Raw genomic sequence first — 72,089 nt, 5'->3', positions numbered from 1 at the left:
TTGATGAACATATAAAAAGACTGAGGGCCATTCTTAAGTGTCTCCAACAAGGCAGACTGAAACGTTATCCAAGGAAGTGTCTCTTTGGAGCAAAAGAAATCTGAATACTTGGACACCTCGTGTCAAACGAAGGTGTGCGGCCAGTCTCAGAAAAGGTGAGATCTATAACGGAATTTTATATTCCTAAAAGTGTTAGAGATGTGAGAAGCTTCCCCGGATTATGTTGTTATTACCATCGTTTTATCAAAAACTTTTTCTATCAAAGCCAGGCCACTACAAGAGTTGTTAAAAGCTGATGCTAAATTTATCTGGGGTGATGCTCAACAAGAGTCTTTCGATGCGCTGCGAAATGCTCTGACGACTGACCCTGTACTTGGTCTGTATGATGAGAGAGCACCTATAGAACTACACACAGATGCCAGAAGGTATGGGATCGGTGCTGTTCTGTTGCGAATTTTGGATGGAAAAGAGAATGTTATAGCCTATGCTTCTACACTCGTGCTCATAAATTAAGGATAATGCTTATAAATGGTGCAACAACGTTCTGGTGGGCGGTTTGCGGCTTTAAATCACATCGGGGTATGACAATGCGGTGCATTTGACCTGCGCTCGTCGCACGGTGGCGCTGGCAGCAGTCCACATATGTAGAGGTGTGTTGGTGCATGTCAGAGAACGGTACAGCGAGTAAGTGTGCAGACGTTTTCAGACGTGCTAATGGTGTTGACAATGGCTCAAAGAACACATATTGATGACGTTATGAAGGACAGAATACTAGGGCGATTTGAGGCTGGTCCGGCTGGTCAAACACAGGAGGTCGTAGCACGGGCCCTCCGTGTGCCACAAAGTGTGATCTCAAGATTATGGCAACGATTCCAGTAGACAGGAAACGTGTCCATGCGCTACGGTATGGGACGTTCACAGTGTACAACACCACAAGAAGACCGATATCTCACCATCGGTGCTTGCAGATGACCACAGAGTACTGCAGGTAGCCTTGCCTGGTGCCTTACCACAGCCACTGGAACCGTTATCTCCAGACACACAGTCTACAGACGACTGAACAGACATGGTTTATACGCCTGGAGACCTGCAACGTGCAGTCTACTGACCCCTGCTCACAGGGGGGCCCGTAAAGCTTGGTGTCAAGAACACAATACACGGTCATTGGCACAGTGGCCCAAGTTATGTCCATGGACGAGTCCAGGTATAGTCTGAACAGAAATTCTCGCCAGGTTTTCATCCAGCGTGAACCAGGAACCAGATACCAACATCTTAATGTCCTTGAAAGGGAACTGTATGGAGGTCATGGTTTGACGGTGTGGGGTGGGATTAAGATTGGTGCACTTACACTCATGCATGTCTTTGACATAGCAACTGTAACAGGTCAGGTGTATCAGGGTGTCATTTTGCACCAGTATGTCTACCTTTTCAGGCGTGCAGTGGGCCCTACCTTCCTCCTGATGGATGATAATGCAAGGACCCACCAAGCTGTCATCGTGGAGGAGTAGCTTGAAACAGAAGAGTGGCCTACCTTTTCTCCAGATGTAAATCCGATCGAGCACGTCTGAGATCCTCTCAGTTGACGTATCACTCCATGTCTTTAAACCCCTAGGACACTTCAGGAGCTCCGACAGGCACTGGTGCAAGAATGGGAGGCTGTACCCCAGCAGCTGCTCAACCACCTGATTCAGAGTATGCCAACCTGTTGTGTGGCCTGTTTACGTGTGTGTGGTGATCATACCCCATATTGATGTCAGGGTACACGCGCAGGAAACAGCGGCGTTTTGTAGCACATGTGTGTTGGGATGGTTTTCTCAACTTATCGCCAATACCGTGGATTGACAGATCTGCGTCATGTGTTACCTATGCGCCAATGCTATTAGCGCCAGTTTTGTGTAGTGCCACGTTGTGTTGCACCACATTCTGCAATTATCCTTAATTTATGAGAATGGGTGTACGACACTTACAAAAGCCGATAGAAACTACTTAACTACAGAAAGAGAATGTCTTGCTGTGATCTGGGCCATGTGAAAATTTCGACTGTATCTCTATGAATGCCATTCACAGTTGTTACAGACCATTTATTCACTTTGTTGGTTGACAGGTCTTAAGGATCCAACAGGACAGCTCACTAAGTATGCACTACATCTTCAAGAGTATGACATTACCATAGTGTACAAAAGTGGAAGAAAACACCAAAATGCCATCTGTCTCTCAAGAAACCCTGTGCAAGACTATCAATACTTTGATGAAGATAGTAACTGTCTCGCTGCACACCAGGATGTCTCTGCAGAGCAGAAGAAGGACGCAAGGATATCTCAAATTATGCTTGCCTTAAATCGGTCAGAGGATGTAAAAGGACAATTTACGGTAGTTAATGGATTACTTTGCAAGAAAAACTTCGATCCGTTTGGAAAGAGGTGGCTACCAGTGATTCCTAAACAAATGCGCTTAGATGTTCTACAGAAATTTCATGACACACCTGAGGCCGGACATTTAGGATTTATTAAGGCATAGATTTTTCTGGCCAGGTTTATTTAGGGGTGTCCGTAACTATGTGTCCCACTGTCGAGAGTGCCAGAGGAGAAAGGCAGTTCCTCAGAAACCACCTGGCCGACTCATACCAATTCCACCAACCGAAACGCCTTTCCAGCGTGTTGGGATTGACCTCAGACGATCTCCACGGTCTGCTAGTGGCAATAGATGGATTACTGTTTGTACTGATTATCTGACACGCTATGCCATTACAAAAGCAGTGAAAATTAATCGTGGAAGACATTATATTAAAACACTGTACCCCAAGGTCGTTCATTATAGATCGAGGGAAAGTTTTTCAATCGAATCTTGTGACAGAGATAAACCGTCGGTTCAACATTATTCATCACATGACGACTGCCTACCATCCGCAAATTAACGGGCTTACTGAACGCCTTAATATAACCTTGGCCGACATGCTATCATTGTTAGTCAACGTTGAACAGTGCAACTGGGATGAGGTGCTACCTTTTGTGATGTCTGCCCACAACACCGCCAAACAAGACACCACAGGATTTACGCCATTTTTCCTGGTGCATGGGCGTGAGGCGACTACGACGATGGACACTGTGTTTCCGTTACATCCTGATGACGTGGACGACGACTACATCGGCCAGGTGTTAACCAGACCTGAGGAAGCTCGGCAGTTAGCTCGACTCCACACGCTGCAGGCTCAAGAAAACGATCGCCGAAGGTATGACGCAATCCACCACCCTGTTGTCTACCAGCATGGTGACCTCGTCTGGAGGTCTCTCTGAGAAGCACCTCAGGCGTTACTTTCGACCTTATAAGATTGTAAGACAGTTGTCTGATGTTACTTATGAAGTTGAAGATTTTGAGCCCGATACAAGACGACAAAAGATCAGAGATACAGTCCACGTCCTTCGAATGAAGTCCTATAAGGATCCTGCAACCCAGGGTAAATTTGAAACTCCAGCGACAGGCAGCAAGCGGAAAGGTGACGAAGAGCGTATCGGCGAAAGAAGTTCTAAAAAGCTCACCACCAGGGTGAGAATCAGTCATCAGGAGTATGCAGCACCAATGACCCATTCCCAGGCTAGGACGACGTAACACTGAGACGCTGTTCACTTAAGGAGGGATCAATGTGGCAGAATAAGCTGAGTAGCACTGTGGCATAGTGGTTGTGATGTTAAACTGTTGCATGGAGGGTCGTGAGTTCAAATCTCATGTGGACTGTACGATTTTAATTTGTATATTCGGTTTGAGTACATTCTAGAAGTATCCACAAATATCAAGAATAATTGTAGTGGAATGTTCTGTAGCTGTATATATACTGTATGTGTTATGGCTGGAGACAGTTCGATCCGCGCTCTTGTATGTGCTAATGCTGAATAAACCTTCGTTAAGTGAAGTTAGTGTTCATCATTCGTCTAATTACATGTGCTTCTAAGTGACAATAGCACTTGCCCCTGAACAGATTGTATAATGCTGACCATACTTAGATTCAACTATTTGTAATTTTTCATATTTTTTAAATAATCAAGAGCTTCTTTAAACTCATTTGTATGTTCAAGTGAAACACTACCATTGTGGTCTCAAAGATATGCAATGTCATCTTTTAAAGAACTCATTTAATAAGGACATCTTTTACATGATATTTGAATTTCCCTTCATTAGGTTGCCTAGTCATATCTATTGAAAAAATCCAAACTGATCATTGCTACATTTACTCAACATTTCTTTAAAATCATCAAATTTTAAATCACTACCAACAAACTCATGGTAGATATGATTTATATTTTGTATCATCTTGTGTAAAAACATTTAAAAAATTTAGATTATCCCTTATTCATTGTTTTCATATTTTTGAATATGTCTCAGCTAAATATAAATGATATATTTCTTTATGTCTTCCTCTAGTAAAAATTGTCTAATTACATCTTGATTTTCAAGAATGAAACAACCAAATACTACAAATGAATTATCTTCATATTGACCTAGTGGTGTAATTTCATTGTTGTTTTCAATAAACATAGTAATCTTCTCATTATTTTTATCTTCCACATTTTTTTTATAAATTCTTGATATTTCGGTTGATCTAAACTTTTTCACTAAATGTACAAATGATTTAGCTTATTCTAGTTCAACCATCCTGGAGTTAGAATATAACTGTCAAGCATTAATGTTGTTTTTCCACAGGCCTTTGGACCTATTATAGAACATTTAATAGTATTAGGTAAAAGCTTACCATGTTTATTTTTTGCCTTCTTCTGTGTAATTGTTATTTTTGGTTCCCAATCTGATTTCATTTAGTTAAAAATTTATTTATATTAAATGAGTCACCTATTTCAATTGAGTAATATGTCATCTGTTCTCAAAAAAGATTGACTGTACTTATACGAGAAAGTTGTAGAAATGTTGCACTAGTTGGTTTATCTGCAACATTTGTAACTCCAAATATTACATGACAAAATTATAAATTATATTGTGACGGAGAAATGATAGAAATTCCTGTTAGCCAATATAGTTTGAATTTATTCATTCAGAAAAGCCCAATATTCACATTAAAGCATATCAAACTTTAAAAAGAATTATTACTGAGAGTGATGATATTATATCTGAATATATAAGATTGCACTGGAAATGAGCTTGGATATAGTAAACAAACTATTGAAGCTGACAAAAAACTTTTGGTATTGACTTTTCTAAATTTATTCCATTCAAATTAATCGATATAAATCTTAATCTAGCTGATGGAACTGTCAAGTGTACTGAACATTTTCATCATTCTATGTTATTGTTTCATTCTAGCATAATGCTCAGATTGGTGGACAAAAAACTCATGAACCACGTTAACCTGTACATATTCCTTTTTTTAATATTATACAATATAAGTAACTGAAACTGATGAAAGTGGTAATTTGATTGACATCAATGGTGCTACTGTGATAGTTACTTTAGAAATGGTTTAATAAATTTTGTTTTAATAAATAATGAACAAAATGGAGAGCTATCACTTCTACACATTTCCAGTGAATGAGAAATCAAAAAATAATCTAAATATTCCTGGCAAGGATACAAAAATTAATGTAAATGCAGGAGATGGATGATTTTTTTCTAATCACGTTCAGTTGTACTTGAGCTTCAGTATTATTGGAGCTAGAATGAGATTTTCACTCTGCAGTGGAGTGTGCGCTGATATGAAATTTCCTGGCAGATTAAAACTTTACAGAAACTCTCCTGCGAACCTTGCAGAACTAGCGCTCCTGAAAGAAAGGATATTGCGAGTCTCGGTCCAGCACACAATTTTAATCTGCCAGGATGTTTCATATCAGCGCACACTACACTGCAGAGTGAAAATCTCATTCTGGAAACATCCCCCAGGCTGTGGCTAAGCCATGTCTCCGCCATATCCTTTCTTTCAGGAGTGCTAGTTCTGCAAGGTGTGCAGGAGAGCTTCTGTAAGGTTTGGAAGGTAGGAGACGAGGTATTGGCAGCAGTAAAGCTGTGAGGATGGGCCGTGAGTTGTGCTTGGGTAGTTCAGTTGGTAGAGAACTTGCCTGGAAAAGGCAAAGGTCCCGAGTTCGAGTCTCGGTCTGGCACACAGTGTTAATCTGCCAGGAAGTTTCATTATTGTAGCTGATGGACCAGATTATCCAACTTACGATGGAAAATTTAGTAAAATATTAATTTATATTTATGTGCAAAGCTATTTGATTTTATGACCATAAAGGAAGGAAGTAATGTTGTGTCTCGAATAGAGCATCCTTTTATTTCAACATCAGTTTTGTTGTATTTGACTTCAACTCTTGATGAAAAAATATGTATGGAAGGACATATACTTAATAATGGCAAGCAAAGAGTAAGAGAAATGAAATGCTTTATACCTAACTATGCTTGTTGGTTTTGCGGGAAGGGGATCTTACTCCAGTTTTTACTTCAAGTTCCAGTGCTGGAGATGCTGTTCTTAGATGGCCTGACTATAACAATGCTGGAGTTGAAATAAAAGATACACTTCCAAAAGAATGTAAAATTGTAGTATAATCTGTGGAAATTCGTGTACTTATTGTTAAACGTTTAGCAAATCATGAGCTTGAACAATGAGAAAATACACTGAAAAATCCTAAAATTCTGATATCTTTCTATTAACTACAAACAGTTGAGGTAGCAGGATTATGTGGGAAGAACAATTTCTAGTTAGATACCATGAATTACTATAATTTGGTACAGTTTGATATGCCTTATTTTATTTTTTGTGTTTCAAACAAACCAAAAAAACAATCGGTTGATTTATTCTTCGTTATATGACCACATTAAACTTGAGAACATATATATTAAAATGAAACAAATGAAATATTTCCTTACAAAATTAGGAATTTGGATCCACCAAATGGTTGTCTGAAGGCATAAGATGCATTTCTTGATTTTAAACGAGTTCACATTGTAGATATAAGGCCATTCAATTCTGTAACAAAGTATCATATATATTTGATTAACATGACTTGCAGAAAGGAGATTGTTACCACTCAGAGGACTATAATGAAATTATGTGCAACATTCAATGATATAATACCAAAGAACACAATCGACTACTTAATCATATATGGGAAGAAAAATCTGACACTTGATGCACACCACAGAAATTAACTCAGAATTTTTAAACTGAAGAATTGAGTATCTAATGATTTCCGAGTTTATGTGTTAGTATTTTTGTGAATAGCCCTTTTCATATAGATTTTGTTAGCATTTCGAATTTTTCAAACCGGTTAATATTTGGCCAAGAAATTAGCAACAGTGAAGATTTTTTTACCTCTTAATCTGAGGAGAGCCCAGCAGCAGAAAACAACTGTAGTACCTGCGTATTCAAGACTGCTAACTAGAATGGTTGCCACAGGAAGTGTATGCAAGATATGTAGCCACAAGCGCCTATCTCTCGCTATCTAGCGTCGCCTCCTTATCACGATCTCACTCGCACAGTAGCTGTCGCGCTTGCATAGTGGTGGCACACAAGGAAGCGTTTGAAATTTTGATGTTACCAGCAGAGTGAAGTTTAATATGAAACTTTTACGCATATTGTGCCTATTTCTTAGCCCATATTAATGGTTTAAGCCTTGAATTACTACTTAAGTGGTTTACTGTCATTGTCTTAATGGTTAAAAGTCAATTATTTCTAAAAACAGAAAACAAATTTCAGAGAATCTGAGACCTATTCATAAAGTTTGAATTAAGTACGAGTATAGGAGAAGTGGCATCCAGCATGCATTTTTACTTGGCAACAGATGGCTTTGAGGTAGCTTCCATTTACATTAATAATGGAACATGCTTCACTTTAAACACAAATTATTCTTTTTTAATGTTAGTTTGAGAATTTTAATTAACATTATATGTTATACACATTTTTATATTCAAATAAAATTCAATAATGTGAAGAAAACGATTTTTTGCACTCAAAATACACTGTTGAAAATAGCTCAATTTGAATCATTCAAATACCAACAATATACACGATTTGTGAACGTTATTTCCGTGCCCTGATTAGCTATAGGACTGGTTCAGCTAATCAATACTGTTGTTATTTGCTATCGTCATCCACTGCTCGAGCCCACCTGAAAGAACATGAGAACATCCGCCATCAGCAGCTCTACCATCTACACAGGACCCTGGCAGAAAAAAAAGAAGAAAAAGAAGATGGGTGGAAGACAGTTAGTATCCAAGTTGCAGTCCAACAGCAGAATTCAGCAAAGAAACCCGATGGGGTGAGATTAAATAAAGACAATCCTATTAGAAAAACGGCCAGTTTCCTTTCAGAAGGCGCCAAAAGTTCTGCTGAAATTTTGTATAATTTTGTGTCTCCAATTATTTTTCAAATTAATCTAGTGTGCTCGAAAAAATCTTTTTTTTTAAGTAAAATTTTATTTCATTCTATATGGATTTTTATTAAGATTGAAAAACTTTTCTATTTTTTAAATAATTTAATTCTAGGTCGCTCAGAATGCTCATTGTTTTCAACTAAATTTTATTTCATTCTGGTGAGCTCAAAACTGATGTGAATTTATATATGTAGGTAGTAAGTGGGTACATTGAGTGCATTTGCCATGTTTTTAAAGCACTTCCATTTTTACGAATTAATGAAGTTATTTATATTATATTAGATATGTTATATTTATAAAGCTTTTTGGTACGAAGATTGCTCATAAAATTAAAAAAATCTTTTGTCACAATGAGAAAAAATAGCACACTAACAGACTGCAAGCAAGTTACAACCATGCAGATGCTTATGTCCAGATATTTTATGATTGGTGCTGTTTCTAGTGATTTGTAGTCAGTGGCGTAACAGTACTGTAGCAGATCTCTTTGGCTACTTCAGATTCCATAGTTACATTTATTTACATTAGGCTCCAACCCCCCACCAACTGTCAATCCTCTGAAAATCGCTATAGCCTACTGGTGCCACAGCTATCCTATACTTGAGAGCCCACATCTAAATACATACTCGACAAACCACTGTGCAGTGCATGGTGAGGGCTATATCCCACAAGTACTATCGATATTTCATTCTTATTCCACCCACACATGCAGTGATTGAGTAAAAATGATTGTATGCTTTTGCACATACCCTAATCTCTTCTTTGATCGCTACACCAGATACAGGTTTTTAATGAATATAACACCAGGGAATAGTTCTCCAGTGCAGTGGCTATAGCTTTAGTATATGAGGACCGAACAAAGAAATGCAGAGGCATAAAATTTCCAATTTTTCGATATAGAATGATTATCTATAAATATGTCTCCGTATGTACCCTTATTTCCTTTACCATATTCATACGATTGTTAAGCTTCAAATACAACAGCATAACGCTATCAACGTCTTTGTTGAACACACAGTGTTTTGCGAGAAGTGCAGAGTCTTTTGCAAATGGGATATACTGACATAATACAATTTCTTACAGTATCACAAAGCTTCCAACACCCAGCATCCATTGAATAGTTTATATTGGTGCAGCTCATTCACACAACCATGCGCAATTCAGAGTTACTGTAAGAGTATGAGAAGATTTAGGCTTTAATGACAACATTGTTCATTTTTCCCCCATGTGCTATTTGAGAGTGGACTGACTATGATATCATATTTTGACTAGAGCAGTGGGCAGAGCACAAATGTGCAGTAGTACTTAATATACCTTTCTAGAAGCAAAGCCACTAGTACTTACATTCAGTCTGAGTTGTAATGTTAGTTAGGTGAAATAGGGACAGGATTTGCGGCTGCATGCCTGCCACACTTATGTTGGCCTGTCAGTTCTTAATGTTTGGAATACTCCCTTAAGGTTCCTGCAAATGAGTCTGAGACCAACATATGCATTCTACTTCAGCTCTCTCGAGATGCTTCCTGCTAGGCACTATACTACAGTTAATTCTTCGAGTGACAGTGTATCAGATTTCTAGTCCTACTAATGTGCAATAGATTTACATACGTTAAGGTCAACAACTAGCCCCACCACAGGTCTTCCCACCTGCTTTTATAGGATTTCATCACCTATGAATATCCTACAGGTAAAATAAATACACCTCAAGCCATTGGACGGTGCAGGGTGCAGAGTACATCACACTGGTATTATCAACTACATACCAGTATTGTCAGTTACCCTTCCATCCCATGCTCATACACTGACAGAGTAAAATACGATAGTCTTTATACTTCCATACATACCCTAATCCACCCTTAAGTTTTCTGGAGAAATACGTTGTTTTTTCCAGAGCTTTTCTTCTAACACATATTTGAATGGAGCTTATCAACCTATACAATCATACCAGCATCCACATGATACATTTGCTTCACATATCAGACATGTAATACGAATGGACGTGGATTCACACGACTCCCAGATGGCAACTATGTATTATTTAGCCATTGAATCGATGTTATTGTTCACAAGCATGTATCATTTAACCTCCAATGTTAGGATGGCAGCTGACTATGACCTCACAGCTATACTGGGAACTGAGGTTGCATGGTGAGGTATGAAGGTGGAGCTCATTCAAACAGAGTGGGAGAAGCTGTGCAGCAGACTGACATATAACAAGGAGCAGCTGATAACTAAATACAGAACATCCTGCTTCAGTATCATGTCATTGACAGCAGCAGTATCAGTGTGTCAGTACTCACTGTGTTTGGATTTGCTACTTAAAAATTACCGAGCAAGGTGGCGCAGTGGTTAGACACTGGACTTGCATTCGGGAGGACGACGGTTCAATCCCGCGTCTGGCCATCCTGATTTAGGTTTTCCGTGATTTCCCTAAATCGCTCCAGGCAAATGCCAGGATGGTTCCTTTCAAAGGGCTCGGCCGACTTCCTTCCCCATCCTTCCCTAATCCGATGAGACCGATGACCTCGCTGTTTGGTCTCCTTCCCCAAAACCAACCAACTTAAAAATTAACAGCTTGAGAGTCATCACAGAGCATATTTCTAAAGCACAAAAGTGTCATGAGTGTACATGGCTTTGCAGGAAGTGGTATGCACTGCAGTGGAGCGAGAGTAAATCTCTGGTAAATTTCTAACCCAAAGAATACAAAAAACAATTTTTTATTTATGTTAGGGAATGAAAACCCATGAAATCTATATCGCACATGAAATCTTCTTTATTTGCATGGATTACTAGTTTCAGCTAACAATCCATCCACCCTCAGATCATAAAACATTCTTGATTAATGTTGGTGCCATTACGACTTCACACATTGTTAAATACTTTCGTAAAATGACAACATCCATACATGACATAACTGAAAATAACTTTCCATCGTCTGAGGCCAATGTAACGGAACAGTCATCATAAAACAAAGGCGTTACCCCATTACAGCTCAGTAACTGACACAATCGGTATTTACATCATTTCAAAGCAGAGATCATCATATACATGTTACTATAACATGGTAAATGCGAATAGCGTGGCAAGTGATGCACATTACAACTGATCCGTATTGACTCATTCCATGTTTTTACGTCCTTGCGTACTGGCGCACTCTGCCTCTGTCTAGTCGCCAGGTGGCTCCTTGGTGGCCCCTTAGTAGAGACTGTGGTTGTAGTTCCTTGGGTAGCTTTGTTGACCACACTGGCAGTCAGGGAGAGAGAGACAGTGGCACATGTGATGTACAGCGGGCTTTGTATGGAGTTTATGGTAGCACGATTTTCTAAGCGGCTAGTCGTCGCTAAAGTCGTGTGGGTTGGCAGTACTTGGGCCTAATGTCAATGCAGCCATTTACCCTGAAGTAAGGAGACATATTTTCTGATATGGATGTTGGAGTGCTGTTCATTTTCTAATTATGTCTGTTCTGCCTTTGGGGTGAGGTACTCATTACTTGACGAAATAAATCTCGGGTGAACAGCCTGGTATGAGTGTGCATAGGACACAATATTTCGGCAATCGACCACGTTGCCATCATCAGATGCGCTGATGTACTGACCGGCTGTGGGCCGGCGCCAGGTATATATAGGACAATCTCCCTCGTCCCTCAGGCGCTTCCTATGAGTCGGTGCGGTCCGCGCCCCGCGCGCGGTCCAAGTACAGCGTCCGTTCTCCCGCCAACTCGGCGCTGCGTCCTAGGTCTTCTCGTTCAGGGGGGGGGGGGGGGGCTGCCGGCACCGCTCTCGTTATTCTTCCCTCCTCCCCCAAAGTCGGTGCATTCTGGGAAATATACTTTTTCTTCCTAATCTGGGTGATCGCGGGTTCCCACGCCTTGCTAAGGATGTAACCGCTGTCACGATTTAGTTGTGGCTCCCTTACTCTAATCTCTAAGGCTTCTTTGTTGACATAGTCGCAGTATTTGGAAGTCTGTGCCAGGACTTTGGTTTGGTCATAATCCATGCTGTGGAGTTCTGACAGGCAATGCCCAGCAGGTTTCGCGACGAACTTCTTCAGCAGCTTCAGGTGTAAGTCGAATCAGCACATCTAAAACCCATGTTTCTTCAGATATGTAGATGATACGTTCATGGTATACATGAGAGAGATAAACTGGCAGACTTTCTCACACATCTCAGTTCCAGACATGAGAATGTTAAGTTCACCATGGAGATAGAAACGGATGGGATGCTACCTTTCCTAGATGTTTTGGTTGGAAGACGAGCTGACGGCATTTCGGCCACAGCGTGTATAGGAAGATCTGTACCCACATGCAGATAACTGCCGCCACCCGGCACAAAGAATGGCGTGCTCAAAACTCTTGAACACAGAGCTCACACCATCTCCAACAAGAATTAGACCATCTGAAAACCGTGTTTCGGAGGAACGGTTACAAGGAAGGGCAAATTCGGAAGGCTGTACATCCTACACCTGCAGCACCAGCGGAAACTGAGGATGAACCTCAGGAGGAGGCGCCCTTGGCTATTATTCCGTTTTGTGGGGCCTTATCCGGAAAAATTGGACGCATTTTACGTAAACACCAAGTGAAAACCATCTTCTGTCCTCCACGCAAAACCAAGAGCCTTCTTGGTAGTGTCAAGGACAACCTTGGCCTACGTAAATCAGGGGTTTATCAGATACCTTGTCAATGCAGGAGTGTATACATAGATCAGACCATTCGTACCATTGAGGACCGATGCCGAGAACATCAACGGCACATTAGACTGCAACAGCCCAGTAAGTCGGCAATCGCTGAGCATTGCCTGTCAGAACACCACAGCATGGATTATGACCAAACCAAAGTCCTGACACATTCCAGATACTGGGACTGTGTCATCAAAGAAACCATAGAGATTAGAGTGAGGGAGCCACAACTAAATCGTGACAGCGGTTACATTCTTAACAAGACGTGGGAACCCGCGATCACCCAGATTAAGAAGACAAAGGATATTTCCCAGAATGTACCGACTCTGGGGGAGGAGGGAAGAATAACGAGAGAGGTGCCGGCAGACCCTGCTGAACGAGAAGAACTAGGACGCAGCGCCGAGTTGGCGGGAGAACGGACGCTGTACTTGGACCGCGCGCGGGGCGAGGACCGCACCGACTCATAGGAAGCGCCTGAGGGAGGAGGGAGATTGTCCTATGTATACCTGGCGCCGGCCCACAGCCGGTCAGTACATCAGCGCACCTGACGATGGCAACGTGGTCGATTGCCGAAATATTGTGTCCTATGCACACTCATACCAGGCTGCTCACCCGGGATTTATTTCGTCATAAAATACACCTGCAGAAATCGAAGAATCACACTACTCGTTACTTGATTGCCACATGTGCTCCTATGTTGAAGTTGCTCCCACTATGCTGCATTGCCTGTGTTTCTCCATCACCTTGTTTCAAGAACTGAATTTACGTTTTGGTGCTTCTGTTTCACATTATTTGAGCGCCACATTTGTGTGTTTTAAAATTTCCTTTAATTACAATTTATTCAATGTCTGTTTTTTTGTCAGCTGCGTCTGAAATTAATTGCCATATGTTCTAGGCCGTCACTTGTGTTAGTGACCACTGAGGTCGAAGTTGAGTCTGATTTGTAATGGAAGTTGCTTCCCTGACTATATCCTTACAGGAAAATTAATATTTATTGTTTCAGGTATGATTACGATTGTAGTTGTTTGAGTGCTAACCCTCAAGGTTTGCCTGTTACCTTCTAAGCCACTTTAGTTAATGTAACCGAAGGTTGTGTGTAATTATTACATTAAATTGTTATATTTTATTGTAAGATTAACCAGTTAATCATTAATAATTCTTTTGTGATATTCTGGTTTGGTTGAGAATTGGGGCCACACTCACATTGAGTGTTGGTCTTGGTCTGAGAATTTTCATATGTTTCATGAGTATTATGAATGATTTACATGTTTGCTTGTTTTCTCTCGATCTTCCGAGCTGTTCGTAGCGTTTGGAGGCTCTATTCTGGGATCTTATTTGTTACTACCAGTCCACTAGGCATAGCCTGTCCACTATGCGTGGGCGGCGCGCCTCTTCCTGTCTCACCATAGCCTCTGAGACATTGCAGCCTCCTGGTTTGCTGTGGCGTCCTTTATAAGTTGAGTTTCTATCTCGTAGCAATCAGATTTTAATTTACCCAGTAGTACCCCTTAATTTTTCCATCTTAGTCAGTCCTGGCCTTCCATACCTGCCCCATACGTGGTTTCCCCATCTGAAGTTTCTTTTAGCATCAGAGTCTTAATATTTATGTAACACTCAGTTGTTAAGTGCTGTTTTATTATTTTACCATGCCACTATCTTGAATGTGTCAAAGAGCCATTCCCTGATTGATTAAGTATATTTTCAAAATTATGTGATTCACTGAGGCCAGTGTGATAAAAAATTTATCCTTTTTATTTAATAATATTGAAGCTATTGTGTGTTGTTTGTCTGTAAATTTGAACTGAGTAGTTTCCCTTTTTAATGTATGTTTTAGAAATGCTCTATTTTGTACTGGTAAGATGGAGTAAATGAATTTAGAAGAGAGATGTTTTTCCAGGTGGCCTTCCCTGATTGATCAAATATCTTTTCAGAATTGTGAGTTACCTTTGGCCAGTGTTATAAGTAACCTAGTGGTGTTCTGTTTACCTGTGAATCTGAACTGAAAAGTTTCCATTTTTAATGTGTGTTTGAATAATTCTCTATATTTGTGGTAGTAAGATTGAATAAGAGGACTCAGTGGGAATGTATTTTGGAAGGAAGCTGAATTATAAGATTTATCTGTGCAATAAAATGTTGTTGAACTTTGTCAGGTAACAAATGACTTATGATAAACGGCCTGAAACTTCCCATACCAGTCTAGTCGTTCCTTATCTACATCTACATTTATACTCCGCAAGCCACCCAAAGGTGTGTGGCAGAGGCCATTTTACGTGCCACTGTCATTACCTCCCTTTCCTGTTCCAGTCGCGTATGGTTCCGGGAAGAACGACAGTCTGAAAGCCTCCGTGCGCGCTCTAATCTCTCTAATTTTACATTCGTGATCTCCTCGGGAGGTATAAGTAGGGGGAAGCAATATATTCGATACCTCATCCAGAAACGCACCCTCTCGAAACCTGGCGAGCAATCTACACCGCGATGCAGAGCGCCTCTCTTGCAGAGTCTGCCACTTGAGTTTATTAAACATCTCCGTAATGCTATCACGGTTACCAAATAACCCTGTGACGAAACGCGCCGCTCTTCTTTGGATCTTCTCTATCTCCTTCGTCAAACCGATCTGGTACGGATCCCACACTGATGAGCAATACTCAAGTATAGGTCGAACGAGAGTTTTGTAAGCCACCTCCTTTGTTGATGGACTACATTTTCTAAGCACTCTCCCAATGAATCTCAACCTGGTACCCGCCTTACCAACAATTAATTTTATATGATCATTCCACTTCAAATCGTTCCGCACGCATACTCCCAGATATTTTACAAAAGTAACTGCTACCAGTGTTTGTTCCGCTATCATATAATCATACAATAAAGGATCCTTCTTTCTATGTATTCGCAATACATTACATTTGTCTATGTTGAGGGACAGTTGCCACTCCCTGCACCAAGTGCCTATCCACTGCAGATGTTCCTGCATTTTGCTGCAATTTTCTAATGCTGCAACTTCTCTGTACACTACAGCATCATCCGCGAAAAGCCGCATGGAACTTCCGACATTATCTACTAGGTCATTTATATATATTGTGAAAAGCAATGGTCCCATAACACTCCCCTGTGGCACGCCAGAGGTTACTGTAACGTCTGTAGACGTCTCTCCATTGATAACAACATGCTGTGTTCTGTTTGCTAAAAACTCTTCAATCCAGCCACACAGCTGGTCTGATATTCCATAGGCTCTTACTTTGTTTATCAGGCGACAGTGCGGAACTGTATCGAACGCCTTCCGGAAGTCAAGAAAAATAGCATCTACCTGGGAGCCTGTATCTAATATTTTCTGTGTCTCATGAACAAATAAAGCGAGTTGGATCTCACACGATCGCTGTTTCCGGAATCCATGTTGATTCCTACATAGTAGATTCTGGGTTTCCAGAAACGACATGATACTCGAGCAAAAAACATGTTCTAAAATTCTACAACAGATCGACATCAGAGATATAGGTCTATAGTTTTGCGCAACTGCTCAACGACCCTTCTTGATGACTGGGACTACCTGTGCTCTTTTCCAATCATTTGGAACCCTCCGTCCCTCTAGAGACTTGCGGTACATGGCTGTTAGATGGGGGGGCAAGTTCTTTCGCGTACTCTGTGTAGAATCGAATTGGTATCCCGTCAGGTCCAGTGGACTTTCCTCTATTGAGTGATTCCAGTTGCTTTTCTATTCCTTGGACACTTATTTCGATGTCAGTCATTTTTTCGTTTGTGCGAGGATTTAGAGAAGGAATTGCAGTGCGGTCTTCCTCTGTGAAACAGCTTTGGAAAAAGATGTTTTGTATTTCAGCTTTACACGTGTCATCCTCTGTTTCAATGCCATCATCATCCCGGAGTGTCTGGATATGCTGTTTCGAGCCACTTACTGATTTAACGTAAGACCAGAACTTCCTAGGATTTTCTGTCAAGTCGGTACATAGAATTTTACTTTCGAATTCACTGAACGCTTCACGCATAGCCCTCCTTACGCTAACTTTGACATCGTTTAGCTTCTGTTTGTCTGAGAGGTTTTGGCTGCGTTTAAACTTGGAGTGAAGCTCTCTTTGCTTTCGCAGTAGTTTCCTAACTTTGTTGTTGTACCACGGTGGGTTTTTCCCGTCCCTCACAGTTTTACTCGGCACGCACCTGTCTAAAACGCATTTTACGATTGCCTTGAACTTTTTCCATAAACACTCAACATTGTCAGTGTTGGAACAGAAATTTTCGTTTTGATCTGTTAGGTAGTCTGAAATCTGCTTTCTATTACTCTTGCTAAACAGATAAACCTTCCTCCCTTTTTTTATATTCCTATTAACTTCCATATTCAGGGATGCTGCAACAGCCTTATGATCACTGATTCCCTGTTCTGCACTTAAAGAGTCGAAAAGTTCGGGTCTGTTTGTTATCAGTAGGTCCAAGATGTTATCTCCACGAGTCGGTTCTCTGTTTAATTGCTTGAGGTAATTTTCGGATAGTGCACTCAGTATAATGTCACTCGATGCTCTGTCCCTACCACCCGTCCTAAACATCTGAGTGTCCCAGTCTATATCTGGTAAATTGAAATCTCCACCTAAGACTATAACATGCTGAGAAAATTTATGTGAAATATATTCCAAATTTTCTCTCAGTTGTTCTGCCACTAATGCTGCTGAGTCGGGAGGTCGGTAAAAGGAGCTAATTATTAACCTAGCTCGGTTGTTGAGTGTAGCCTCCACCCATAATAATTCACAGGAACTATCCACTTCTACTTCACTACAGGATAAACTACTACTAACAGCGACGAACACTACACCACCGGTTGCATGCAATCTATCCTTTCTAAACACCGTCTGTACCTTTGTAAAATTTTCGGCAGAATTTATCTCTGGCTTAAGCCAGCTTTCTGTACCTATAACGATTTCAGCTTCGGTGCTTTCTATCAGCGCTTGAAGTTCTGGTACTTTACCAACGCAGCTTCGACAGTTGACAATTACAATTCCGATTGCTGCTTGGTCCCCGCATGTCCTGACTTTGCCCCGCACCCGTTGAGGCTGTTACTCCTTTCTGTACTTGCCCAAGGCCATCTAACCTAAAAAACCGCCCAGCCCACGCCACACAACCCCTGCTACCAGTGTAGCCGCTTGTTGCGTGTAGTGGACTCCTGACCTATCCAGCGGAACCCGAAACCCCACCACCCTATGGCGCAAGTCGAGGAATCTGCAGCCCACACGGTCGCAGAACCGTCTCAGCCTCTGATTCAGACCCTCAACTCGGCTCTGTACCAAAGGTCCGCAGTCAGTCCTGTCGACGATGCTGCAGATGGTGAGCTCTGCTTTCATCCCGCTAGCGAGACTGGCAGTCTTCACCAAATCAGATAGCCGCCGGAAGCCAGAGAGGATTTCCTCCGATCCATAGCGACACACATCATTGGTGCCGACATGAGCGACCACCTGCAGATGGGTGCACCCTGTACCCTTCATGGCATCCGGAAGGACCCTTTCCACATCTGGAATGACTCCCCCCGGTATGCACACGGAGTGCACATTGGTTTTCTTCCCCTCTCTTGCTGCCATTTCCCTAAGGGGCCCCACTACGCGCCTGGCGTTGGAGCTCCCAACTACCAGTAAGCCCACCCTCTGCGACCGCCCAGATCTTGCAGACTGAGGGGCAACCTCTGGAACAGGACAAGCAGCCACGTCAGGCCGAAGATCAGTATCAGCCTGAGACAGAGCCTGAAACCGGTTCGTCAGACAAACTGGAGAGGCCTTCCGTTCAGCCCTCTGGAATGTCTTTCGCCCCCTGCCACACCTTGAGACGACCTCCCACTCTACCACAGGTGAGGGATCAGCCTCAATGCGGGCAGTATCCCGGGCAACCACAGTGGTAGTCCGATCGGGGGATGTGTGGGACGAGCTGGCTGTCCCCGACAAACCCCCATCCAGACCCCCACAGTGATGCCCATTGGCAACAGCCTCAAGCTGTGTGACCGAAGCCAACACTGCCTGAAGCTGGGAGCGAAGGGATGCCAACTCAGCCTGCATCCGAACACAGCAGTTGCAGTCCCTATCCATGCCAAAAACTGTTTTGCAAAGAACGTCTGAACTAATCGACAGATAGCGCAAACAAATCGACAAAATTTAAACGGTTATTAAAATACAAGATTGCCTAGTAAATGCAGTAATGCTGCTACTTGCGCACTGCTGACACTGCTCGGCGGCGGAAGGAGACTACGCGAATTTACACTATTCAGGTACTAAAACGCGATGATACAACTCTCAAATACTATAATACGCCCGAAATTTACGAATTAAACAATGCAAGTACCAAAAACACGCAAAGAAATTAAGAATTAAACTATGTAACAAATGAGTGAGCTAGGAGTATACGACTTGCTGCTGCAGCTGCTTATCCAATGGCGGCAGGGAGCACACTTATCCTGAGTCGTCCACTGATATTTCAGTAACATTCAAGAAACGCAACATTCAGCGTTTCTTGAACGTTGTAAAGTACACTAATGGGACTATAAGTCCCTTACACTGTTGCTGGAAGCATTAACTGCAGTAAAATGACTAGCAGCAAGCATTTGGAGTGAGCTGAAGCAGAATCCATATATTAAAAAGGAAAAAAGTTCCTAATATTCATGTTCTACCAAGCATCAATGGAAATTTTTGTTAATGTTAGAAGGGCTCAGATTCGTTTGCAGGAATTTAAGGAAAGTAATCTGCACATTAAGAACTGACAGATCGAGTTATGTGTAGCAGGTGACCAGCCATAAATCCCATCCCTATTTCACCTAACTAGTATTACAACTCAGACTGTCATGTAAGTACTGATAGGTCTATTTCTAAAAAATAAAATTAAGTAGCACTGTACATATACAAACTGTCCACTGCTCCAGCTAGGACATGATATCATGGTCAGTCCATTCTCAAATGGCATGTAGGGTGAAAAATAAACCATGCTGTCATTAAACCCTAAATTTTCTCCTTCTGTTACAGTAGATCTGAAATGTGCATGGCTGTGAGAACCAGCTGCGCAATGTAAATGAGTCAATGGATAGTGAGCGCTGAAAGCTCTGTGACACTGTTAGAAATGCGTTATCCTGGTATATTCCATTTGAAAAAAGGCGATGTATTCCTCGCAAAATGCTATGTTTTCAATGAAGACTCAGATACCATTATGTTGTCATATGTATAGTGTAGTGATTTTAGGAGTACGATAAACGAGATTATGACCCATGAATGAAAATGGCCTGTGTTGTCCCATAGAGGGCAAAGGCCTCCTACAATTAGAGGTAGCTGCTTTTAAATACTCACGTGGTGAGCTAGTCCGTGTAAGAGGGTACCGCACTTAATGCACACTACACATTGAATTACATTTGATCACTTAATTGTAGTTCTAGTTATTTCCACACCTTTCTGTTTCTGGCTATGCTGGTCCACTGTCTTCCTGCTACTTTTCTGAATAAGTCTGACCATTTGCGTCTTGGTCTTCCTGGAAGTCTCTTGCCGATGTAGGAGTCCCATGTGGTAGTTCATGCTGTCAATCTGTCGTCTTGCAGCCTCGCCATGTGGCCGCCCCATTTCCATTTGGTCTTCGTAGCTTGTTGTGCTATGTCTGTTCTTCTGTCTGTCTGTTCTCTGTCTTTCAGAGAGATGCCAATGATCTTCCTCTGCATTTTCCTTTGGCATACCTGTAGAGTGTTTCTCTCTTTGGCTTTGAGAGCCCATGTCTGACATCCATGTAGTAACACTGGATAAAGCAGCTTTCGAGTTCCTCCATTTTGAGCCTCCTATTCAGGGTTCTGTCTAGCAATATAGCCCAGAAAGCTTTCCAAGCCAAGGAAGCTCTTCGTTTTATTTCTTTTCCCATTTTTTTGTTAAAGGAAATTATTTGGCCTGGGTATACGTATTGTGATGCATACATTAGTTCCATTTCTTCAAGATATATTGGGATTTCTAATCCATTTGTCATTACTTGCGTTTTAGATTTGTTCATTGTGAGTCCTGCCATTTTGCTTTGTGCGTCAAGCTCCTGGAGCATTGATTGACGTTCTCTTGCAGTTTTGGTGAAGAAGACTATGTCGTCAGCAAACATCAAATTTGTTAGTCTCTTGCTGCTGAGGCATATACCTTCTTTCTTATTCCATTTTAGTTTCCTGAATATGTCCTCCAGTATGCAGGTAAATAGTTTTGGGGAGATGCAATCCCCTTGTATAGCTCCTCTTTCCATGCAGGAAGGTTGGCCTGTCTTTTCAGTTTTAGCTCTAGTGAAGCTGTTGTTTTGAGTGTTTCTTAGTAACTGGATGTGGTTTGCTTCTACTACTTGACTTCTTAGTGCTTCAAGTATATTTGAGTGTTCTACGGTATCGAATGCTTTGCTGTAATCAACAAAAGCAAGGTATATTTTGAGGTGGCGAGCTTCCGATTTTTCTATTATCTGTTTAATGGTTCAAATATGGTCGACTGTGCTAAATCCTTTTCGGAATCCTGCTTGTTCTGAGGGTTAGTTCTCGCCTAGTGTTTTTGTTAGCGCCTTCTTAGTATTTTCGTGAGCAGTTTATATAGGTTAGACATCAGTCTGTCTGCTTCGACAGCTGAGTGGTTAGTGCGGCAGATTGCCATACAAAGGGGCCTGGGTTCGATTCCCACCTGGTTTGGAGATTTTTCTCGGCTCAGGAACTGGGTGTTGTGTTGTCTTCATCATCATCTCATCCCCATCGACAAGCAAGTCGCCGAAGTGGTGTCAACTAAAAAGTCTTGCACCAGGCGACAATAAGTACAATAGTACTTGTTTTCCACTGGCCGGGAATGTCATCGGTTTATCTGATTTTGTTGAAAACTTCTGTGATAATTGGTGTTAGGAAATCTTGGGCTTCTTGTAAGATCTCATTGTACATGTTGTCTTCTCCAGGTGACTTTCCATTTTTCCATTCAGTGATGGTTGTTCTAACATCGCCATGTATTATGTCAGGTATTATTTCAGTGGTGTTTGGTTCTGGATCGGCAGTGTTGCGGTCTGTGGCTTTGTTTGGTAGACAACTTCTGTATATTGCTTTGTAGAATTTCGCTGCTGATTGGATTATATCCTCTCTTGTGTTTAGATATTCTACCGCCTGATTCTTCATTCCTAGCATCCATAGTGTCCCGCCTTGGGTGCTTTTCCTCGCTTTCCTACTTGATTTGTTTGTTTCTAGTATTTGTCTCGTTGTTGCTAACCGGTGCTCATGGATATCTTTTTCTATTTCCGTTTTCGTTATTTTGTCTAGTTTTGCATATTGTTCTTTATTCCTGTCTGTTTTTTAACATTACCGATCTGTGGTCGATTAGCTGTATGGTACTCTGGCTTAATTTGCTTCAACTTTTCTTCCTTTGCTAGTATTTGCTTGTGTCCTCATGAGCTTGGTATATGCATTTTTCTAGTGCATTATAGATTTCTTGAGTGATTTGTTTTGTATTGATATTTGCTTGTTGTAGTTGCTTCTGTAGTTCTTTTTTTAAATTTATCTCTGTTCAGTTTTTCTATTTCTGGTTTGCTTGATTTTCCTCCATTTCTTCACTTCTTTGGAATTTTCATAAACGGTCTCAAAGATATATTATCGCATCTAAAATTAAAAAACCAATAACTAGTGGGTGCTGGAGATTTTAATATAGATGTCCTGAAAAACACTGCCAGTGAACAGTTATTGAAATCTGTTACATTGTCATTCAATTTAATTTAAACTGGAAATTTCCCATTTAGGGTATACAAATGTTCTAAGACTGCCATTGATAATATCTTTATAGACAATTCTAGGCGACTATGCCACATTACAAAACAAGTAGTAAATGGGCAATCTGACCATGACATACAACACCTAACATTAAATTTTGAAAATTGTCAGGGTAAAACATCTATAAGAACTGAGTACAGAAGGCCAATAAAACAGTCAAAAACTGAGAAATTTGGGAGAGTGTTCAAAGAAATTAATTGTATGGATGTTTACAGCATCCAAGACACAAATGGAAAATATAAAACATTCATTAATAAAGTGAGCACCTTATTAGAAAATTGTTTTCCCTGAAGGTAACTCAAATTAAGCAGAAGTCTAATAAGAAACCGTGGATCACACAAGGGATGAAGATATCATGTGAGACAAAAAGGAAACTCTATCTAATATGTAGGGACACCTTTGATACTAGCATTATAGCTCATTACAAAAATTACTGCAAAATACTGAAAAAGGTTATGCAGAAATCTAAACACCTGCATTATGAGAAGAAGATAAATACATCCAGCAATAAAATAAAAACAATATCTGATACAATTAAGACAGAGACAGGTAGGACCAGAAACAAGGAGCAACAAACAGCTCTAAAAATAAATGAAACCCTGGGAACAAACGCATGTTGTGTTGCAAAACATTTAAACAAGTATTTTGCCTCTGTTACCGATAGCAGGGGTTGTCAGGTTCAGTAAATAATGCAATGGAATATCTGAGACCAGTGTACACAAGCAATCTCAGCAAAATGGAACTGACACTTACTTCACCCAAAGAAATGGAATCCATCATAAAATCCTTGAAATTAAAGCATTCTAGGGTTATGAAGACATGGCAACAAAGTTAACAAAGGAGTGTTCATGTGAGCTTAGTCATATCTTAAGTTATTTGTGTAATCAGTCACTTATCACAGGAACATTCCTGGACTGGCTTAAATATGCTGAAGTTATACCTCTCCACAAGAAAGGGGACAAAGAAATGCTGTCAAAATACCGACCTTCTCACTCATTCCAGTTTTTTTCAAAAATCTTTGTAAAGGTTATGTTCAAATGTCTACTTAAGCACCTTAGTGAAAATAACATACTGTCAAAGTCACAGTTTGGGTTTCTTAAGTGTTCTGACATTGAGAAGGCTATTTACATTTACAGTGAAAATGTCCTTAATTCATTAGACAACAAATGAGAGGCTACTGACATATTCTGTGACCTGTCAAAAACTTTTGACTATGTGAATCACAGCATTCTTTTAAGTAAATTAAAATCTTATGGCATCACTGGTAGTGCTGCAAAGTGGTTTCAGTCATATCTTACTAATAGAAAACAAATGGTGTCATTACGTAACACTTCAGCAGTAGGCAATCAGACATCGTCTGACTGGGAAGAAATTACATGTGGTGTTCCCCAAGGTTCCATATTAGGTCCACCACTTTTTCTAGTGTATATTAATGACCTGCCATCTGTGTCATTACCAGATGCCAAGTTTGTCTTATTTGCAGATGATACAAACATTGCAATAAATAGTAAATCAAATATAAATTTAGAAAGGGCAGCTAATCAAATTTTTGCTGACATTAATAATTGTTTCATAGGCAATTCACTGTCATTAAACTTTGAAAAGGCCCACTATAAAAATGGTTCAAATGGCTCTGAGCACTATGGGACTCAACATCTTAGGTCATAAGTCCCCTAGAACTTAGAACTACTTAAACCTAACTAACCTAAGGACATCACACACACCCAAGCCCAAGGCAGTATTCGAACCTGCAACCATAGTAGCCTCACGGTTCCAGACTGCACCGCCAGAGCCGCACAGACACCGCAGCCGGCGGTCCGCTATAAGCAGTGCAGATCTTCAAAGAGATTTCCTTCTAATGTGTGTATAAAATATGATGACATGGAAATAGGAGAAGTTGAGAGCATAAAATTCTTGGGATTACAATTTGCTGGCCATAGTGGCTGAGCAGTTCTAGGCGCTATAGCCTGGAACTGCGCGACCGCTACAGTCGCAGGTTCAAATCCTGCTTCGGCCATGGATGTGTGCGATGTCCTGAGGTTAGTTAGGTTTAAGTAGTTCTAAGTTCTAGGGGACTGATGACCTCATCAGTTAAGTTCCATGGTGCTCAGAGCCATTTGAACCATTTGATTACAACTTGGTAATAAATTCAGTTAGGATCGACATACTAACGAACTGCAATACTCTGTTAAACATTTGTAAAAATCGGATCAGTACTGCTAGATGCTGTACTAAGCAGGATATTTGCAATATCACCTGAATTTACTGATGCTGCTGTTGCTCGAGTGAGGTCCAGGTTAAGAATGCCAGTATTACGGTGCTGAGGACACTAAGGAGGGTTGGGGGGCAATAGCAGCACAGTAATGGTGGGGGAGGGGACATCCTATTTTTTGGGTTGTAAATTACTATAATTAAAATGCCGTCACTTTTAGTAAAAGCATGTGGACATCTGGGTAAAAATGAACGCAAATCCCTTACTAGTCACCATCTTTCCCATGAATTACAGTAATTAACTTGACAGCTATTGACCATTAATTACCAATGTCATGTCAGTTATTGTCCATTAATTATGTCATAAATAAACAAAACATGCGCTCAAGTAAGCAGTTTGTTTACATAATGATCATTCAATCAGATGAGGGTAACTGGGCAGTTTGCTTACAAAAGAGAATAATGGGCCCCTTTGTTTCATTAATGGTACATATCACCTACTGAAGTATTTTGTAGCAAGACATATGGCTTACGGTCTTTCTGTTGCCATCTTGCTGACATCAGATCATCGAGCACAGCATCCCCAACACTGCACGAAAATCTGACGAATACCACACAAGGAAATTACAAGGTTTGGAAAAACAGACATAATGTCTGTTGGGATAGCAGCAATCAGTGATTGTATAATGTTACTTATAATCTGTCTTGATTGCAAAATTTTTTATTCATATGACCGGTTTTGGTTCATTCAGAACCATCTTCAGATCTGATATTTCAGTTACAGGAGTAAGCCGTCCAAAACCAGCAACTTTCACATACTGTGCCACATAAAACATAAAATCAAGACAGATTATAAGTAACATTATAAGAAATTACAAGTCACAAGCAGAAACTTAACCTCCTTATGTTACTAAATAAATCATTGGTCTTCAAAATCGAAAGTTTATTTATTTGTTACTCATATTGTGTCATACTTACAATATATAAAATTTACTCATTCACAATTAGTACTGAGAGTACAGAATATTTAAACGAAAGAAGACAATCAGTGCAGTCTTCTCAAAACAAAATTTTAAAATTTCTGACCTTCACCCATGCCACCACTATGCCGGAGTAAATGTAATTACTATTCACCAATTACCAATACACTTGGATATAGAGAAATATTATTTTAAATATTACTTTCCTTTTTTCTTGCATAGCCACAAAATCACATAGCTTTCAATAAATAATTTCGTAAACTGACTCAGTCTTATTAATGGAACAATACCTATACATAGAAATCGTCTGTTATAATGCATTGCATACATACATTTTTATTCATTGCCTGTAACTCCGGTTTTATCATAACATTTTACAAAATACTATTGCTCCTTCTTTGAGGTACTTATTTGATCAGCATTATATAGTTTTTTACTTTTCACGATTATATAGTCGTTTAACGTATTGTGCAGATCCACATGACATCTGGGCATCATTAATCTAAACATTATGCCGTAGTCACCTGCATGTTGTTACATTCAGGTTATTCTGTGAAAACAGGCTTTAGAGTGCATATAAAAGAACGCTTCGTAAGACTGAACTACCGAATATGAGTTTTAGATGGAAGTGACTTGTAGGTCACTACTTTTTGGGCAGACCTGTAAAAACAGCTTTGAGAGTGCGCCGAGAGATGATTTCACAAGGTAAAACTACTGACTATGGTCAGATGGAGGACAGACTGACGTCCCAGGAGGGGAAGGAAGAAAGAAAAGGGAAGATGAGGAATGTTAGAACCAAAGAAATATAGGAAATAAACCACAAGCATGGATACCATTCCCACCTCTTGCCCCTCACAAGAGTCACCTGTGCTTTTTCCAGTCGCCTAGGACTATGCTTGGGCTAGAGATTTCTGATAAATGCAAGCTAAGTAAGGGGCCAAGCCCCCTCAAGAAACAGCATGAACTGTTATGAGGTGGAGTGGTTCAAAAGTTCTAATCCTAGAAGACAATGATGATGATGATGATGATTGTCTATAATTGTACTGCTGTTTCTCTGAACTCTTGTTAAAAAGTGTACTTACTATACCAGGCTGTAAGATTCATGTTATTCCATTAACATTTCATCTGTCAGAAACTTTATATTGAAATCTCTACACATAATTAACTGCATCTCTTTTTTATGGACTTAACACAGAGTCAAGCCTGGAGAGGAAAGCTCTGTAGTCTTATCTGGATGCTCAGGGTTTTTTTCCTTGAAAATTCAAAGTCTCTCACACAATTTTCGAATATTTAATCTTTGCAGGTTTTCATGTGTCACTTCTTTTGAATGGAAAATTACATTTAGCGCAAATAGCTACTGTTCCGATCTGCAGCGAATTCTTAACACAGAAATGAAATTAAGTTTATCATTCCAAAGGAATGCTTAATATTTCTCCAATAATCAAATTATGCTCTGAGATTCAATTAATATTTGAGTCGATTTATATTAGCAGTGCAGTTATTTACCTCTAATTTCCACAGTATTTTGGTGAAATTGAATTAATGAAGAATAGATCCTTCAATGGTGGCTATGTGATCGGGAGCATAGATATATGGATGAGTTCGATGGTTGATAAAAAAAAAAAAATCCGACTACAAGTTTTTGTCCGCCATTGATACTGAGCCTTTTCCAAACAATCTCACATGCAGTCTAAGTTTCTGTGTTCGTGGATTTGAGTTCCTCGTCTTCTGCTACAATGAATGAATAATAGAATGATCTACGATCCTGTTTGTGAACATATACGGGATCGGTGGACAAGTCCACGATCTGGCGATACTTTGTTGCAGTCCACGGCCGTGTGCAGTCACATTGTTTGATTCATAATATCTCTGGTGTAAGAAGAGTGTCTTACGTGTAACTACTTTGCATTCATTCAGGACTGAGGACAGTTTACTTTACGACTTGTGTGCAGCTGAGTTTATAGGAAATTATAACATGCTGGTTGTGGATACCGTCTTTTACAAGGTTTTGGCAGGGTTTCTTACGTGTTTTGACGCAAAACAACTGAGTTGTAAGTATGTAAATATCATTATTAGTGTATAAGGTAATCAGGCATTTTTATGATGTGCAGTCTGTTCGAAATGTTAAACGACAGCAGTCATCATGTAATACAGTGCTTAATGAGGTCTTTCAACGTTAATTATTATCATCATCCTGGTCGCCATATATCGTTGTGTCGGGCAGCGAAAAACGTTTACTAGTAAATATAAACAATATTCGGACCCCTGTCTTTTGTCTCTGTAGTGTGTACGGTTTGTCAACAGGAAGGCACACAACAAATTTCAGGTCGCGTGATGCAAATTGCCCATGGTGTAGGAAACCTAAAAATGTCACACACTGTGAAGAGTACTCTGCTATGTAGTTTACTGAGCATAGTTGCACGTGACAGAGGAACAATTTGTATTTGTATCTGTATAATGAGTGGGCGTAATGGCGAAAGTGATAAAACACACACACACACACACACACACACACACACACACACACACACACACACACACACCTCCCTCCTCCCCTCTCCCTCCCTCCCCCCTCTCTCTCACCCCTATGATAACCCTTGTCCCACCCTCCACACACCCTTACTCTTCCCTCCAATACAAAGTTTGTGATCCCTGGATGGCTCAGAAAGTGTCGTGCCAACCAGTCCCTTCTTTTAGTCAGGTTGTACCACAAATTATTCTTCTCCCCAATTATCTTCAGTACCTCATCAGTTGTCACATAATCTATCCATCTAATCTTCAGCATTCTTACATAGCACCACATTTCAAAAGCTTCGATTCTCTTTTTGTCTCAACTTTTTGTCGTCAATGTTTCATTTCCATGCATGGCTACACTCCATACAAATATTTTCAGAAAAGACTTCCTAACACCTAGATCGATATTCTTATTTTCAGAAATTCTTGTTTTTGCCATTGACATTCTACCTTCTTTATGCTCCCTACTTCAGCCCTCATCAGTTGTTTTGATGCTCAGGTAACCACACACATCTACTACTTTAAGTGTCTCATTTAATAATCTAACTATCTCAGTATCATCTGATTTAGTTCAACAACATGCCATAACCTTGTTTTGTTTTTGTTGCAGTCATGTTATATCCCCCTCTCAAGGCACTGTCTATTCTGTTCAACTGCTCTTCCAAGTCCTTTGCTACTCCCCACAGAATTGCAAGATCATCGGCAAATGTCAGAGGTTTTTTTTTTTTTTTGTCCTCCCCTCCCTGGACTTCAGTTCCTGCTCAGATTTTTCTGTGGCTTCCTTTACTGCTTGTTAAATGTACAGATTGAATAACATCAGGAATAGGCTACAACCCTGTCTCCTCCACTGGCGCTTCCCTTGGGACTAGTGTAGCAGGGGATACAACCCGTCGGCGTTGGACAATGACGTCACAAGTAGCCAAATGAGAAGCGATTCTTCTTAGTGTTGTAGCTCCCTTCAGTAGCTGATAAGTGTTTTTTGGCTTTAAAAAAAAAAAAATCTCACGAGATAGAATAAACAGATCCACTTTATTAAGCAATCGGTAAAAAAACGAAACTGAAACATAACAGCAAAAGCGAAAATGGTAAACTGCTCTCTGGCGACTTGTGACGTCATTGTCCAAAGCCGACGGGTTGTATCCCCTGCTACACTAGACCCCCTTCCCTTTCGTGCCCCTTGATTCTTATAATTGCCACCTGGTTTTTGTGCAAGTTATAAATAACCTTTTGCTCCCCATATTTTACTCCTGCTTTGCTCAGAATTTTTGAACGTCGTCAGAAGCTTTGCTTCTCCTGTCTGATACACATTGCACACCATATGGAAGAATTTATCATGGCTGGGTCTCCCAAAGTATCAGTAGTTCTGACAGAATGTTGTGTACTCCCGGTGCCATGTTTCAGCTTAGATCTTTCACTGCTCTATCAAATTTTCCTCACAGTATCGTATCTCCCAAATCATCATCATCATCATCATTTACATGCTCTTCCAGTTCTGTAATGTTGCATTCAAATTCATCTCCCTTGTATAGAACCTCTGTATAAATCACCTCATGCAGACGGTATCTTTCCCCATAGTGAAATCTGCTTTTACGAGGGTGAGTCAAATGAAAACCTCAAATTTGTAATAACAAATCAAAATTTCGTGCCATTATCGTGTAAGTTGGTAAGCATGCTACAAACAGCGTGCAGAATGACCTGTAGGTGGCAGCATAGACCAGATGCACACATACCGTCGCAGTATCATTATAAAAATGGCCGCCCCAATTGCAACTTGCACCAGGGAAGAACAGTGTTCTGTTATTCGGTTTTTGCATAGTGAAGGTGTAAAACCTATTGAAATTCATCAACGAATGAAGGTTCAGTATGGTGATGCATGTTTGTCACAGCAGCAAGTCTACGAATGAAGTAGGAAATTCGCAAATGGTGTGACTTCGGTGGAAGATGCTCCTTGTCCAGGTCAGGCACAACGTGTTGTGACTCCACAGGACATTGCAGCAGTTGAAGCCATAATGAAGGAAAACCGCGAGTGACACTGAATGACATTGCAGCATGTTTACAGATTAGTCATGGGTCAGCACACCACACTGTGCATCATATGCTCCAGTTTCACAAAGTGTCTGCAAGATGGGTGCGATGGCAGCTGACTCCTGAACTGAAAGAACGACTTGTTGATGCTTGTGAAAAACTTCTTCGGCACTTTGAACGAGAAGGTGATGGCTTCCTTGCAAGAATTGTTACTGGGGACTAAACCTGGGTTCACTTCCACCAAGTGGAAACAAAGAGATTGAGCAAGGAATGGCGCCATTCTTCATCACCAAAACCAAAGAAGTTTCAAACAGAACCATCAGCAGGGAATGTTATTCTGACTCTCATTTGGGATGAAAAAGGAGTCATTTTGGAGCATTACATGCCTAGAGGGACCACTGTCACCAATGCAGCATACACAGATCTCCTAAAAAAAACATCTGCAGCCTGCAATCAAATCAGATTTATGTGGATTGCTGTCAGCAGGTGTCCTTTTGCAACATGACAATGCAAGGCCCCACATTGCCCGTACAATAGTTGCAACAATCACAGACCTTCATTTTGAGTGTCTTCCTCATCCACCATACTCACCAGACCTTGCCCCAAGTTATTTCCATATGTTTGGACCACTCAAAGAGACAGTGGGAGGAGAGAAGTTCTGTTCTGATGAAGAGGTACGCCACACGGTGCATGAGTGGTTGCGCGGACTACCAAAAGAATTTTTTTCAAAGGAATTTATGCACTTTGTATGTGCTGGAGGACTTGCACTGAGCATGGGGGAGATTATGTTGAAAAGTGATACAGCTTTGTACCACTTCTGCACAATAAATAATATTTAAAAAAGTATTTAAGGTTTTCATTTGACTCACCCTCGTAAAACTTACAATTTTTTCCTCTAGCCATTCTAACTATTTGTATTATCTTCTGCCTGCTTTTTTAGCTGCATTTTATATTTTCTTTCATCAGTTAAGCTCAATATTTCTCGTGTTATCGGAGGATTTGTACTGGGTCTTACCTTTTTATCTAATTTGATCCTTTCCTGCCTTCACTGTGTCATCATTGAAAACTACATGGTTATCATCTACTGTATTCCTTTCCCCTCTTCTAGTCAGTCATTGCCTAATGCACTCTTTGAAATTCTAAACAACCTCTTGCTCTTTCCACATATTTAGATCCCATTTCTTCCTACGTTTTTACAATTTCTTTAATTTTAATCTGCAGTGCATAGGCCTAACCAAGAAATTCTGGTCTGTTCACATCTGCCCATGGAAATATCTTAAGATTTAAAACCTGGTTCTGAAATCTGTCTTGTTGTTGTTGTAGTTGTTGTTGTTGTTGTAGTCTTCAGTCCTGAGACTGGTTTGATGCAGCTCTCCATGCTACCCTATCCTGTGCAAGCTTCATCATCTGCCAGTACTTACTGCAACCTACATCCTTCTGAATCTGCTTAGTGTATTCATGTCTTGGTCTCCCTCTACGATTTTTACCCTCCACACTGCCCGCCAATGCTAAATTTGTGATCCCTTGTTGCCTCAGAACACGTCCTACCAACCGGTCACTTCTTCTTGTCAAGTTGTGCCACAAACTCCTCTTCTCCCCAATTCTATTCAATACCTCCTCATTAGTTATGTGATCTACCCATCTAATCTTCAGCATTCTTCTGTAGCACCACATTTCAAAAGCTTCTATTCTCTTCTTGTCCAAACTATTTATCGTCAGTGTTTCACTTCCATACATTGCTACACTCCATACAAATACTTTCAGAAACGACTTCCTGACACTTAAATCTATACTTGATGTTAACAAATTTCTCTTCTTCAGAAACGATTTCCTTGCCATTGCCCATCTACATTTTATATCTTCTCTACTTCGACCATCATCAGTTATTTTGCTTCCCAAATAGCAAAACTCCTTTACTGCTTTGTGTCTCATTTCCTAATCTAATACCCTCAGCATCACCCAACTTAATTACACTACATTCCATTATCCTCGTTATGCTTTTGTTGATGTTCATCTTATATCCTCCTTTCAAAACACTGTCCATTCCGTTCAACTGCTCTTCCAAGTCCTTTGCTGTCTCTGACGGAATTACAATGTCATCGGCAAACTTCAAAGTTCTTATTTCTTCTCCATGGATTTTAATACCTACTCCAGATTTTTCTTTTGTTTCCTTTACTGCTTGAAGTCTGCCTTACCATTATATAATCAATCTTTGCAAAATTCTAGGAGATGGCTTCCTGTTTCGTTCCTTTCCCCCCAGTCCATATTCAGTACTACTATCCGTTCTCATCCTTTGCTACTATCAAATTTCAATCCCAACTCACAATTAAATTTTTATCTTCCTTAACTATCTGAATAATGTCTGCTATTCCATCAAAAATTTCTCTAATCTGTTCATCTGCATAGCTAGTTGGCAGATAAATTTGTAATGCTGTGGTGGAAGTGGGCTTTGTCTGTCTTTGATAACACATTCAGTATGCCTTCATAGAAGCTTACCTGCATTCCTATTTTCTTATACATTATTAAATTTACTCATACATTACACCTATTTGATTTTGTATTTATAATCTTGTATTCAGCTGACCAGAAATCCTGTTCCTGCTGCCACAGAACTTCACTAATTCCTGCTATATCTAACTTCAACCTAGCAATTTCCATCTTTAAATTTTCTAACCTACCTACTCGATTAAGATATGTAACATTCCACACGCCGATCCATAGAAAACTAGTTTCGTTTCTCCTGATGCCAACATCCCCCTGACTGGACCCCGCCCAGAGATCCAAATGAGGGACTATTTTACCACAAGAATATTTTACCCAAGAGGATTCCATCATTTAACTGTGCAGGAGAGCTGCATGCTCTTAGGGAAAATTACGGCTTTAGTTTCCCCATGTTTCAGCAGTCTGGAGTACCAGCACAACAAAGCTGTTGTTGTTAATGTTAGAGATCTGTCAATGATCCAGACTGTTGTCGATGCAGCTACTGAAAAGACTGCTGCCTCTGTTCCAGAGCCACATGTTTGTCTGGTCTCTCAACAGATACTCTTCTGTTGTGGTTGCAACTCTGGTACGGCTATCTGAATCGCTGAGCCACACAAGCCACCTCACCGATGGTAAGCTGTGTGGTACTTGGTGGGAGTAGACATGAATGCTACGCATCAGAATTGTACAGTCTGTGTTTTTGTTAGTGTAGTGGCGTAACTCATAGAGGTGCAAACTAAAAATATAAAAGTTCAAATCAGATGCCTCCAAGCACTATGGGACTGAGGTCATCAGTCCCCTAGACTTAGAACTACTTAAACCTAATGAACCTAAGGACATAACACACATCCATACCCGAAGCAGTATTTGGACCTGCGACCTTAGCAGCAGCATTGTTCCGGCCATGTCGACCGGCTATGAAAGTTCCCAAAGCCTTTGTATGTTATTTCTCACAGGGGAAAACCAAGTATTTGATACTGTCTGTTGCTCCAGGGGTTTAATGATCGAGCAACTCGTCCGCTCTGAGAATATCTGCCTTTTGAACACAGGTCAGATAACTCACTTTTCCACAGTTACAGGGTCTTTTTCGGCCATTGACCTTTTTTATTATTTTCTCCCCCCAGCTATTGCACATCTAGTTCAGTGGGAAGTGGTTCCAGATTTACATTCTACTGACATCTTCCCAGTGTGAGTCCATCTGCCCATTAGGACAGTGACTAACAGGAGATTACACAGGTGAATGGTACAAAGGGCAAATTGGTTACAGTACAGTTGATAGGCTATTTTTGAATGAAAAGATTGTGCACAGGAGGCGGCAGCCCATATCACCCGCAAGATCCAAAGGGCTGCCGCAGAGTCCATCCCCAGGTCTAGTAACTACATCCAGTCTTTACCTTGGCGGAATGATGACTGTTGATTGGCAATATGGGCCAGACAGACAGCTTTGTGGAGCTCACTCTCCAACTACAGACAATCTTCCTGCCTTCAGGTCTGTGAGAGCACATGCAGGGCATGTGACCAAAGAACGGAAGAGGGCTTCCTGAAGGGAATTCACGACTTCCATTAATTGGTCCATTTACACCGTGCAAGTTTGGGAATCAGTAAGACTGATTTCAGGCAAGGGTAGTATGTGTTCCCTTACGGCCTTGTCAAATAATGGGGTCACATTATAGCAGAATATTTCTTTATTGTTACTACTACATCATCCAGACAAGCTCCCACATCCAGGTATTCCACAGGACTGCAGAGAAGAGGTAGCTCAATTTCTTCTCGCATTATGAGGATGTCTACAACCTTCCATTCTCCATGTGAGAACTGGAATCAGATCTGTCTGCAGCCAGAGATACTGCTCCAGGACCTGATGAGATCCATTATGCCATGCTTCATCATCTGTGCCCTGAAGCGAAAGGACAGTTCGTCTCTTGTTTGTCAGATCTGGTTTGAAGTACAATACCCCATGACTTGAAAGGAGGCAATATTAATTCCATTCTGGAAACCTGGCAAAGACTGTAGCGCCCCTAACAGTTTTTGGAGTGCCGCCCTTACCAGTTGTATGGGTAAGACTCTTGAACACATGGTCAACCGCCGTCTCGTCTGGCTGCTCGAGTCCCGAGGTCACCTGAGTTGCTCCCAATGCCATTACGGGTGCTACTGTTCCTCCTTTGACAACTTAATTCTACTGGAGACGGCGATACAGGAGTGCTTCTTACACCGAAACCATTTAGTTTGTGTGTTTTTTGACCTCGTAAAGCATATGACACTATTTGGGGGTACAACATCCTTCGCCAACTTCATGAATGGGGACTAGATGGAAGTCTCCTGCTTCTGAATCAATCATTTCTTGAGGACCAGCATTTTCGTTATCATATTGGCAATGCCATGTCTGATTGCTATGTTCAGGAGAATGGTGTGCTCCAGGGCAGTGTCCTCAGTGTTACATTGTTTGCCATCGCTATCAGTGGCATTTCCCGCGCAGTCAGGGCCCTGTTAAATGCTCTGTTTGTGGATGACTTTGCAATCTTCTACTCTCTTCTGATCTTACAATGACGACGAGGCAGCTACAGCTGACCATTAAGAGGCTGGAAACCTGGGCCCAGACATCTGGTTTTCGGTTGTCACCAGAGAAGACTACAGGTGTCAGTTTTAACCGTGCTTGTCGGGGTTTTAACCAGCCAGTGCTCACAATGGGGGACAATATTTTACCTTTTCCAGATGCTGTGCATTTTTTGGGTTTATTATTTTACTCAAAATTAACATGGCTCACACACCTGAAAGACCTAGGAACAAAGGGCTTCCAGTCATTGAGTATTTTGAAATGCCATGGCAGAAAACCATGAGAAGCTGACAAGTTCTGCCTCCTGCAGTTTTATAGGGGATTTGTTCGATCTCTCCTTAAATTGTGGCGGCATGGTCTACGGATCGGTCTGTCCTTCCTACCTCTGGATGTTAGATGCTCTCCACCATGAGGGCATTCAGATATCATCTGGAGCCTTTCTGACCAGCCCAGTTCAGAGTCGGTGTGCAGAGGCTGGGGAACAACCACTCTGGATTTGGTGTGTATCCTTTTTTCTTGATAGGCACTGAAAATCTCAGCGTCACAGAGGATGACGCACATAAAGCTTAAATACTGAACACCTTTTTCCAAAGCTGTTTCACAGAGGAAGACCACACTGCAGTTCCTTCTCTAAATCCTTGTACATATGAAAAAATGGCTGACATCGAAATAAGTGTCCAAGGAATAGAAAACCAACTGAAATCACTCAACAGAGGAAAGTCTACTGGACCTGATGGGGTACCAATTCGATTCTACACAGAGTATGCGAAAGAACTTGCCCCCCTTCTAACAGCCATGTACCGCAAGTCTCTAGAGGAACGGAAGGTTCCAAATGATTGGAAAAGAGCACGGGTAGTCCCAGTTTTCAAGAAGGGTCGTCGAGCAGATGTGCAAAACTATAGGCCTATATCTCTCACATAGATCTGTTGTAGAATTTTAGAACATGTTTTTTGTTCACGTATCATGTCATTTCTGGAAACCCAGAATCTACTCTGTAGGAATCAACATGGATTCTGGAAACAGCGATTGTGTGAGACCCAACTCTCTTTATCTGTTCATGAGACCCAGAAAATATTAGATACAGGCTCCCAGGTAGATGCTATTTTCCTTGACTTCCGGAAGGCGTTTGATACAGTTCCGCACTGTTGCCTGATAAACAAAGTAAGAGCCTATGGAATATCAGACCAGCTGTGTGGCTGGATTGAAGAGTTTTTAGCAAACAGAACACAGCATGTTGTTCTCAATGGAGAGACGCGTACAGATGTTAAAGTAACCTCTGGCATGCCACAGGGGAGTGTTGCTTTTCACAATATATATAAATGACCTAGTAGATAGTGTCGGAAGTTCCATGCGGCTTTTCGCAGATGATGCTGTAGTGTACAGAGAAGTTGCAGCATTAGAAAATTGCAGCAAAATGCAGGAAGATCTGCAGCAGATAGGCACTTGGTGCAGGGAGTGGCAACTCCCTTAACATAGACAAATGTAATGTATTGCGAATACATAGAAATAAGGATCCTTTATTGTATGATTATATGGAAGCGGAACAAACACTGGTAGCAGTTACTTCTGTAAAATATCTGGGAGTATGCGTGCGGAACGATTTGAAGTGGAATGATCATATAAAATTAAAAATGTAGTCCATCAACAAAGGAGGTGGCTTACAAAACATTTGTTCAACCTATACTTGAGTATTGCTCATCAGTGTGGTATCCATACCAGGTTGGGCTGACAGAGGAGATAGAGAAGATCCAAAGAAGAGCGACGCGTTTCGTCACAGGGTTATTTGGTAAGCGTGATAGCGTTACAGAGATGGCAGACTCTGCAAGAGAGACGCTCTGCATCGCGGTGTAGCTTGCTGTCCAGGTTTTGAGAGGGTGCATTTCTGGATGAGGTATCAAATGTATTGCTTCCCCATACTTATACCTCCCGAGGAGATCACGAATGTAAAATTGGGGAGATTCGAGCGCACACGGTGGCTTTCCGACAGTCGTTCTTCCTGCGAACCATACGCGACTAGAACAGGAAAGGGAGGTAATGACAGTGGCGTGTAAAGTGCCCTCTGCCACACACCGTTGGGTGGCTTGTGGAGTATAAATGTAGATGTAGATGTCACCTCAGTCATTGGCATCTAGTTCAGTGGTTCAACCCACCTTTGAATGACTGTTCAGTAATCAGCCCTAAGCAACCAAGCCGTTTGGTATACGTGCTACAGACTGTCTCAAGGATCTGGATCTCTCGGACATGAAAATACTCACCCAGGGATGGAACATACCTTGGCATCTTCAGAGGCCCAAAATGCTTTTAAGCTTGACACAATACAAGGAAACTTGTACTCCAGAATTTGTTTTTACAACTATGTTTTTGTCTATTTTAAGTACTTACCATAGTTTTTTATCGTTATTTATACAGATGGATCCCAGCAGGAGAATGCTCTTGTTGTACTACTGTTTTTCCTGATAGCGTTTGTAAAGTGCATCTTCCAGAACAATTCACGGATTATGATGCAAAGTTATATGGTATTCTGATGGCACTGGAAAGGGTTCACAGACATCACTGTATGAGTTTTCTTGCCTGTTCTGACTCTTTTAGTGCACTGCAAGCACTCCAGCAAATGTACCCGATAGACCCACTGATTCAGCTCATCCATGATCCCTTACAGCTTCTCCAACACCATGGCAAGGAGGTGATCTTTTGCTGGGTACCTGGCCACATTGGGATACAGGGCAATGATATGGCCGACAAAGCTGCCAAGGAAGATTGTTGGGATAGTGCTGTCCATCAGTGTCCCATCCCGTTGCACACCATCATCTCATTTTCTGACAGATGCGGTAGGGGGAGACTGAATGGTTGCAGGTGACAGACAACAAACTGTGGTTGTTCAAATCAACCACAAAGGCTTGGTGGACTTAATGTCAGCTTCGCCGCTAAAAGGTGGTTTTGCTTACCAGACTGCACATCGGGCATAGCTCTTTCACACATGGCTTCCTCCTCCTACCTGAGGATGCACCACTCTGTGAAGTTAGTGGCATGCTGCTTTCAGTTCAGCATATTGTGGCTATGTGTGTCCTATATACTGATATTAGGGCAGCCCTCAGCCTTGCTGGAGATCTGCCCACTATCGTTCCAGATACTCATACTAGTGTTACAAGAGTGGTGAAATTTTTTGAACTGTCAGGCCTCATCCCTAAATTGGTGAGGAAGAGCGGCAAACTTTAATACGTTATAAACTGCTCCTCATGTGGGGACGGCCTTTGTCCCCACCCTTGAGATCTGCATGCTGACTTTTTGTCATGGCACTGATGAATATGATGTCGAGTGCCTCCTCAACCCAAATAACCATCACCATCATCACCATCATCATCATCACCATCATCATCATCATCATCATCATCATCATCATCATCATCATCATCGATACTGTCTGTCCACTTTGACCCATGATTTCATTAGAAAAATGAAAAAAGTAACTCTTCTAAATACAATATTGTAACATTTGTGTCACTCATTCAGCTGTAATAAACACTCACCACTTTTGTTATAACAATATATTAAGAATAATAGTAACTAACTAATTGCACACCCTTGGGAACTTGGAGTTTTTAATGAGAGACAAATTAGGCACATAGCCCTGCACTTCTCTTCCACAATAACCATAAATGTCATGAAATTAAACAATAAATTAGTGGTCTCCCATGCTGTCAATCCTCCAAAAATAACACTAATACATATCATCTTCAGGTTACAAACTGAACTAAAAAGAAAACACCAACCACAAAAAAAATTCCACAAAGAACCACACACCCTTAAGAGCAAGAACATAAGTCTGATATCATTAATTTCCATTGACATTCAAGGGTCATTGCAAAAGTCATGACAATTATTTTTTGTCTCGAAAATGGTAACAAATTAAAAAATTCTGAAATGTGCAAATGGAAGGTTAGTTCATTTGTAAACATTACATGTACCGCCACGAAGATATAGCATGAGGAAAAAGATAAAACAAATTTTGTTGCTTCAAACATATTTTGCTGTAATTGCAACCATACACAGTAGTACAATACAGGAACATGGTCGTGTGACATCTTAGAGAGGCCCTCAAATAGTCTCCCAACAAATCCCTCACACACTGATATCACTGTGGAAGACACGAAATTTCCGTGCCCTCACCACGAGTGAAATTTTGGATCTCACGTGTCACTGCTGTGGTAATGTCTTCACATGTTGGAAAATGTGTTCCATGCAATGGCTGTTTAAGTTTTTGTATACGGTCATAATCGTTAGGTCTGGAAAATATGGTGAATGCTCTAGTACTTCCCATATCCATTGTGCGAACTGATTCCGCACACATGCTGCAGTGTGAGCTTTCGCTTTGTCCTGAAGAATTAATTTCATGTAGATGTTTAGAATGTTTCTCCTAAATAGCCCGTAATAGGTGTCGTTGTAGAAAAGTACGACAGTAGTACATCGCATTAACAGTTTGTCCATGTGGTATGAAATGGCACAAAATCACTTCTCTAATGTCATAGGCTATGACGACCATAACTTGACACGAGACAGAGTGCAATGAAATTTCTTCCTGCAAGGTGAAACTGGATGGCACTTTTTGTTCTGGCTCATAGGCCCTGGTGTAAAATTCATCTGTGGCGACAATTCTCACTGGCATATTGTCGTCCTCCTCCTCGTATCACACTAGGTGCACATAACAAGTTTCGTAATGTGTCCACTTTACCACTTCACTTAGTGCGTGAAGCACCCACTGTGCAGCAACTTTACGTATGTGTAGCTCATCACATAAAATCCTGTAGATTGTTGTCTTCTCAATAGAAGTACAACACACTAATTCCTACAACATCCATTGTCTGTTTTCCAATCGTAGGATGATCTGGCCACAAGCACAAGTGGTGTAAAATGCCTGGGCATTTATAAGTAGGGGCAAATGTGTGGGTAATGTCCAGGCATTTATGCATTTTAAACATTGAGAAGTGGCACATATAAAAAAAAACTTTAAGGTAATATTTTGTATTGGAAAAGGTGTTTTGCAATACTGATTCTTTAGTGGTTGCGTAACCAAGTTGAGAAAGCTGCTTGAGTATTAGGAAAAAGTTATAAGGAAAAATAAATTGGACTGTAAACATAACTTTTTACGTCTATACGGTCAGTTGTTGGAGTAGTGCATAATTAAAAGAAAACAGAACTCAGATTTAAAAGTTATTTTTGAAATAAAGTGTAGTTTATATTAAGAAGCTAGCCTGTAGGTAGTATTTTTACTTGTACTCTATTACTGCAAGAAGTTCTGACTCTGCTTCAGATTCTCCTGAATCTGATTCCTCACTTATCACTAGATTCCTTTCCATTTTGTCTTTGCTTGGACTGTTCAGAATGGCTTTTATTCTGTGGAATTAACAGGCTGATGTCATGTTCCTGCTCCAGCCATCAACTTCCAGTTGTAGGAGAGCTAGGTTGGTTTTAGTTTTGCAGCCCTCTCTGATATAGTCTACTTTTTTCCCTGTCTTTGGATCCACCCAGAATTGCTGAACGAGCACACAGAAGCAGTAGCAGCAGGTGTAACTGGTGTGCCCTGAATTTTTATGGCAACTTCTGCCAATTCACGAGTTCCTCTTAAATCTTGCCATCACAATAAAGGTTTTACATACTGATTTTTATCTTCCTGAGAACGAGTATGTGCTTTTTCCACACACAAATTTGTCTGGGTCAAATTCCTTGTTTGTTCCTATAGTCAGCCCAGTTCTCTCTAACCTGAATAACATTGAGTCCAGTGTTCTTTGGTGTGCCACAAACAAAGCTTATTGCATCAAGCATCTCAATAGGCTTCAGGTTACTACCATATACTGCACTATCAAGATGATTAGCTGCAAGGTGGGCATTGATTCTTTGTTATTAAATCCATATTAGTGTTCTCATTTTGTCTTCACAGCAGTGCAGTCTTACAAAAGCAGATAAAGAAAGGAGCAGAACAGGAAACTATAATCTGTTCGTATGTTGTTACATCTGACAATCAAGCTTTTTTTTCTGACAACAGTTTTACAATTAAGAATAAATTTATCATCAAGAAACACATTCCAGTTGTTTATTCTTAGTAATAAAGGCAATGAATGATATACATAGGTTTAAGTGAAAACATTACTAACTTTTAACATCCAGAGTATCATCTCATTCCGTATTTTAATTGGTAAGTTATACGTGATGCTGATGAAGTCCCATACTCCTTGACGGAGCATAGGGGAATGATGCGGGAGACCTGCACCGCAGTACTAGGCAAGGTCCTAGAGGAGGTGGTTTGCCATTGCCTTCCTCCAACCATAATGGGGATGAATGATGATGATGATGACGACACATCACCACCCAGTCATCTCGAAGCAGGTGAAAAATCCCTGACCCCACCAGGAATCGAACCCGTGACCCCATGCTCGGGAAGTGAGAACGCTGCTGCAAGACCATGAGCTTCAGACTAAGTTATACATTCTAGAAGCCAAAATTTTAAAAAGTACTTTGTTTATAACTGCCCAAATTTCAGGTATTTAAAATAAGCTTTGGGCAAACCCACAGGCAAACGAACATTTATACATGTCGTGCCCACTGGGCATTTTCCTGGTCCACGTCAGTACTCTGTATCTAACTCAAGCATCTCACATGATCCAAAAGCTGAAAAAACAGACCTGAACCATATACTTGGCTACAAAAAGTACAACAAAATTTAGACTAATGAAAAAAATTCCCATTCAGTGGACAAACCATACACAAATAACTAATGCAATCAAACAAAATAACCACCTGATCTCCATTCTCCTCTCCTAACAGGAACTGTTACTTGCCCCCACCCTCATCCTCATAAGAACTGATGTCTTTCCATCTTCCACCAACCAGTATCCATTTTCTTGCACCAAACACCACCAAAACTAAAACAAGTTAAAAAAACACTAGTGTCAAAATAAAACCATGATCATCAGAAAATACATAAAATTTAAACCTTCTAGCACTGCCCTTCGAAACTAATCAGTATCTGAATTATCATGGACACACATCTCATGGGCTCAAAACTAAACAGATGAGTGACAATAAATGTAAGTCAAATAAAATTACCTGCTTAGATTTTTAGCCTGAATTAAATGCTGAATCAAATTGTTCTCCTGGCAGCACAGGTTAGCATCATCACTGCTACAGGAAAGAGTTTTTGTATTTGTTACAGCTTATATAGTCTGCCAATACATAGTGTTTCTGAAGGAAAATTATTGTGCTGCTCGTGTTACAGTTCTCCTCCATCAGCATGTGGCTGTTCTTTTTCACTGTCGAATACATCACAAAACCGACACTTACGACATTTCTCAAGTAACACTTCCAAAAACTTTTTGACAGTGATACTTGCCACAAATGTCCCACACAAAGCAGAACACCTGTTACAAAGTTCTCTCTTCTCACAAATGCCAATTTTAATACAGTGCCCGTATGTGACATCACATATCACAATATTATGACATCATAGATTGAAGTCAAACCCCAAGATTGAAGTCAAACCCCAGTTGACCATCCTGCAATGTATTGGCTAGTTTGTCATGAATCTCAGTAAGCTACAAATAAGTTCTAGAATGTAATATTAATGTTTTCTACATTGTGATTTTTATTTGCAGTTCTTGGAATTTAACCAATGAGTGTCCAAAATTCATTATTAATGTTGGATATTAACAAAACTGTGATGGTTTTGTTGAGGAATGGTTCAAAAAAATTTAATATTGAAAAAAAAAAATGAAATGTATTCAGTACAGAAAGATAGTAAACAACAATAGAATAATTGAGACAGTCGTTCCAAGTTGATTTTTTGCAGTTTTATTCTTATTTTCCCAAATGAATTCATTTATTTTTCGTTAATTTTGACATAAGTCTTTGTTGAGTAGTTTTACAGGGGCAGTGCATGATTATATCATAATTACAGTTACTGAAACCTTTGGTAGATTATTGGTGATACATAACATCCACAAAAAATGCAACATACTGTGCCTACCAGAATGTTTGTAGGTTTCCTGTTTACTGGTATAATTTTTGGATACATACATGTTGTTACTATTGAGAATGTTGGATATTTCATATCTATTCCGTTACCACTAAATAATTTAAAACAATATAAACTATCATAATTCACTGGAGGAAAAACATTGTTGCAGATGAAAACAGACGGTGCAGTTCCTAACAGTGAACTGAAATATATTGACAAAAAAATTAAAAGAAAGCAAAATAAACTGAGAAAAATGTCTGCACTATTGGAAATAACAAGATTGAATGACAAAGACAGAGAGGTGAGAATTGTATTCAATCCTTAAAATATTAGATGTGTAAGTCAAAAGTAAAATAAAAACTGAAATTTTTTGGCTGTTTTCTATTGATTGTTTGCTGTATTGAAAGACATGGAATTATTAAACTAGATATTCTTCTGTGGAAATGTCAACTTCAGAGAGCCTGCTACTGACTTGTAATCTTAAATTGTGGCAGTAACATTGTTCCATTTTGATTTTAATTCTAATGTGAAGATAATGGACTGAAACATTCTGAGAAAATCTTCAAAACATTACATTCAAAATTTTGTAATAATGTAGGCATACAAAGTGTGTTTGAAAGATGACTAAAGTAGTGTAAAATACTAATTTTATCCAACTTAGATTCTAACAAGGGAACCTCCCCATCGCACCCCCCTCAGATGTAGTTATAAGTTGGCACAGTGGATAGGCCTTGAAAAACTGAACACAGATCAATTGAGAAAACAGGAAGAAGTTGTGTGGAACTATGAAAAAAATAAGCAAAATATACGAACTGAGTAGTTTATGCGCAAGATAGGCAACATCAAGGATAGTCTGAGCTCAGGAGCGCTGGGGTCCCATAGTTAGCATGAGCAGCTGCGGAATGAAAGGCCTTTGGTTCAAGTCTCCCTCGAGTGAAAATGTTAATTTTTTATTTTCAGAGAATTATTATCTGTCCATCCGATGCGAGGTAACTGCGCCGTAGTATGGGGACGCTACACCTAAACAAACATCGAAACGCACGATGTCAGTTGACTACAACGCACGGAAGAGAGAGTATTCCTGCTAACGAGGCTCCCTGGCTGGCAGTTGACTGTTCGTTACTTTGGACGAGAGTGCATTAAATATGTGAGATGTATTCCGTGGGCAATATGAATCCGGCAAATATAGCAGATGGATGGACAGATAATAATTGTCTGAAAATAAAAAATTAAACTTTTCACTGTTTTTTCTCATTTTGTTCGTTTTCATTCGTTGTATCTGCTCGGGGCGGATGTCGCAAGACACCCATTTCAGTTCGTCGTTGTTCCATTAACTCCGTTTTTTTATTTTTTTATTACAGAGGGCAGCTAACCCTCTGACCGAACACGCTGAGTTACTGTGCCGACACACTCGAGGGAAGACTTGAACCAATGACCTCTTGCTCCGCAGCTGCTCACACTAACCACAGGACCACTGCGCTCCTGAGCTCGTATCAGCCTTGATGTTGCATATCCTGTGCATGGACTACTCAGTTTGTATATTTTGCTTATTTTTTCTATAGTTCCACACAACTTCTTCCTATTTTCTCGATTGATCTGTGTTCAGTTTTTCAAGGCCTGTCCACTGTGCCAACTTATAACTAAATCTGAGGGGGTGCGATGGGTAGGTTCCCTTGTAAGTCACTGTATCCTTCAAAGTGCTCTTGTACATTCACTATTCTGCTCCAGAAGTATTTCCATGTGCCATGCAGTCCTGAAAAGCTCCTTCTTTGCCCATTAAAAATTCTTCTTGCTGTCATCAGTAGTATCTAAATTGTGCCCTTTGAGCACAGATTTTAATTCTGGCCTAGGATACCATATGAAATGAGATTGGGGGTGAGTTGGGTGGCCACTGGTTAAGTCACAGACACAAAACACAGAAACTGACAAAATGGATAAGTCAGGCATATTCACAAGGTGAGGGGGCAAAGAGTTATGTTGTAACAATTCTGATAGTTCTGTAAACTTTCTCTTGCAAGTCACTTGTGTGGTAATTGTGTAATAGTTTGCTCTTTGATGTCCTTGAAGCAAAAATTTAGAGTTTCAGTTCCATTGCTATCTCATTGAAATTAGTCACATTTTTTTAAGATGTAGGGATGTTTGCCGGCACACTCATGACTTGACTTTCTCTTGATGTTCTGTCTTTAGAAACATTATTTTTGCATGAATATAATCCTCAGCTTTTTGAAGTAGTTCTTTGTAAACATTCAGTGCTTCTGTATGCTTAACGCCTTAAGTTTTCAAATGAGGAGCAAACTTCCTAGCAACTCGATGTACTCATATGTTCAACTGTCACTCGAAACCACACATTTATACCAGTTAATATTCCAACTTCTTCTGCATCTTTTCTGACAGCTGGTGCTTTCTGTGCACAATATCCATGATTTCTCTGAATTTGAACACAAACAATTGAGGTAAGAGACCTTCCTGTTCAAGGATCACTTTCAGTTGGAATGGGGAAGGCCATTCATAATAATAGGTTCAACTTAAGGTATCACTTCTGTAATCTTACCTGAAAACTTAAGATGTATCTCTCAACATTTTTCCATATTTACACAAAATTAAACTATTCCAATGTTGAATCCAGTAACAATAGCTCAGAAACTATACGAGATATCAACAATGTTATGTAGGATTGTTTGATGAAAACAATGCTGTCAATAGCACCTGTGTGGATGCTCCATTGACACGTAAAAAAAGTGAGGTTACTTTCTAAACAAACTTTATAATATGAGAATAAGTCATTAATAAGAGTATTTTTGTACTCTTTTTGCAAAAGTAATTTCATAAATGCTCATATGAATTGTCAGTTGGCTATTGCATGCATTATACTTGTTCTATCTGTCCATAAGTTTGCAGATGCTCCCACCCCCCCTCCCACACCAACTCTAGGTGGGGGAGGGATTACTTGGCATCTGCTAACTTCTGATACAGCAAATACTATTTGGAGTGTCAAAACAAATGCAAAAATGGATCATACTTTATCTGAGCTGTGTACTGATTTTTTAAGCACCTGTAATTTCTGATCAAATATTATTTCATCTTATGCATAGCTGTGTGGAGGAATGTGTATTAGTGAAGCAGTAGTATTTCTAGTGAGAGAAGTTCTCAGCATTTTGGTCTTATGGTAAGTTTCAGATGCCTTAACATAATGTCATTTCAGCAAGCATTTGAAGCAGATTGGACTACCTTCTGCAAATGCATTAATGCAAGGCCCCACATGTATACAAAAATCACCGAAAGGATTATCCCAGTAAATACCTGTGTTCTATTGACCTGAGAAGTGATTAATCTTTGTTATGAAAGATGCAGTCTAGTGTAAAACTGAATAAAGTGTATCTTGATTATTTCACACGTATAAATTATTTTTACAACTAAAAATTATCTGTGAAGGCTGAAGCCAGTAAGATATCTCCCTCATTGTGTATTGCAGCAGTTTACCGCAATTTTTCCCACCTCATTTGAGCAAGTGGCATACCTAAATACCTCTTCATGAAAGTATGGGACACTGAAACGTATCTAATAGCAAGATGTGTTTTCTGCAACTAAGTGAGTACAGTAGCCCAAACCCTGCAGACGAGGTCCCAATATCACTCTGCACTTATGCCTGTACATCAGGGAAGTGTTAAAAGAGAATACAAGGCTCAGTAACAAGTACGCCGATCAAAAGCTGTGTGTGTGTGTGTGTGTGTGTGTGTGTGTGTGTGTGTGTGTGTCACAGATACACTGAATAGTCAAGTCAGGTGATTTAGGTGCAGAAGTATGAATCTTGCTAAACTAACTTGGTATCAGTTTCTCATCTGTTCCCTCTAATTAGGTTCAGCTGTGAAGAAGAGTGAAGAGGAATAAACCTAACTGGTCACCATCACCCAACATGCAATGCAGAACACCGCGCAGTTACAAGAGTCCATGCAGGAACAGCAGCAGCTTTCAAATTGACTCATCATTCTCACTTGAGTTTCCTGTAGTTTTTCTGTAGTTACAGCAGGCAAATGTGAATTGTTTCTCTGAGACATTACTGAGCTCCCCCATCTTGGACAATCTGTTTTAATACTACATCTCTAATGGCTTTGAACTTGATGGGGTGTTGTAACATGAATAAATTAACTTTGTGGTTGACAGATGGTACAGATGAGGGACAGTGTTGCTAGTGTACAGCCAGATACACAACTGAACTGAATGAGCTGATAATTTGGAGGAACATTGCTAATATTAAGTTCGTAGGTGTACTGTCATTTTGAAATTGATTACTAATTCAGCACGTGACATTTTATTAAATGTCAGTATAAACATTCAACAAAAATATGCTAATTACAGCACACTGTTGTCATGCAGGACCTACAATCCAAGAGGCCGTTCTCTGCCAAATGTGTTGACAATTTCAGGATTGCCATAGCTGGTTCTTAGCCTTTAGGTGAACACGTGACTGTGTTCAGCTGTTTACTCAGTGTTCACACAAAATACTGAGGAACCCTTAAATAAATCCACAGGAATACAGGTCTAATTGTGTGCTTTTCGACATCCGCTATCTTGTTTCTAGAAATACCTTCTCTTTACGAAGTTTATGCATAGCAGTCCACACGGAAATTAGGAGCAACAAAGTGGTGGATGTGTCAGCAAATGATACCCACTCAATACCTACATTGGCACAATGCAAAGGGCTGCCATGTGTTGTGAAACAGACCATCTAAGTGTTGTGTAGTTCCTTTCTGTTAGAAAGGTGAAACAGTCCTTTTCACGTGCCACAGGATTGGGAATTCCCTCTGATGCATAGATTTCTTGTCCACTGAAAGGATTCATCACTGTGGGGTGCTTGTGAAATGCACCAATATGTATATCTTACTTGGAAGAGTGCACCTGTTACACACAAGGGCAGTCTTTAGTTTGTCTGCATAGTTGCCCTGGACTTTTAGTGCAGCCATAAAATGTGAAACAGCTTTAACCAGTTCTCTGACATTGTAACTTCCACCATTCCACCACACACACCAGTGCAGTGACCCCCCGCCCCCCCCCCCCCCCCTCCCCCAGGGGGTCCACAACTCTTTTGTGGATACATGCGTAGCGAGCACGGGACCCCGAGCTAGTGTGGCCCTCCTTCCTTTCCGGGCTGCATACCTTCCTTTTCCACATCCTTCCCCATCTCCCCCCCCCCCCTTCACCTCCGCCTCTGCCTCTTCCCTTCCATTTCTCCCCCTCTGGGAGTATGTTTAGCGCCTACGTCCGGAGACGGATGCTCAAAACTGTAAAACAATCTCTCTTCTTCGCTTTCTCTGTGTCCTTCCTTTGTCCTTCTCTTTTCCTTACCTCTTCTCTTTACAATTTTCTCCGCTGCGGTGTTTGAGACCTCTCTTCTCCTCTTTCCTTTCCATTTCTTTGTTCCCCCTTTCTCTTTTTTCCTCCCTGTGTGTGTCTGAAGGCCGACCCAGGCAATCCCATGAGTAGCCAGTGATGGGGTAACGCTTAATTCCCCGCCCCGGTTAGACAGGGAGGACACATACTTACCCCCGGTAACGGCCAGGCCCAGGGAGGTGTGATTACCCGAGCTGATACCTTCAGAAAGTGCCGATTGGTCCCTCCGTCCGTTCCTCAGGAGGTGTAACCTGAGGTGTGAACAATCACCTATGGCGGGAGTGCCCTCAGAGAGGCCCCCCCACAAGGAAGGAGCACGCCATCAGAGATGCCGGTAATCATGGGGGATACTTCGGCAATGGTTTTATCATCATCTACTGTGTCTGCTCACAAGCGAAAGTTAAATGAGTCTCAGCCACGGACAATTCTTCCATCAGTGCTACAGTTCCTTGTTGTTTCTCGGTCGGACAAAGGTCAAGACTTCTCCACAGTCAACCCTTTCATTATTCAGAAAGGTGTCGACACAATGGCAGGTCCTGTAAAGTCTTGCTCCCGATTACAAAATGGCACCTTGTTGTTAGAAACAGTCAGTGCCCTCCAGGCACAAAAATTGCTGCATACTTCACTGCTACACAGCTTCCCTGTCCGTGTGGAAGCGCACCACACTTTAAATTCATCACATGGAGTCATTTATACACACTCCCTCGACGGATTGTCCAATGAGGAAATTCAAAACTACCTGTCTGACCAGGGCGTCGCGGCTGTTCGTAGAGTTGTGAAAGGGTTGACAAGAACATCGTTCCAACCTGTACTGTCTTCTTGACATTTGACAGAGTTCAGCTTCCGTCGAACATAAAAGCGGGCTACGAGTTAATTTCCGTTCGCCCTTACATCCCAAACCCTACGCGTTGCTATCGGTGTCAGCAGTTCAATCATACCAGCCAGTCATGTTCCAATCTGGCCAAATGCGTTACGTGCGGCAAGGATGCCCATGAGGGTGCCCGTCCACCTCCATCCCTTCGTTGCATCAACTGTATGGATGACCACGCTGCTTCCTCTAGAGATTGCCCCATTTTTAAAGACGAACGGCTCATTCAGGAAATCAGAGTGAATTAAATGGTGTCGACCTTTGCTGCTTGAAAGTTATTCGCCAGTCGAAAGTCCACTGTGCCTCACGCAGGTAAATACATCACTGTCCTTGCCTCTCCTCGGCCTACAAAGGAGGTAGCCATACAGACTTGTGATCTCACCTTTAGTGCCACGATCGTCAGATCGGCCAGCGCAAAGATCACCTGTTCAACCTCCCCACTCACCTGCTCACTCTATGGCTCACCCTTCATCAGGTTCTGCTAAATCCCAAGCCCCAAAATCAGACTTCCAAAAAAGAGCCTACTCGTGAAGATTTTTTGCGTACCCTGACTTCACAACCATTGTTCCTCCTTCATCTCAACGTCCTGTTTCCAAGAAGTCTAATAAGAAACCCAGTTCCTCTCCTTCTTCACCACGGCGTGTCTCATCTACAGCACCACCTGGCGGTAACCGCCCTCGGTCGTCTTCTGTGACACCGAGGTGCACTGCAGGCGGCTGATCAACTGGCCGACCGCTGGTGGCAGGAGCTGCTACCGAACAATCTATGGATCAGGATCTTTTGTCTTCGGCTGAATGCCATACCATGCTGTCAGCCGCCAGCTCTGAGCAGTCGTTGATTTGAGGGCAACCTTGCTCACATTCTTCCCTTTTCTGTCCACCCTAGTGTCCATTATCCATTGGAATATCCCCGGCATTCGAGCCAATTGGGATGAATTGTCGATCCTCTTACGATCCTATTCACCGGTCATCTTCTGTCTTCAGGAAGCAAAGCTGTGTCCCCACGATCGCTTTGTTTTCCCCCATTTTCAGTCAGTCCAGTTTGATCTCCTCTCTGTTGAAGGCACTCCAGCACATGGTGAACTCATGATTCTTCTCCATAATACTCTCATCACCCAATCCCCTTAAACAGTTCCTTCCAAACTGTCGCTGTCCGTCTTTCCTTTTCTGGATACACCTTCTCTCTTTGTACTGTATACATTCCATCGTCCACAGCAATGGCAAGAGCTGATCTGCTTCATCTTCTTGGTCAGCTTCCGCCCCCCTATTTGCTGGTTGGGGACTTCAATGCCCACCACCCCCTTTGGGGATCTCCGCGTCCTTGTCCGCGCGGCTCACTATTGATAGACGTCTTCCACCAAGCGGATCTTGTTTGCCTCAACACTGTGGACCCTACATTTTTGTCTGCCTCTACGACAAATTTCTCTCATTTGGACCTTTCGGTCGGTACTGTTCCGCTAGCTCGGCGCTTCGAATGGTTTGCTCTTGCTGATACACACTCGAGTGTCCACTTTCCATGTGTCCTTAGATTGCAGCCACAACTGCCATATATCCACCCGAGATGCTGGAAGTTTGCCCAAGCCGATAGGACACTTTTTTCGTCTCTAGCGACATTCAATGACCGTCACTTTCCTTGCGTTGACGATGAGGTCACTCTTATTACAGAAGTTATTCTTACAGCTGCGGAACATTCAATACCTCGCACCTCCAATTTGCCCCAGTGCCCCCCCATTTCCTTGGTGGAATGAGGCATGCCGCGACACAGTACGTGAGCGGTGACGTGCTGTTCGCGTTTTCCGGCACCATCCTACTTTGGCCAACTGTATCCGCTATAATCAGTTCTGTGCGCGGTGCCGTTGCGTCATCTGCGATAGCAAGAAGGCAAGCTGGGACTTCTTTACTAGCTCATTTAACACCTTCACTCCCTCCTCAGAAGTTTGGAGTCAGATTAACCGATTATTTGGCGCGCCTAGTTTCTCCCCAGTCTCTGGGCTCACTGTCGCACGTGATACATTAGTGGATCCCGTCGCAATTTATAACTCATTTGGTCAACACTTTACTGAGATATCGAGCTCTTCAAATTACCCACCAGCTTTCCCCCGAAGAAACGTGCCGCGGAAGTGCAACCTCTTGCTTTCTCCTCCCAAAATCGCTAAAGCTATAATACTGTTTTCTCCATGCAGGAACTCCAACAGGCACTCTCTTCTTCTCGCTCTTCCGCCCCAGGACCGGATGGTATCCACATATACATGTTGCTGCATTTATCATACCATAGTCTGCGTTACCTCCTTCGCCTTTATAATCGAATTTGGACCTACAGTACTTTTCCCAGAAGATGGCTGGAAGCTATCGTTGTTCCTGTTCCGAAACCTGGAAAGGACAAACATCTCCCCTCTAGCTATCGCCCCATTTCTCTCACGAGTAGTGTATGTAAGGTTTTGGAGCGTATGGTGAATTGCCGTTTAGCTTGGTGGCTGGAGTCCCGAAGTCTTTCAACACCTGCCCAATGCGGTTTCTGAAAGCATCGTTCTGCAGTTGTTTTCTCAGGAAACGCCAAACAGTAGCAATATTTTTTGATCTGGAGAGAGCATATGATACCTGTTGGAGGATAGGCATCCTCCGCACACTGTTCTCTTGGGGCTTTCAAGGTCGGCTGCCCCTTTTCCTTCGTGAATTTATGGCAGAGCGCACATTTAAAGTGCGGGTGGACACTGCTTTCTCCCGTACTTTCACCCAAGAAATCAGGGTACCCCAGGACTCCGTGCTAAGTGTTGCACTGTTTGCCATTGCCATAAATCCAATTATGGATTGTCTCCTTCCTGATGTCTCGGGCTCCCTCTTTGTGGACGATTTTGCGATCTACTGCAGCTCTCAATGGACTAGCCTTCTTGAACGACGTCTTCAAGGGTGTCTCGATCGCCTCCACCCTTGGAGCATCGAAACCAGCTTCCACTTTTCTCCCAGTAAGACCGTTTGTGTCAGTTTTTGGCATCGTACAGAGTTTCTTCTGCCTTCCTTACATTTAGGCCCTGTCAACCTTCCAGTCACGGACATCGCTTAATTCTTGGGTCTTATTGTTTGACAGAAAACTGTGCTGGTCCTCCCACGTTTCCTATCTCACTTTCTGCAATCCCTCAACACCCTCCGTGTCCTGAATGGTACCTTCTGGGGAGCGGACTGGGTGGTCCTTCTCTGCCTCTATCACACCTTAGTGCGCTCAAAATTTGACTATGGAAACATAGTTTACTCCTCTGCTCGGCCGTCTATTCTTCGGCGTCTCGACTCTGTCCACCACCGTGGATTACGTTTAGTGTCTGGAGCTTTTTACACCAGTCCTGTGGAAAGCCTTCATGCTGAGACTGCTGAACCTCTGCTGTCCAATCAGCGAGCTGTCCTGAGTTGTTATGCTAGCCATCTGTCTTCCATGCCTGCTAATCCGGCCCTTGATATTTTTTTCGACGCCTCCTTGGATTTAGGGTATGCAGGCCGCCCTTCCTTTCTTCTACCACCGGGAGTCCACTTCCGTCAACTGCTACATTCTCTTTCCTTCCACTTACCTAAAACTTTCTTGACAACTTGGGGCACAGCACCGCCTTGGCTCCGGCCCCGGTCCTGCCTGCTCCGTGACCTTTGTCAGTTTCCCAAGAATGGTACCCCTTCTGTTGTTTATCGTCGGGCATTTGCTGCTCTATGCACACAAATGAAGGATGCCACATTTATTTACACTGATGGCTCAAAAACATTGTTTGTTGTTGGGAGTGCCTATATTGTTGACGATACCCCTAATCGATTTCGGCTTCCCAACCAGTGTTCGGTTTTTACTGCGGAGCTTTACGATGTTCTCCAGGCTGTCCAATACATCCGTCGCCATCAGCGGATATAGTATATTGTATGCTCAGTTTCGCTCAGCTCTCTCCTCAGTCTTCAAGCTCTCTACACTGTCCTACCTCTGGTCCACTGGATTCAGGACCACCTCCGCTTGCTCCACTTGGGGGGGGGGGGGGCATCCCTGTGGCGTTCCTCTGGATCCCAGGACATGTTGGTATCCATGGAAATGAGGCGGCCGATATAGTGGCCAAAGCTGCAGTCTCTCTTCTTCAGCCTGCTATTCGCATGATTCCCTTTGCCAATCTACAGAGTGTTTTATGTCGTCGTGTTGCTTTTTTATGGCAAGCACATTGGTCGACACGTCCCAATAATAAATTGCGGGACGTGAAAGCTCTTTCCTGTGCTTGGACCTCTTCCTCCCGAACTCGTCGTCGGGAGGAGATAATTTTAACTAGACTCCGGATAGGGCACTGTCTTTTTAGCCATTGACATCTTTTAAGTGGCAATCCTCCCCCACTTTGTCCCTACTGCTCTCAACTGTGGATGGTGAGAGACCTTTTACTTGAGTGCCCCTATTTTACGCTGTTACGCACCCGTCTACAGCTGTTGCCTGATATATCTTCCATTTTAGCTGATGACACGCGCTCAGCCGATCGCGTTCTCGAGTTTATTAGTGCCAGTGAGATGACATCGGTCATTTGAAGCTCTTTTTGGGGACAAAAAACCCTCTTTCTATAATGGTTTTTTAAGCTTTCCTTCTGTTTTTAGTTTCCCCACTTTGAGTTTCACTCCCATTGCTGCTGGTTTCCAGTTTTTTTTTTTTTTTCTAAGTGACAGACTGGGCGCTAATGACCGTAGCAGTTTTGCACCCTAAAACCATTAAAAAAACAGCAGTGCTCATGACATCAAAGGGTGTGAGCTCACACATCTTATTTAGTGTTCCCAATAAAAGCAAAGTACCATGCCCTGTTACTTCTATTGAGCATCCACACAGTTGAGCTTCCATGCAAAAGAAAACTCATTTAAGTGTATATGTAATTGAATCTTGATGCCTCCCAGTAACAATGTCGTATTATTGTATTTGTAAAGGAAAAAGGATAATGAGGGGATATGGTTTAGCCACAGTTCGAGGGGTGGTTGTGAGAATGAATTATCACTCTGCGGCAGTGTGTATGCTGATTTGTAACTTCCATTTTTGCAATAGTGTTAGTCCCACGAAGTATGTGGGAGAACTTCTGAGCAGTTTGGATGGTAGGTGATAGGGCACTTTCCCTTTAAAGGTAAATGTCTTGGGTTCAAGTCCTGGTGTGGCACAGTTTTGATTTTGCTAGAGTTTCTTATCAGCACAAACCCCACTGCAGAGTGAAAATTCGTTTTGGAAACTGCATTAACTCATAATATACCATGTATCGAGAATCCTGTTCCCCCTCTTTCGACAATGTTCAATGAAGTCGTACATAAAAGTAAATTTTACAATTACAAAGACTTTTACCTATGTTTAATTTCTCAAATAGAAACTAATAATCAGTTGACTGGAACTTTAGTTAAGAATTCATCAAAATTCTTTTAAATAACTCCCAATCCACCGAACATCATGCTCATTCTCCCTCCATGCATCACACCAGAAATTGGTTCCCAGTTTTCATATTTTAATTTTCTTGATTTTGTTGTTAAGTATCTCAGTTATAAGTTTTCTTTGTAACTGGAGATATCTTATTTTCAGGCAGGAGCTTTAAAACAACGGAAAAGGGAAGCTGATGCTATAGAGGATTCTTTTTCAGAATGGCGGGAAACAGGCCAAATAAAAAGCAGCAAAAGGTTAAAAGCGGAAGTTACAGAGGAACAGTCCAAAACAGTGAGTGAGTTTATTTTTGTGACTATTTTAGTCTCAAAATTTTTTAGTTGCTGAAAAAGTTTCGTGTGTTAGGTCTGCTTTGCTGTAGCTTAAGGCTGTAATATCTACATTACAGAAAGTCTGAGCTTTTAATTCATGACTTTGACTTTGTTTGTCTATATGTGTATATATACATATATTACAGCTTGCCATCAGAGACTTGTTGAAATTTATTTGGAAAGTGATTGGATGGTGTAGTGCTCATTATGTTGATAATTTTCATGAATTAAAAGTGCATCAACCCAAATACAGTTTTCAACCAAGTGGACTCAGTTTAGCAATTTCAAAATTCACAATAATGACTCAGTCCACTGTAGCATGGGTTTTCAGAAGACAAGCAGCTGCACTAAAGCAAGACCTGGTAGTCACATGTGCTAACTGTGAGACTTCTTGTGTTTGGTATCTATGTGTGGTGTGTGTGTGTGTGTGTGTGTGTGTGTGTGTGTGTGTGCCAATGCATGTGTGCATTTGTGTGTGTGTGCGCAAGAGAGGAGGAAGGGGGGGGGGGGGGGAGATGGGGGCTTGTCACATTATTGACATTGAGCAGTGCCTCCCTGCTGGGTAGGTTGTGGCTAAAAAGTTGTAGCTGGTTTCAGAGGATACTACAAAATTAAATCACTATTAACCAGGCCTTATATATTTTAGGTATAGTTTAATTTCTTCATGGTAAAAATTGCTTCTTTTATTAAATCCTTTTGAAACTGGGGTATGTAATTGAACAGCAACCTGGAAACCAGTAAAACTTGACAGTACATTTATCACTGGTTTAAATCTGCATGGGGATTGAGGAAACACTAATCCTTTTTGTAGCAGTTGTTTGGTTAGTAGATATAACTTATTCATATAAGCTGATTGCATGTTATTACTAGTTCCTAGTGTAAGATTGTAATTTCAATTTTCCACAAAATCATAGTGGTCAACCAGTTATTTCGCTACTGTTTTCAGATTACACGAGTCTTCATAATTTATGTAAATAACTGTAAAAGGAAATTGTAAGATTAAATCGCATAGGAATTGATTCTAGACATAACATGTTACATATTTGTGCTGTTAGCATGTAGATCATTAGCAGTATGTAGGTTAAGCTATTAAATTTGGGTATATTACATGTTTTGTCTTGATAGCTGGCAAGTTTATAGTCTAATAAATATTCCAATTTGAGTTGTTTTCATCTCATTGTCGTTATCGTTTTCAGAGCACTAGGATACAATGAAACAGAGTTTACTTTTTGCAGGTAAAAGACATTGAGAATTTAGCTGCAGAAGCCAGTAATTCAAAACCCTCCAATCAGAGGAAAGAAGGGAGTAATGATAGCATGTCTGATAGTTCTCACAGACTATCAAGGACAGGAGAGAAATTTCTGACTGGTGAAGAATTCAAAAAACTCAAGGAGGAGCTTAAAGAGAGAAAAAGACTACTAAATGTAAGTTTATTGTGAAGCATTGAAAATTTAATCCCTTTACATTACAGTAATAATTATATTGACCTTTTGGAGAGACTTCCATTTACTTTAACAACAAATAAAAATATAATCTTCCTCCATGAAATGTACATAACAGGTTATTCAATGTTATTTTCATATGCACATATGAAGTCTCCCTCCCTGCCTGATTGAGCATAAGTGTTTCTGCAAAGACTGTTTGGTTTCAGATTCTTGCTCAATCTTCTGTCATTAGCAAACTCTTTTCTTTGGTCGGTTACTTTCATTACTAAGAAAAATGGATGAAGTACCATACCCTGAGGCATTGCCATATTTAATGTTCTCCCATACTAGTTTTGTATTAATTTTTTTTAGTTTATTAATGACATTCACCAACTGTGGAACAGGGTGCCCCATAAATTATTTCATCTCAATTGTCACACTAAAATTATAATATCCACAAAATTCAAAATGTTGCAAGATCACAACCTATAAGTATGAAATTGTTTTTGTTGACCAGTCTTTACAGTTACTGTTCATTTGCTGATATTCATTTTTGTAAAATAGAATCCATTACTGCATATTTCACTCTTGAAAGACATAGTTTCAGTGTTATGGTCTTACTGTAATTTTTACCAACAAATGTCATTCTTATCCTAAGTTTAGGATGTATAACAATCCTCATTTATTAAACAAATAGTGTCAACTGTTAACAGGTCATAAGAAATTATTAATGATCTTAGAGTTAGCAGTTCCACTGTCAACTTTTGTGTCACTGTTACAAAATATACACAGTTGCTCACAAATGTAATATCTTCAAAAATTATTCAAAATAAAATGAATTGACAAAGTCAACATTTTAGTGAACCACCTATTTTGTGAGAAATATGTGGTCAAAGTACACTTATTGTACCAAGGTTACAGCCAAAATGTTACTTTTTTGTGTGCTCTTAAGTTTTCCAATGGAATAAGTTGAATTCTGGTTGATGGAAACTGGTAGTCTGCTCTTAAACCTGGATGTAAACAAATTTCTATTTTAGTTTTAACCATCCAGTTCCAAATGAAATCTTGTAATTCTGTGTAGCATGGTGAAGGGGTATCAGATTCAAAACACAATTAATATTTTTACTTTCTTTATCAATGAAGGAGATTGTTCATTGATTTTTTTTTTTTTTTAGCGCACTCCAAGGTTCAGATTGAAAGATGCTGGTGAAAAATCTTCTCTTAAAACCTCAGAGCAGGATCGTACTCCCATATTTCTAAGTGATGTACAGCATTTACTTTTGTATTCAGCACTTGGACATCACTCTCCATATTGGCCATCAAGGTAAAAGTTAACTTGATATTGCTATAAGCATAAAAATCAACTTACACATTTCTCTATTACGTAATTCATTGTCTTTGCTATAATCTCCAACTCTTACATTTTCTGTGTAATATAATGAACTTGTTTAGACCCTGCTTGATATGGGGATCAGTGGATATAAACAGGCAATCTACTCGTAACATTTATAATGCTCTGATAAGATGGTATAAGCTTATTATGTTTTCCAAAAATATGTGAAAGTAACTTCAATGTGGTTATTCATAATATTTTGCATAATTCTTTGCTTTCATGGACTCTGAAACCTCTTAGTTGAAACTTCCCAAATGTATTTCCTGTCACTGTTTCATGTAATATTAAAAGATTTTAAGGATGATAAAGATAATGATGGTTAAATTGTTGTGATAGTGAGGGTTTGTGTCTTACTAGAAAGAAGATTCCACATTTTTGTACATACCATTTTCTCCACTTTCCAATATGATAAGTTCTACAGCAATAGTAGATGTAGGATGACTTATTGAAACTGCTTCTGAGTAGTGTGAGAAGATGTTCATAAAAGAAAAATTATTTCGTAATATGTTTCTTGGCATCTTCCCTAAATTCAAATGTCCTTCCATACTTAGGTATCTTTCATTGAAGTTCTATAAATAGTGTTTTGTCCTCCATTTGTACTAACACTACTGCTACTACTACTTTTGCTGCTGTAGCAAGATTAAGTGAAAAGAACTTAATTCTCACAAGTACAGGTGGTGTCATCTGGAAAAATACAACCGTTTGAGTCATGTAGTATTGCTGGTAGTTGATGGCTTTTCAGTGAATGATTTCATTAAAAATGAAGACAAGCTCTCTGATTTGGCCAGTTTGTATCCAATAAAGGTGGAAGTTGTTACACCTGCTGCCTACAAAAGCTGTCTTGTACAGGATATTGCAGCTGTACCACTTACAGGTGTCCAGAAAAGCTCCCTTGCTGCAAGTAAGTAAAAAATTCTAATTCTTTTGTAATGATATTAGAGTTGTTTATGGCAGCTTTAGTTATTATGACTAATGGAAAATTGCTTTTTATATTTCAGAATATGGTAGCATGGAATCTGCTGTTAGTAGTGGTAAAGTGTATAAAGTAATGAGAGCTTTCTTTCCTATTGTTGTTCCTGAAGTAAGTAAGTAAAGAATCTCAGGAACACCTCCATCCAGCTGACAGATTTCCACGTACACATCTTCTGCTATCTGTTTCACAACTTCTTGAAAATGGATACCCTTTGTGTATAAAGGGGGAGAATGGCAACAGGTGAGAATCAAATGGCAGGAAGAAAACTGGCTTAAGGGCCAAACAACTTCATCATAAGACTAAAGATAGATAGAATTTAAAAGTATTCTATAGAGATAGCTGGATATTAAATATTTGAGAAAGTATAAAAATATTAACCTGATTGATGCTACAATGCATCAGATCCTCAAGTTGTATTTATTTGGATTTTCGTAGTATCTTTAAACCACTGTCATCAAATGTCATAATGGTTCCTTCACTGAAGAATAACAGTTTCCGCCCCTCATTCTTGGCCATCTGAGTTATTTCATCAATATTGATCTTTATTTCAGTGAGACATTAGTCTCTTCCTGTATTCTAGCCAGTATGATGTGGAATGGAAAGCTTGCACTAGCTATGAACAGCAAGACATTTACCAATAGATTAGTCCATGACATACAACATATTTCGTAATCAACATTGATTGAGAAATTCATGTTCTTGCCACTAATGGCCATACATTTGTTAGAAAATCCCCGCCCCCATCCCAGCCATACTGCAGTCTGTTGCCATAATGTGGAGCTACGCCCTTCTATAGAACAAATTGCATCTGCAATGCCACCTTATAAAACTAGTCAAAATTATCACCACTTGCCTCTGAATGCATTGCAGAGCTATTCAGTCTGCTTCATGTCTCACTTTAGGTGTGTGCCATGCAAACTCTCCACTGTATATCTTCACCTATACTCCAGAAGTCATATTTTTGTGTGATAGAGGTACCAGAGCTGTGTGGGCAAAATGACTGTTAATATACTTCTTTATGTGCTCCAGTCTTTCTTGGAATTTTTGAGAGATATATGTAGGAGCAATTTGATAATTGACTCTTCTAGGAATGTACACTCTTGGAACTTCTGAAACAATAAACTCTCCTTGATGTACAATGCCTTTCTTGTAGCATATGCCACTGGAGTTCCATGAACATTTCCACAACACACTCGTGCTGATCAAATGAATTGGTGGTGAAATGCACCACCCTTTCTTGGATCTTCTCTTTCTCTTTTGTTCAACCTGTTACGGGTCCAGTAAATGGTAAGAGAACCAGTGTCAAACCAATCGATCATAGTCTTAAGATTACTTTAAATGGATTCTAAGATTTGATATTTACATACATCCATTTTAAATTGTGTGGCTAACAATCACACACATTAGTAACAAGTGCTCTTCTATTGAACCTAGTGAACAGTTGCTTTGCACCCTAAGCCTGTCCTGGTCTTGTTCACACCTGAGACACTTTCCTCCCCCCCCCCCCCCCCCTCTCTCTCTCTCTCTCTCTCTCTCTCTCTCTCTCTCTCTCTCTCTCACACACACACACACACACACACACACACACAAATAACTCTTTTATTTTATGTCATATATTTAGATGTTACTTGTCTCATAAATGTGATGTACTGACCACTTACCTATGAGTGACCAAATCAAAAGATTAATTTAAAATGAAACATGATGAACTGTTAGTAGTTTGGAATATCAACAATGTAGGAAAAAACAGATTGCTTCTTACCGTAAAGAGGACATACTAAGTTGGAGACAGGCACAATGAAGACACTTAAGCATAAACGTTTGGCCGCAGCCTTCCTCAGAAAACGAAGGAGAAACACAAACCATTCATTCAAACAAGCAAGCACAATCCACGCACACAAGTTTGTGTTTTTCAGGAGGAGGAAGTATATGTAGATGGAATGCACGAGACATTTTCTTCTTACTTGTCCATATTTAATAAGAATGTTTTAACAAAACATGTGACTTAAACCAATTTGCTTCATACTATAATTTTTGTCTACTCAGTCATGTTTCTGTGTTGTGCAGATATTTAGACTATGTGTATACGAAAGACGTGTACCAGGAAGTAACCCCTTTATCACCAATGTATGCATTAGACTGTGAAATGTGCCAAACAAATGAAGGGATGGAACTAACAAGGATATCACTTGTGGACGAAGAGTTAAAGGTGAGTATTATTGCGATGGAAAAGATTTTCAAACATATATCTCTACACTTTTCAGTGTAATACGGTCCAGTATTAATATTTATGAGACTACAAAATATTTATAAAACATTCTGTTAAGGAATTCCTGTAGTTCATTATTTAGTCTGGGAGCAAGAGACAAAAGTGCATTTTATACTATGTGATGTTTCAATGTGTTGTTGTTGATGCCTTAACAAACAAAAGCTTATTGTCCAGAAGTTAGGATTCGCAGCATGCAAAACTCACTCTTTCAAATGTGTCATGAAATGAAATGTTCAGAACCTACCTTATACTAGCTAAACCTTTTTTTATACACTGTTCGCAGTGTAAATTGTTGATAAAAAAAGGTCAGCAAGCACCTAACTGGAACTGACATTATCAGGAACATTCCAAAGGCATCAAAAAGTGTATATAGCGCATCCATTTTAAACTCTTTGAGACCTTTGTGTTTTGCTTCATTTCTTACCATATTATTATTTAAAAAAATAGGAATTTTTTGGGATGTGAGCAGTCAGCAGTGTTGAAAGTGAAAATGCACACATGATGCATGCAGCATCTATTTTTCTGTTTCTTTATGCCAAATTTTTTATTTATATTGATATAGCACTTTTCAAGTTCGTTTGATTAAAACATTTATGAATATGATCAAATGTCTATTATTAGTAAAGTTTATTTTTTAATAATTACAATGCAGTATTGCTGGTATTAACATAATTTGTTATAGTGCAGATTGTATGAATAGTATACAGCTTGCTGAGTTTTTCTGTCAACAACTTATATTGCTAATAATGCATAAAAAGTTAGAGCTAGTATAAGATAGTTTCCAGACACTATGTTTTATGTTGTTCAAAAGAGCATGGCCATCACATGCCTAGAATTCAAAATTTTTGGTAATAGGCTTTTGTTCGTTAAATCATCAATGTTTTACAATCGGGAACAGTCAACACAGATTTCATTTGCATAGCTGATAGCTGAAATACAGCTAATCAAATTTTCTTATAATGTAAATGGATCAAAAAGTAATGCCTCCTGTGTCATAAAAAATTTAATAATGAACATAACACTGCAGAACTCCTACAGATCATAGCCTGAACTGTCCTCTACACAACACTCATTATTCATCATAATCACCATGCATTTGTACACATTTGCGCTGTTCTGGAACTAGGCATCAAAACCAGTTTGGAAAAAGTCAGGTTTTTGCTTCAGAAGACCCATGATTTTAAAGCTGTTTGAACCTCGTGAATTAAGAAAGTATATAAGGACACTCTAACAGGCATTAGCAATGTACAGTGTTGTGTGTAGTAGTTCGATAATGGAGAAATGGATGTTGCAAATAAACTGCACAGTGGCCAGCAGGCATCTATCACAGGTGCCAGGATGTGCTGATGAAGTAATTTGAGGAGCCAGACATGTTAGAGTTCACAATCAACAACTTTTAAAATCATTCTGAGAAAAATATGGTATATGTTCATTATTCAGAAAAATATCGTACATGTTCATTATTAAATGTTTTAAGACTACTGTATGGTAAAAATGTGAATAAGTTATATAGGCAGCCTCTCTGCTTTTCAGTGCCCTGTGTTGATCATAAATTTTCAAAATTAATCTTTTATTTATTATGAGATAAGTCATACAGATTAAAACTATCTCCAGACTGGAGGTAAAACCCAGACCTTTCCCTTTGTGGGCAATTCTTACATACTGTCTGTCCAGACGTGCTTTTGCATCTTTTCCATCTTCATATCTAGCTGTACTAGCACATTAGAATCCATATCATGTTAACGACAGTTAATAGTACTATTTTTGCATGTACTATGTGACAGTGTTGTTTTTCACAGCTGTGACCACAAATTGCCCTGTTTTACATGCAGCTATCTGCAGTTGTTATGGAAATGTCAATCTAATTTTTTGATTCACATTTTGTGACAAAGATTTGTCTTCATTAGTGAACATCTCCAGTAATTTGAATTTGTTTTTCAACAAATGTAAATCAACCATTTCTCATTTTGTGTACATAATAGTACTGTTGAAGCTGTCTATAATATATAACACTGAACCTTTATGAACAGGTGTTGTATGATACTTATGTGAAGCCTTATAATCACATAACAAATTATTTAACAAGATATTCTGGTGTATCAAAAAAGACACTTTCAAACGTGACTGTACGTCTAGCAGATGTTCAGGAAAAACTGAGGCAACTGCTTCCTCCAGATGCCATTTTGGTCGGACAGTCTCTTAACAATGACCTCCATGCTCTTAAGGTAAGTAAATGTTAGTTTATAATAAGTTCATTCAGTCACTGCTGCTGAAATAATCTCTTATTCCATTGTCATCAGAAAAACCAGTCTGTTTACAAAAATAGTATAGAATATTTGGGGAGTTATTTGTGTTGAAAGGAAAATTTAATCGACCGCAGGCCCACAACACTTTAATGAGTGTGCACATGGCATGCATGGGTACTAAGCAATTGCAGTACTCCTTTGCTGTATGGCAATTCCTGTCCTTCTTCTTCTTCTTCTTCTTCTTCTTCTTCATCATGTTTACTTCCCCGCCTCCTTCCCACTATCACTTGATTTTTGCTCATTGTCCTGGTTTTCACATAGGTTTTTAACTTGACTTATTCTCGTGATCCCCTTACATTACTTCCTACCTTTTTATTTTGGAGACTCCCCAGGTTTTACCTCATTCTTCCTCAAATTCTCAAAAGTGTGGATTACGCAGGGAAGGACTCTGTGTGGTACTTGGGTTCCTGAAGGTTATATTATCCTGACACCCAATTCTGGTCAATCTGCCATGTGGTAGCCAGTCCATTGGAGGAGGGTACCTGCACAGTCATAGCCCTTTGACAGTGCATGGTTTGCTCTGCTATAGTTGGAGTTGTGAATAATGATGGTAGAGTTTAGGCTTGTTCTGCGTACCATATGACACTTTCTACAACAGTCATTGATCATTCAGTAGTATCTGAGTGCTCTGCTGTGGATTTTATATGCAATGTGTGCATTATATGTAATCATAGCGAGTTATTTAGTGAATTTTTACTCCTCTGGCTGCAATTGTTATGGCTGATGGTGGTGGTGAATGACAATTTCTGCACAGGCAAGAAAGAGACATAATTTGCGGGACACACACACACTCACTTTCATCAGGCACTAAGGTTGTTTGTGCACATACCACCACTGTCACTTGGAAACAGAACAATGCAATCCTTGTCCTTGTCTTGATTGGTGCAAACTACCATCATTCATGGGTTGGATTCTAGTATCTGCACAGTAAACACTCTATGCATGCCAAGGAATAGGTGCCCATTCTCATTGGGCTATTGAGAACCTGGAAAGCACTTATCAGGCAAATTTGGAAAAGGTCAATTAATTTTATATTCCTTGTAAGGGAAAAAGGTTGTACATTAATTCAACATCTATCATTTCAGATGCTTCATCCATATATAATTGATACCAGTGTAATTTTTAACCTCACGGGTACTAGATACCGAAAAAGCAAACTCCAACATCTATCTGAGAGGTTTCTGGGAGAGGAAATACAGATTAGCAATCAAGGACATTCTTCTATAGAAGACAGCCAAGCATGTATGAAACTTACACAACTAAAATTGGCACAAGGTTTGTTTATATTTCAATTCAGTGTTGAAATACAGTGTTGTATGAATTTAATTGCTACTTTTAACAGTTTATAGACATTACTCTTTGTTTTTTCATTCCCCCCCTTTTGTACACTCAGCTACTCACACACAGGCATCATAATATTCTGTTCAGTGTATGAATATTAAGAAGCCTACATTATTATGGACCCATCTAATGTATACTCCTCAATCATTCAACTGTTTATTTCATGCATAGAAATAACAATAATTGGTATACATGTATTTAGTTAACCACATTGATACACTGAGCAGCCAGAACATTATGACCATCTACCCATAGCCAGTATGTCCATCTTTGGCATGGATAAAAGTGGCAGCGCATCATGGAATGAAAACAATGAGGCCTTCGTAGGTCGCTGGAGGGAGTTAGCATCACACACACACACACGCACACACACACACACACACACACACACACCGCCTAATTCCCATAAATTCCGGGAAGGAGGGCCATGAGCCAGCGCCATGTTCAATCACATCCCAGATGTGTTTAATTGGGTTCAGATTTGGTGAGTTGAGGTGGCCACCACATCAATTGTAACTCGCCACTGTGTTCATGGAACCGGTCCCTCACTCTCCTGGCCTTCTGACATGGCACATTATCTTGTTGGAAAATGCATCTGCTGTCTGGAAACATGATCATCGTGAAGGGATGTTTGTGGTCTGCAACCAGTGTATGATACACTTTGGTCATCATTAGGCATTGCATAAACTCCACTGGACCCATGGATGCCCTCTTGAATGTTCCCCAGAGCAGAATGGAGGTGCTGCCAGCTTGTCTTCGTCCCACAGTACAGATGCCAAGGAGCTGTTCCCCTGAAGATTACGGATTTGCACCCTCCCATCAGCATGGTGAAGAAGGTATTGAGATTTGTAAGACCCTGCAGTGCTCTGCCACTGCACCAACGTTCAGTGCCAGTGACCAGCTGGCCATTTCAGTCATAGATGCCAATGTTGGCATGCGTATGGGTCGTCGGCTGTGTAGGCCCATCATTAGGTGTGTTCAATGCACTGTGTTTTCACACACATTTGTATTCTGCTCAGAATTAAAGTTGGATGTTAGTTCCGCCACAGTTCGCCACCTTCCTGTTTTACCAATATTCCCGGCTACGATGTAATGAGGTGTGGCCAACTGATCCCACAACGTCTGGGCGTGGTTTCACTTTGGTGTCACCACATGTTCAAGACACTCACCACAGCACTCCTCAAATACCTGACAAGTCGTGCTGTTTCCGAAATGCTTATGCCGAGAGTGGGCCAATAAAACAAGGGGGGCAGGGGAGGGGGGGGGGGCCCTTCAAATGTGTGTGAATTCCTAAGGGACTAAACTGCCGAGGTCATCGGCCCCTAGATTTGGACATTACTTAAACTAACTTACACTAAGGACAACGCGCACGCCACCACGCGCGCGCACGCTCACCCACACACACACACACACACACACACACACACACACACTACATGCTCTGTGCATGCATCTGACTAGCAGTCATCGCTCACCAGGTGACGATGCTATCACCTGAGTGGTTTTATATTGATAGGTCAGTGGTCATAATGTTGCGGCTGATCGGTGTACATTGTGACTGAAATTTTTAGTGCATTTTGCCTCAAATTATGAAAGCTTGCTATCACCTTTGAAACAGCAGTGTTATTATTAGTGAGGTCAATGTACCTTGATATTTTTTAAAAAATTCTATCTCCCTTTGATAAAAGTTATTAATGTGGTATCTGTTGTTAGGTATAGAATTTGGTGACGTCATACATGCTGGATGCTTAAGAGCTGAGAGCCAGCGACAAAAAAATAGTGCTTCCACAAACTCACAGGCACAAGAATTAGGCGTTAATATTAGTCATCGTGCATCCAATCAATATGCTGCCAGTCTGTTCAGCCACGTAACTCGTGTAGACAAAACAGGTAAAATATTATTGTTGTTGCTTCATTGTAATTACACATTTTGTGAAGAAGATACTTTCACTTTCAAAGCAAAATCTGAAATCAGATGAGGAATAGTGATCCATTCACAATCAGTGCACGAGTTTCACAAAGTATGCTCAACTAATTCTGCTGGGAGATGCTGCAGGAAAGACATCGTGCTTAATTGAGAGCCTTGCTCTCTTCAATTCTAGTAGCATGTATTTCAAGAATTACAGTGTTCTGCTTACAGCTTAAACAACAATGGCTGCAAAATTATAAATTTAAACTTATGCGGTGTCATGCCAAAAATATTTCTTCCTGTCATTCCAGTGGAAAATTGAATAAGAATGGGAAAAGAATACTGGTGCACTTTATGCCTTTTATTGCACATCAAACTCCAGCTTGTGGAGTACACCAACCAAACCACTAATCAGGTCTTCAGAATCCATTTTCATGGGGTAATTATTTTCTGTTGTTAGTCAACATATTTCACAACTCTCTTGAGTTTTAAAATAAAGATTGATGAGGGACATTTCACTCTGTCACAAATAATTATTAGTGGCTCGTTGTGGTCTGTGTCAACATTCTGTAATTGAATAATAGATTTCAACGTCAATCATAAATAAAAAACATCTGTGAAATACTTGCTGGGTACATTTCAGAACAATTCTGGTAGATATTTTTCTTTATCTTTCAAAAACTGAGAGCTTCGTAACTTCTGTGCTGGTCCTAGCTCATTGTTGCCCATTTATGAATAAAGTTCTGGGTTTGGTGATTCATAGAGTGAAAGAAAAAATGTTAAATTCAGAATTATTATAGATTTCTGCCTAATGTAAATGTACATTTCAAAATATTATGCTTGGGAATGGCTTAGTGCCCAAACTGCAATCATAAAATAAAACCTTGAACAGCTGAAAGCAAGATGAGATTAAAAGTTCAGAATTATGTTGAATCTGTTGAAGTGTAAACAGAACTGTATCCCAACCTACATGTTTTGTTGCTTTTACTGTGTACAACAGTTGTGCTGCAGTGTAGATTGATGTTTTTAAATAGGCTAAAAAATTTGTCAGACTTCCTGAATATTCCCTCAAGATTGCTTCCAAAATAAATTTTCATTATTATACTGAAGTCATCAGAGCATATGTGATACATGTTCAAAAGTTCCAAAAAACCGCCTGCGGCTTAGAATCGAGTGCAAAGTAAGTGGAAATTCTGAAAAAAGTTGGTGGGTGCCGCCACAACTTACTTCTGCTGTCGAATATATGTAGCGCTACACAGGCATGCTATGTAGGCACAAAGATAAATACTGGCGCCAAAACCTCTGTGTCAGTAAATAAATTTAAAAAGAAAAAAAAAAGGTGGAAGACAAGCTTTTTTCTCCGCCTCGAGTTTTGATTATTGCATTTTCATTCATTATCCAACGAAGTAAATACAAATTCCGTATTGTTCATCTTCGAATGTAGCAGCATTTCAATGTACTACGAAAACCCGACTGGCAAGACTGTTTGGGATGTTTGTCAATATGGCCAACTCTACGTTCTGGATTTTTTCCTACCTGTGAGAGGAGATGGTTGCTAATAGGAACTTTTATAAATTGTGAATCACATGCAGTATTCTCGTCACCATAAGAATAATATGAATATAAACATTTTGCCATGTATTGTTTCGTGTTTGCTGGTATCTCATTTAAATCCTGTCTGCCTAATAAACCACAAAACTAGAGTGAGACAACAGCAAACGCGGAAGAATATACATATCATGTCATGTTTATATTCGTATTATTCTTATGCTTAACAGTGATACAGTCAGAAATGAAGCACGGCAATTGACTAGATTTTTAAATCTAAGATGACTCTAATTTCTGTGCATAATGTAATGTACTAAAGAGGCGCCTGCGAAGATTTTCAAACGGAGAAAATTTTTCGCTAAACTCTCGTTCAGAACATCTTCTATCATACGCAGTCTATTATTTGGTTCTTGTTGATCATTATCAAAGAAAGCAGCAGTGTAAGTAACAACGAATAGCAGTGTCTTGCCATTGTTTCGCTAATGAGACGATTCCTCTAAAAAAAATTTTTTTTTTAAAGCGGCGGTCGCGCGCGCTAAAGCAAGCCATGCTGCGAGCGGCGACAGGCCGTAAACACGCACTATCAGAATTGCGACAAACAATGCATGACACAGTACAGTAATGCATTTTCAGCTTAGAGTGACGTAAACACCTATAACAAAGAAAACTGCACTTATCAGATCAAAGAAAAATAAGCAATCAATTCAAACCAGACAAAGCATGTGAAAAAGGAAGGGTATCTGTATAAATACGGACGGAGCGCCTGACGCATAGCAATGGCTACCTGGTAGTGCTTAACTGCTAAGCTTACGACTCGAACCAAACTACTGTAGCTGTATAGTCATTCATTCGACCTAAATTGTGTCTCATATTACAATGGACCAACTTTGTTTCGATTTGGAGATGCTGCCTAAAACTTTTCTCTCCCCTTGAATTTTGAGTCTCAAATTTCAGGTGCGGCTTAGATTTGGGAAATTTTTTTTTCCTTGATTTTGAGTCTCATTTTTCAGGTGCGGCTTAGATTCGAGTGCGGCTTAGACTCGAGTAAATACGGTAGTGGAAATTCATGAAAATGAGATCATTGATGAAGCAGCAACTTAAGCTTCCTGTGTGGAAGACACCACGGCATAACATGTATCCCTCCCCACTAGGGGAGGAAGGGGGGGGGGGGATAGAGAGGTTATATTCATAGAGCAACTTTGCTGTGGAGTTCCTCTTCCCAACAATGGAAGTGCAACATCATTCTGAAGTTTTCCCATACAGGGCTTTGCCATTTGACCAGTTGATCTATCAACATGTGTGGAAATCTGAACACAATAATTTGACAGAATGTGTCTGGAATTGTGATTGGAGGGCTGATCATTTTGAATTTTACCTTGCAGGAAGACAAATATGGCATTAGCTTGGAGACTCTTGTGTTACAGTGTTAAGTACTTTTTCATATATTTTTAAGGTAGCTGGTTTCTGCATTCTTTTTTGTGGATGACCAGTTAACCATAATTCACATTTGTTTATTGTGGCAGTATTGATAATGTTTTACAAGTACTTCAAAACTAGTTCTTATTTGAATTAAACAAAAATTTGTGATGCTGTGAGAAAGACATGCTATAGGAAATGAGGTGTGTATTTGAATTTAAAATAGATGTTCCTTCATAAAATGCAATTATAAAGTATTTTGAAAGAATTTGTATGTAGTAGTAGTAGTAGTAGTAGTAGTAGTAGTAGTAGTAGTAGCAGCGTTACTATTTTTAATAATAATCACCCATTCTTATTTACTGATAGTCAGATAAAAGGTATTCCTCTTCTCTTTTCAGCATCAATTATCGGCTGTGGTGAAATAATTCAGAAGTACTCGAATTATATATCTGACTCACTTTTGAAATCAAATATAGGCACTGAAGATGCTTGTACTCAACAGCTCAAATGTGAGGTACAGAACTCGGCGAAGGATGTTGTTCGACGAACTTGTGAAATTATGCTGGAGAACTTCTTTACTCTTGCACATGTAGAAATTGCGAATACAGATGATGAGATTGATAGCTCGTGTAAACGTCTCAATAAATGGTGTAGACGTTTGTTTGAACATGTTGCAGTTAATGGATTATCAGTTGTGTTGTTTAGTGGCAAAAGCAGTGGTCCAAATGGTGCATGCTTTATCTCGCTAAAGAACCCTTTCACAAGAATTAAAACATGTTAAACCTTCTTGCTCATTGTGTAGAAACTGTAAAGGAGAAAAAAAAGTCTGTTAAGTGAGAAACCTATGTAAGATCAATCGACCGACCAGCCTGTTATTGTTCTTGGTGTATAAGTCCACAAATACACAAGTTTCTCTGTTAACCTGTTGTGTGGTTTTATTACATAGAATTCTGTCCTTCATTCATTGTTTTTGATTCAGTGCAGTCTAATATGAATCCTGATGTCGGTCTAAGGATAAGCAGCTTTGAAATGAACATGACATTCCTACAACAGAGGATATTGTCAAGATAGCAAGGGTTGCTATAAAACATGTATGGCTATGTGAAAGTCTATTTAGACACAATAAAGATGGCAGTCTTTTCTGGAAAATCTAACATTCTCAGGGTAAAGCATTTTTATTTTAAAAAAGGAATTCTGTGTGTTTAATCTAGAATCATAATTTAATTTTATTGAGCTTTATGAATCTTAGATTTCAAAATACTTAATATTTCAAAGAGTGTCAACTATATGACTATTATTCCATGTAAATTATCCCAATGTTTAACAGCCATGGCCATATAACTGCATATTGGCTAATGGTGTTTATACCTGAATAATCTGCACCATCAAATAATCCAGGCACCGTAATTTTAAGTGAGGAAAAAAAATTGAATTTGTGTGTTATTTACAAAAAATTATTCTAACGTAATGACTCTGTTCATAACCACTTCATCACTAGTGGATGAATCATTTTGTTACCATCTTCCCGTAGAGTGTCAGCCTTTATTTCGTCCAGTGAATTTGTGATACCACATTTTCTAAAGGACTTTTCTGACAGTGGGAACAGAATGGAGTGCCACTCACAAATGTAGGACAAATCTGGCCGCTTGATTTTTCCACTCAGTGTGAACTTGTGGTTCTCTTCGGCCATCCATTATGTATATCACTGTTTAAGTGCAGCTTTGACTGGCTAATTTACGCACACATTAGTGGTTGCATGACGGATGTTAGGGGTAGTGACCAAGTCAGTGTTTCCTCTCTGTGCAACTTGTCTCAGACTTCCTCAGTTCCTGGAAGCTGTCCAGGACAACCATGTTACATAAATACAACAACACATCAGGGCAACATTGCCAAACATGCGTCACCCACTCAACCCCAACATCATGGTCCATCCACCCTTTTAGATTCGCTGTTGC

At 40.3% G+C, this 72,089-nt stretch overlaps 1 protein-coding gene across 1 annotated transcript; it reads left to right on the top strand.

Annotated features, from left to right (window-relative positions):
• The first annotated feature begins 27,776 nt into the window (after positions 1–27,776).
• On the top strand, positions 27,777–71,055 carry LOC124789588 (small RNA degrading nuclease 5). Its single transcript, XM_047256997.1, is given in 13 exon segments — positions 27,777–28,048; positions 43,749–43,880; positions 55,386–55,517; positions 56,791–56,979; positions 58,155–58,303; positions 59,047–59,273; positions 59,371–59,492; positions 59,494–59,585; positions 61,413–61,554; positions 63,645–63,839; positions 65,006–65,195; positions 66,975–67,151; positions 70,533–71,055. Coding segments are annotated over 12 exon segments (2,130 nt in total). The 5' UTR covers positions 27,777–28,048; the 3' UTR covers positions 70,916–71,055.
• The last annotated feature ends 1,034 nt before the right edge of the window (positions 71,056–72,089 follow it).

Source organism: Schistocerca piceifrons, chromosome 3 (genome assembly GCF_021461385.2).
Source record: "Schistocerca piceifrons isolate TAMUIC-IGC-003096 chromosome 3, iqSchPice1.1, whole genome shotgun sequence".
NCBI lineage: Eukaryota > Metazoa > Arthropoda > Insecta > Orthoptera > Acrididae > Schistocerca > Schistocerca piceifrons.
The sequence above is the reverse complement of the archived record's forward strand: the minus strand, read 5'-3'. Positions and strand labels throughout refer to the sequence as shown.